Below are 72,089 nucleotides of genomic sequence, written 5' to 3' on the forward strand. Positions count from 1 at the left end.
TGTGTTGATCATACTAGTAACATTGACAGTTGAGCACCGCCATTTTTAACTGATTCATGTGAAGCTATTTACACAGTACAGAGTATTATGTCCCATTTGTTCATTAGCAGTGAAGAGGTCTCTTAAGAAATACAGAGACGGCGATTTCAGGGTGTCTTGACAAACTTTGCATTTCAGTTCGAACTATTGCTGTCCCAACATTCCAATGTATTATTTAACAAAGGCATTACGTTCAAACTTTATGCCAGCTTCACATGCAGGTGGTCCAGCCGCACTCGGGCCACCGCGTCCAGGACCTCCACCTGTTCGTCCGCCGCCTGGAATGGGTGGTCCCGGTATGCAAGATGAGATGCTTCATGGTCACGCAGAACGGATGTGCAATCAGCATAAACTTTCTGTGTTGATCATACTAGTAACATTGACATTTGAGCACCACCATTTTTAACTGATTCATGTGACGCTATTTACACAGTACAGCATATTATGTCGCATTTCTTCATTGGCAGTGAAGACGTCTCCTAAGAAATACAAAGACGGTGCTTTTCAGGATGTCGGGATAATCTTTTCATTTCAGTTCGAACTATCTCTGTCCCAACCTTCCAATATATAATTCAACAAAGGCATTTCCTTCAAACTTTATACGAGCTTCCCATGCAGGTGGTGCAGCCGAAGTCGGGCCACTGCGACCAGGACCTCCACCTGTTCTTCCGCCGCCTGGAATGGTTGGTTCCGGTATGCAAGATGCGACGCTTGATTCTCACGGAGACCAGATGTGCCTTCAACAAAAACTTTCGGTGTTGATCATGCTAGTAACATTGACAGTTGAGCACCGCCATTTTTAACTGATTCATGTGAAGCTATTTACACAGTACAGAGTATTGTTACGCGAACGAAGAATTAAGTACAGGAGACTATTTACAAGTATATTTACAAAAGATAGCTGCAGCGCTGGCCAGATCAGCCGATAGCTCGAGAGCCCAGAGCAGTTCGTCTTCTTCGTCAAGGCGTCCGCGCGCCTCGTTCAAACAATAAATACCACACGCGTGTATCATAATCCCCCGACGGCAGAAGCGACGTCCCGGAGCGTCTAAATGTCATCACTGGGAGGGTGACACTGCTTCAGTCGTGTAACGTGCACGATATCACTGGACTGGGAAGCAGATGGGGCGTCAGGGGCGATCTCGTAGGTGACGGGAGTCACGGCACGAATCACTCGGTAGGGGCCTGTGTAACGAGACAGCAGTTTTTCTGACAGGCCGACCTGACGCGACGGAGACCATAGAAGCACCACAGAACCAGGCTGGAAGTGCACGTCGTGGTGTCGCTGGTCGTACAAACGCTGTTGACTCTCTTGGGAGTGCAGAAGGCGGCCACGGGCAATTTTTCTTGCGTGGGCAGCGCGGGCGAGGGCGTCAAGTGCATATTCACTGGTGGTTGCTGCGTGAACAGGGAGGCTTGTGTCGAGGGGCAGTGCTGGTTCTCGGCCGAACAGAAGGAAAAATGGCGAATAACCGGTTGTGTCGTGGCGCGAGGAATTATACGCAAAGGTGACAAACGGTAGAGCGAGGTCCCAATCAGTGTGGTCGGAAGACACATACTTCGCGAGCATGTCTGTGAGAGTGCGATTAAGACGCTCCGTGAGGCCATTCGTTTGCCGATGGTATGACGTGGATAGCTTGTGCCTCGTGGCACAGGACTGCAGGATGTCCGCGATAACTTTTGACAGGAATGTCCGGCCACGGTCTGTGAGAAGTTGTCGCGGAGCTCCATGTAATAAAATCACGTCGTGTAGAAGAAAATCGGCAACATCTGTGGCGCAGCTTGTAGGGAGAGCTCGGGTGATGGCGTAGCGCGTGGCGTAATCTGTGGTCACAGCGATCCACCTGTTCCCAGAGGTAGAAAGAGGAAAAGGACCAAGTAAATCTAAACCAACCCGAAAGAATGGTTCCGCGGGAATGTCAATTGGTTGAAGGTGCCCAGCAGGGAGCGTCGACGCTGTCTTGCGTCGCTGGCATTTCTCACACGCAGCTACGTATCTTCGAACGGAGCGAGCAAGCCCTGGCCAAAAGAAGCGTCGGCGGATCCGGTCGTAGGTACGTGACACACCGAGGTGACCGGCAGTGGGGAGGTCGTGAAGTTCGTGGAGAACAGCCGAGCGAAGGTGTTTAGGGATCACAAGGAGTAATGCTGGGCCGTCGGGGTGAATGTTGTGGCGGTAGAGTACGCCATCTTGAAGTGTGAATAAGCGAAGGGAGCTGTCGGCAAGTGACGATTCCAGGCGGTCAATGATGACACGCAAGGATGGGTCACGGCGCTGCTCGTCGGCGACATGGACCAGTGGAAAAACAGAGTGAACGCAGGCGTCGGTGCAGTATCAGACATAGAGGTTGGGTCTTGGACTGGGTAGCGAGAGAGGCAATCTGCGTCCTGGTGTTGGCGTCCCGACTTGTACGTCACTGCGTAGGGATATTCTTGTAGTCGGAGAGCCCAACGACCGAGCCTACCAGTAGGATCCTTGAGCGACGAAAGCCAACACAGCGCATGATGGTCTGTGATTACTGAGAAGGGCTTGCCATATAAATATGGGCGGAACTTTGAAACAGCCCAGACGAGAGCAAGACATTCGCGCTCGGTAATCGAATAGTTGCGCTCTGCAGTTGTCAGGAGCCGGCTAGCGTAGGCTATAACGCGGTCGTGTCCGTGTTGTCGTTGCGCTAAGACTGCGCCGATCCCATAACCACTGGCATCGGTTCAGACCTCTGTAGGTGCGGACGGGTCAAACTGGGCCAAGATCGGTGGATTGGTCAGAATCGTGATAAGGCGTGAAAATGCGGCAGCCTGAGGGGAACCCCACGTAAAAGGCACGTCTTTCTTCAGAAGTTCAGTGAGTGGTCGACCGATTGCTGCGAAATCTTTCACAAACCGTCTGAAATGAGAGCAGAGCCCCACAAAACTCCGGACGTCTTTGACAGACTGAGGTACAGGAAAAGCTGTTACTGCTCGAACCTTCTCCGGGTCGGGTTGTACTCCGGAAGCATCGACGAGATGGCCGAGAACTGTACTCTGTCGGCGCCCGAAGTGGCACTTCGATGAGTTTAATTGGAGCCCAGCCTTGCGTAAGACGTCAAGGATAGCTGCGACGCGCTCAAGGTGCGTCTCAAACGTAGGAGAAAACACAAGGACGTCGACGAGGTAACAAAGGCAAGTTGACCATTTGAAACCTTGAAGCAGAGAGTCCATCATCCGTTCGAACGTGGCGGGGGCATTGCATAAACCAAACGGCATAACCTTAAATTGGTAGAGGCCATCTGGAGTGACGAAAGTGGTCTTTTCTTGGTCTTGCTCATCGACGGAAATCTGCCAATAACCAGATCGAAGGTCAATGGACGAAAAGTATTTGGCACCGTGAAGACAATCAAGAGCGTCGTCAATTCGTGGTAACGGGTAAACGTCATTTTTAGTGATTCGGTTTAGGTGGCGGTAATCAACACAGAAACGCCACGTGCCATCTTTCTTTTTGACGAGCACCACCGGCGACGCCCAAGGGCTCGACGAGGGCTCAACAATGCCTTTGGCGAGCATCTTGTTGACTTCCTGCTGAATAACTTGCCGCTCTGCCGTGGACACGCGATACGGTCGGCGATGAATGGGAACAGCATCACCAGTGTTTATCCGATGCTTAACAATGGACGTCTGACCAAGTGGGCGATTGTCAGTGTCAAATATGTCGCGATAGGAAAGCAAAAGGCGATATAGAGCGGCTGCTTGGCCAGAGGCGAGGTCCGGAGCGACCATGGGACGTAATGGGCCGTCGAGGTTCAAGGCATCCTGCGGGTAATCAGGAGGATCTGGAGACGCGTCGGCTGCAAAAGCAGTGACTTGGTCGTCTGTCACTGACCGGAGCGTGGCCATCGCTATGCCTTCAGGTAACACTTGCTTCGTCAAGTCAAAATTGACAACGGGGAGACACATCCGATTAGCGGCAAGGGTAACGACGGAGTGTGGCACAGAGATGTCGCGTGCCAGGAGGACATCACGAATAGGGGCGACGACATAGTCACCATCAGGCACGGTTGCCGTTGAGGCCAATTCGACGAAGGTTAGGGCTTTTGGAGGTAACTGAACAAACGCTGTAAGGCATAGGGTGTGCGGTTGTTGGGGGCGAACATCGGAAACAAGAGGAAGCTCGAGGCACAGCGTACCGGCGGAACAGTCGATGAGGGCAGAATGCGTCGTCAGAAAGTCGAGCCCGAAGATTAGGTCATGAGGGCCACTCGTCAGCACGGAGAACAGGACGGGAACTTGACGGCCAGCAATTCCTACGCGAGCAGTGCACATACCACAGACGGCAACAGTGGCGCCATTGGCGACGCGTACGGCTCGAGTCACGGCAGGCGTAAGAGCTTTTTTGAGGCGACGACATAGGTTAGCGCTCATTATGGACACTTGGGCTCCAGTATCAATCAATGCCGTCAACGGGACACCATCTACATCTACTTCAATTAGGTTCGTGTTCGTGAGGAGCGTCAACGGAGGATTTGGACAGGACGAACGTGATGCAGCACTACCTACAAGAGCTGGATGGCCTAGTTTTCCGTCCGGGAAGGTCCATAACTGGGCGGCGACGAATAGCGGCGGGGCTGGGGCGACGGGGACCGACGGCGCTGAGGTGACGGCGAGCGAGGGGGACGATTGTCATCGACGGATACGTGAGAGCTAGAGGGCATACGGCGAGGCGAGTAGGGGCGAGGGTCGGCATATGAGCGGGGAGACGGGGAAAAGTAGCTCGAATACGGCGATGTCCAGGAGGTGCGGCAGTGGCGAGCGACGTGGCCAATGTGGTGGCAACGAAAGCAAATGGGCTTGTCGTCCGGAGTTCTCCACTCTGTAGGGTTGCGGTATCTGGGACGGGAATACAGATCGCTGCGAGGCGTAGCTGTCGGCACCAGTCGGGCGTCAGCGCGGGAAATGGAGCAGGCAGCAGGAAAACTGAGGTTGGCAAACTCTTGCCGCACAACCTCCTGAATGAGGGAGATCGCTGGGGCTGGTTGGTCAATGGTGGGATCAAGTGGGCGCGGAAGGAACATGGCAGGACTGGCAGCCTCGAGCTCGAAGCGAACAATACGCGTGACGGTCTCATTGGAGGGGGGTGAAGCGGTAAGGGCGACGCAGGACGACGTCGCAGCCGTGTTAGGGAGCCGGGAGAACTGTGGAATGACGCGGCGGCTTTTGGCGAGCTCGAAGAGGCGGCATTCCTTGACAATGACGTCGATGGTAGACACATTGTTGAAGATCAACAAGTTGAACGCGTCGTCCGTGATCCCCTTGAGAACGTGGCCAACCTTGTCAACTTCGAAAATGTTCTCGTCGACTTTCCGCCAAAGAGCTAGCACGTCTTGTATGTACGAGACATACGATTCAGTCGAAAACTGTACTCGTGTAGCAAGCTATTTTCTTGCAGCCTGCTGCCGACCGATCGGATTTCCAAAGAGGTCGCGGAGCTTCTCCTTCAAAGCGTCCCAGCTAGAGATCTCCTCCTCGTGTGTCCAGAACCAGAACGAGGTGTTCCGCCCAAGTAGAAGAGGACATTAGCTAGCATTATGGTAGGCTCTCAGTGGTTGTTGCGGCTAACAAGCTCATACATGCGTAGCCAGTCATCAACGTCAACATTATCTTGGCCGGAGAATATACCAGGATCGCGGGGAGTGGCAACCGTGACGTACGTTGTGGTTGGAGTTGCAGTAATAGCAGCCGACGAGTTGTCGTCACCGGGAGCCATGGCGGAAAGCTGGACCGTGCGGCCGCTGCGGAGCTCCGTGGTGAGGAGGGGGAACGGCACGCTCCACCAAAAATGTTACGCGAACGAAGAAAAAGTACAGGAGACTATTTACAAGTATATTTACAAAAGATAGCTGCAGCGCTGGCCAGATCAGCCGATAGCTCGATAGCCCAGAGCAGTTCGTCTTCTTCGTCTAGGCGCCCGCGCGCCTCGTTCAAACAATAAATACCACACGCGTGTAGCAGTATTATGTCGCATTTGTTCATTAGCAGTGACAAGGTCTCTTAAGAAATACAGAGACGGCGATTTCAGGATGTCGTGATAATCTTTCCATTTCGGTTCGAACTATTGCTGTCCCAACCTTCCAATATATAATTCAAGAAAGGCATTTCCTTCAAACTTTATGCCAGCTTCACATGCAGGTGGTCCAGCCGCAGTCGGGCCACCGCGTCCGCGACCTACACCTGTTTTTCCGCCGCCTGGAATGGGTGGTCCCGGTATGCAAGAAGAGATGCTTCATTGTCACGCAGAGTGGATGAGCAATCAGCATAAACTTTCTGTGTTGATCATACTAGTAACATTGACATTTTAGCACCGCCATTTTTAACTCATTCATGCGACGCTATTTACACAGTACAGAGTCTTATGTCGCATTTGGTCATTAGCAGTGAAGAGGTCTCCTAAGAAATACAGAGACGGCGATTTCAGGGTGTCGTGATAAGTTTTTCATTTCAGTTCGAACTATCGCTGTCCCAACCTTCCAATATATTATTCAACAAAGGCATTAGGTTCAAACTTTATGCCAGCTTCACATGCAGGTGGTCCAGCCGCAGTCGGGCCACCGCGTCCGCGACCTACACCTGTTCTTCTGCCGCCTGGAATGGGTGGTCCCGGTATGCAAGAAGAGATGCTTCATTGTCACGCAGAGTGGATGAGCAATCAGCATAAACTTTCTGTGTTGATCATACTAGTAACATTGACATTTTAGCACCGCCATTTTTAACTCATTCATGCGACGCTATTTACACAGTACAGAGTCTTATGTCGCATTTGGTCATTAGCAGTGAAGAGGTCTCCTAAGAAATACAGAGACGGCGATTTCAGGGTGTCGTGATAAATTTTCCATTTCAGTTCGAACTATCGCTGTCCCAACCTTCCAATATATTATTCAACAAAGGCATTAGTTTCAAACTTTATGCGAGCTTCACATGCAGGTGGTCCAGCCGCAGTCGGTCCACCGCGTCCAGGACCTCCACCTGTTCTTCCGCCGCCTGGAATGAGTGGTTCCGGTATGCAAGATGCGATGCCTCATTCTCACGCAAACCAGATGCGCCTTCAACATAAACTTTCTGTGTTGATCATACTAGTAACATTGACATTTGAGCACCGCCATTTTTAACTGATTCATGTGAAGCTATTTACACAGTACAGAGTATTATGTCGCATTTGTTCATTAGCAGTGAAGAGGTCTCTTAAGAAATACAGAGACGGCGATTTCAGGGTGTCTTGATAAACTGTCCATTTCAGTTCGAACTATCGCTGTCCCAACCTTCCAATATATTATTTAACAAAGACATTAGGTTCAAACTTTATGCCAGCTTCACATGCAGGTGGTCCAGCCGCAGTCGGGCCACCGCGTCCAGGACCTGCACCTGTTCTTCCGCCGCCTGGAATGGGTAGTCCCGGTATGCTAGATGAGATGCTTCATTGTCACGCAGAACGGATGTGCAATCAGCATAAACTTTCTGTGTTGATCATACTAGTAACATTGACATTTGAGCACCACCATTTTTAACGGATTCATGTGACGCTATTTACGCGGTACAGCATATTATGTCACATTTCTTCATTAGCAGTGAAGACGTATCCTAAGGAATACAAAGACGGTGCTTTTCAGGATGTCGTGATAATCTTTCCATTTCAGTTCGAACTATCCCTGTCCTAACCTTCCAATATATAATTCAACAAAGGCATTAGGTTCAAACTTTATGCGAGCTTCACATGCAGGGGGTTCAGCCGCAGTCGGGCCCCCGCGTCCAGGACCTCCACCTGTTCTTCCGCCGCCTGGAATGGGTGGTTCCGGTATGCAAGATGAGATGCTTCATTCTCACGCAAACCAGATGAGTCTTTAACATAAACTTTCTGTGTTGAACATACTAGTAACATTGACATTTGAGCACCGCCATATTTAACTGATTCATGTGAAGCTATTTACACAGTACCGAGTATTATGTCGGATTTGTTCATTAGCAGTGAAGAGGTCTCGTAAGAAATACAGAGACGGCGATTTCAGGGTGTCTTGATAAACTGTCCATTTCAGTTCGAACTATCGATGTCCCAACCTTCCAATATATTATTTAACAAAGCCATTAGGTTCAAACTTTATGCCAGCTTCACATGCAGGTGGTCCAGCAGCAGTCGGGCCACCGCGTCCAGGACCTCCACCTGTTCTTCCGCCGCCTGGAATGGGTGGTCCCGGTATGCAAGATGAGATGCTTCATTGTCACGCAGAACGGATGTGCAATCAGCATAAACTTTCTGTGTTGATCATACTAGTAACATTGACATTTCAGCACCGCCATTTTTAACTGATTCATGTGAAGCTATTTACACAGTACAGAGTATTATGTCGCATTTGTTCATTAGCAGTGAAGAGGTCTCTTAAGAAATACAGACGGCGATTTCAGGGTGTCTTGATAAACTTTCCATTTCCGTTGGAACTATCACTGTCCCAACATTCCAATATAATATTTAACAAAGGCATTAGGTTCAAACTTTATGCCAGCTTCACATGCAGGTGGTCCAGCCGCAGTTGAGCCACCGCGTCCAGGACCTCCACCTGTTCTTCCGCCGCCTGGAATGGGTGGTCCCGGTATGCAAGATGAGATGCTTCATTGTCACGCAGAACGGATGTGCAATCAGCATAAACTTTCTGTGTTGATCATACTAGTAACATTGACATTTGAGCACCACCATTTTTAACTGATTCATGTGACGCTATTTACGTGGTACAGCATATTATGTCACATTTCTTCATCAGCAGTGAAGACGTCTCCTAAGGAATACAAAAACGGTGCTTTTCAGGATGTCGTGATAATCTTTCCATTTCAGTTCGAACTATCCCTGTCCTAACCTTCCAATATATAATTCAACAAAGGCATTAGGTTCAAACTTTATGCGAGCTTCACATGCAGGTGGTCCAGCCGCAGTCGGGCCACCGCGTCCAGGACCTCCACCTGTTCTTCCGCCGCCTGGAATGGGTGGTTCCGGTATGCAAGATGAGATGCTTCATTCTCACGCAAACCAGATGAGCCTTCAACGTAAACTTTCTGTGTTGATCATACTAGTAACATTGACATTTGAGCACCGCCATATTTAACTGATTCATGCGAAGCTATTTACACAGTACCGAGTATTATGTCGGATTTGTTCATTAGCAGTGAAGAGGTCTCTTAAGAAATACAGAGACGGCGATTCCAGGGTGTCTTCATAAACTGTCCATTTCAGTTCGAACTATCGCTGTCTCAACCTTCCAATATATTATTTAACAAAGGCATTAGGTTCAAACTTTATGCCAGCTTCACATGCAGGTGGTCCAGCCGCAGTCGGGCCACCGCGTCCAGGACCTCCACCTGTTCTTCCGCCGTCTGGAATGGGTGGTCCCGGTATGCAAGATGACATGCTTCATTGTCACGCAGAACGGATGTGCAATCAGCATAAACTTTCTGTGTTATCATACTAGTGTAGTGAAGAAGAAGAACAGGGAGCAAGCAGTAGTGGGGCGCTCTCATAGATGTAGGGCGCGAGCGCAGATCACGGGCTCTTGGCGTTGAGACCGTTGCTTTCTGGCGACTGAACTGGTTTTTCGCCTGCCGCTTGCCGTCATTAAATCACCTTATCAAAGTGGTGGAGGCGCTGGGTACCCCCTTCAAACCTGGAATTCCGAAGCCGGGCGTTGCCCACCACTGCTTCGACAATGCCTGATGACGCCACCCAGCAAGACGCGGCCCAAGCTCCATCGGTCATCGTGTCAAGCGCGCTGCGTCAGCGCGATCCCGCTTTCTTTAGCGGCACCGATGACTATGACGTAGAGGATTGGCTAATGTCGTTTGAAAGGGTGAGCGCGCACTGCAAGTGGGACGACGCTACAAAACTACGCAGCGTCCTGTTCTACCTAACACACGTCGCAAACCTCTGGTTTCGTAACCATGAGTCAGACTTCGCCAATTGGACGGCTTTCAAGACGAGCTTCGCGGAAGTGTTCGGTCGCCCCGCAGTGCGCAAGCTTCGCGCTGAACAGCGTCTACGCGGACGTGCGCAGCAGCAGGGCGAGAACTTCACGAGCTATATTGAAGACGTCATTGACTTGTGCAAGCGCATGAATCCTATGATTGAGCAAGACAGGATAAAGCACATCATGAAAGGCATAGACGACGACGCCTTTCAGATGTTGCTGGCCAAGGACCCACGCACCGTGTCTGAACTCGTGACCTTGTGCCAGAACTTCGACGAACTACGTAAGCAGCGCGTCCTAGCTCGGCGGCAGACGTCAACAGACGATTCCCTCGCTGCGTTGACCATCGGCGGCGACCACACGGCGCTCCTGTCACAGATTAAGGAGCTTGTGCGTGAGGAAGTTGCTCGACAGCTTTCATTTTTTCCGACCACGCAAGTGCCTACGCCTAGGCTGACTCCAACCATCCGACAGGTGATACAGGAGCAGGTCACCGAGGCTTTGCCGTCGGCCTTTCAGCCGACTGGTGTCACCGCGCCGCTATCATTTGTGGTGCCGTCTGCTGCTCCTCCGGCTCCTGTTGCTGCGCCTCTGACGTATGCGGATGCCGTCATGAAGCCACGTCCTCAACCAGTACTATCCCCTCAACCACCAATTCGACCACCAGCGACGGTGCTTTTCGGGGCGCAGCCACAGTACGCAAATCCTTGGCGCACTGCAGACAACCGCCCGATCTGCTATGCTTGCGGAATTCCGGGTCATGTTGCGCGATTGTGTCATCGACGCTTCGCGGCGACCACGAGTACGCCGAGATATCCAGACTACTCCTTCCGACCTCCCTATCGCACGCAGCCAGAACGAGAGCCTGAAACAAGCGCCCGTGATCACCAGCCCACTTCCGATGCCCAACCATTTGCTGCTCGTCGGTCCCCCTCACCGCGCCACCGTTCTCTTTCGCCTATGCGTCGTCGGTACAATACTGGTGAGGCGGAAAACTGACTACCGCAGCTTCTGAGGCACGAGCTGCGCCGTCGTCAACCTGTCTGAGTCCTCGATTGTCCCCCGCCAATGTTATTGAAGTGTTTGTTGACGGTGTACGAACTCTTGCGCTTGTGGACACCGGCGCCGCTATTTCTGTATTGAGCCATACGTTTTGCCGTTCTATCCGTAAAGTGACGACGCCACCTTCAGGATTTTCTCTCCGTACTGCGAGCGCACAATATATTCAACCCGTTGCAGCATGTACGGCCAGGGTGCTCATACAAGACGTGATCTACAGCGTTGAGTTCCTTGTGCTGGCCTCGTGTTCCCATGACCTGATCCTCGGGTGGGATTTTTTGTCCCGTAACCACGCTGTTATCGACTGCGCTCGTGCTCAGGTAGAGTTCGCTGTGTTTCCCGAGACGCCTTCCACCCATGTGGCCGGTCCTGGGGATAGAAAGCTTGTCGTCACCGCCGATATTGACCTGCCACCTCAGAGTGCCGTCATTGTTCCCGTTTCCTGTGCCGCCCTTTCTGACGCCACCGTTCTGTTCACGCCATCTGACTTGTTTCGTCGCCGCCACAATACGTCACTACCTTTTGCCATCCTCGCGCTTCATCAGGACAATACCGGACTACTTGTTTGCAACCCCAATTCAGGCCCTCTGACTTTATACCGAAATGAAACGCTTGGCCACGTTCAGCCTGTAGACGCTGCTGTTATCGTACCCCTTGACCCCTCTGTGCCTGAGACTCAGCATCCGCTGAACGCCCTGACCCCTCACCTTGCGTCCGACCCCGTGCTCTCGGAATCTTTTCACCGTTCCATCGACAGCGACCTTGATCCGGCTGCACGGACGCAGCTTCTTGCCCTTCTACTCGAGTTCCGCTCTTCGTTTGACTTACCGCAAGCGTCCCTAGGCCGAACTAATGCGGTTGTTCACACGATTGACACTGGGCCTCACGCTCCTTTGCGACAGCGCCCCTACCGTGTGTCACCTGCAGAACGTCGTGTCATTACGGAGCAGGTTGACGACATGCTTCAGCGCGGAGTCATTACGCCTTCTTGCAGCCCCTGGTCCTCTCCTGTTGTACTGGTCAAAAAGAAAGATGGCTCGATTAGATTCTGTGTGGACTATCGTCGAATCAACAAGATTACTCGCAAAGACGTCTATCCTCTTCCTCGAATAGACGACGCCCTCGATTGCCTTCAAGGTGCCGAATTTTTTTCTTCCCTCGACTTGCGATCGGGATATTGGCAGGTCCCTATGGCGGCGTGTGATCGTCCGAAGACGGCGTTCGTCACACCGGATGGCCTGTATGAATTTACCGTGATGCCTTTCGGACTTTGTAATGCCCCCGCAACATTCGAACGGATGATGGACGGCATTTTACGCGGTCTGAAATGGAAGATATGTCTGTGCTATCTGGATGACGTCGTCGTGTTCTCTCCCGATTTCGCTACACATCTCTCTCGTTTACGCACAATTCTCCGCTGCCTTACAAACGCACGCCTTCAACTCAACCTGAAGAAATGTCACTTTGGTGCTCGCCGGCTAACCATCCTCGGCCACGTCGTCTCCAAAGATGGCATTCTCCCTGACCCGGACAAACTACGTGCTGTTGCCGAGTTTCCCAAGCCTTCTACCCTCAAAGAACTTCGAAGCTTTGTCGGCTTGGCCTCCTATTTTCGTCGCTTCGTCCGAAATTTCGCCTCCATCATCGCACCGCTTACGAAGCTCCTCGCCGGCCCCAGCGACCTTTCCCACTGGACAACGGCCTGCGACGACGCATTTGCGACACTGCGCCGCCTACTTACTTCGCCCCCCGTGCTACGCCATTATGACCCTGCTGCGCCAACCGAAATACATACTGACGCCAGTGGTATCGGTCTTGGTGCAGTTCTCGTGCAACGCAAGCCCGGCTTCCCTGAGTATGTTGTGGCCTATGCAAGCCGCGCCCGCACCAAGGCGGAGGCGAATTATTCGGTCACCGAAGAAGAGTGCCTCGCGATTGTATGGGCGTTAGGAAAATTCCGCCCCTATTTGTACGGCAGGCCTTTCGACGTTGTAACCGACCATCATGCCCTCTGCTGGCTGGCTTCCCTCAAAGATCCCTCTGGTCGTCTTGGTCGATGGGCTCTTCGTATTCAAGAATTCGACATTCGCGTCGTTTACCGATCCGGGCGCAAGCATTCTGACGCGGATGCGCTCTCTCGTTCACCCGTCAAATCCGAAGCAGGACCTCCTTCAGCGGTAGACTTTTCCCTGGACGCTCTGACCATCACCGACATGCCTTCGGAACAGCGCAAGGACCCATGGATCGCGTCCCTCTTGAAATTTCTCTGCGCCTCTTCACCCGCTAGCCAGCCCCGTGCCCTTCGTCGACAAGCCAAGCATTTCGCAATACGCGATTCACTTTTGTACCGCCGCAACTACCTGGAGGACGGACGTAAATGGCTGCTGGTCATACCCAAGCACTTGCGAGCCGATGTGTGTGCATACTTCCATGCTGATCCGCAACATGTCCATGCTGGCGGGCTGAAGACGTATCAACGGCTCCGCCAATGCTACTACTGGCGTGGGATGTACACATTTGTCCGTAAGTATATACGGTCTTGTTCCGCATGTCAACAACGAAAGACGTTTAACCATACACCCGGTCAGCTGCAGCCTTTACCATGTCCTGCCCGCCCTTTTGAATGCATTGGAATCGACCTTTATGGACCACTTCCGTGCTCTGTTGCTGGCAATCGCTGGATAATTGTCGCGGTGGACCATCTGACGCGATACGCAGAAACCGCTCCACTCCCAGCGGCTGGTGCTCGTGACGTCGCTTCCTTCATATTGCGCCATTTCATACTCCGTCATGGAGCCCCACGGGAACTGCTGAGCGACAGAGGCCGTGTGTTTTTGTCCAACGTGATACAAGAGCGGCTCCGCTCTTGTCGTATTCTTCATCGCACATCAACTGCTTACCATCCTCAAACGAATGGGCTCACGGAACGTTTCAACCGCACGCTCGGTGACATGCTGTCGATGTACATTGATTCTGATCATTCCAATTGGGACGTCGTTCTCCCCTTCGTGACTCATGCGTATAACACCGCGACACAGTCTACGACGGGCTTTTCACCATTCTTTCTTTTATATGGCCGTGAACCATCCTCCACGCTTGAGACAATTTTACCGTACCGCCCGGACGCCTCCGAATTCAGTGCAATTTCTGACGTCGCCCAGCATGCCGAGGAGTGTCGTCAGCTGGCCCGCTCGTTCACGTCCGACAGCCAAGCCCTCCAAAAGATCGCCGCGACACCGATGAGCATGTGCTGAGTTTTGCCGTTGGATCCCTCGTCTGGCTCCGCATACCTTTCAACTCTCCTGGCCTCACCCCCAAGTTTGCTGCCAAGTACCACGGGCCATACCGCGTCATCGAGCGCAGGTCTCCCGTCACTTATGTCATTGAGCCGGACAACCCCTCCTCGGACAAGCGCCGTCTCGGTCGCGACACGGTCCACGTCAGCCGCCTCAAGCCGCATCACGACCCTCTCATCCTTGCGTCCCCTTGAGTCGCCAGGATGGCTCCCCTTCGCCGCCGGGGTTATTGTAGTGAAGAAGAAGAACAGGGAGCGGGAGTAGTGGGGCGCTCTCATAGATGTAGGGCGCGAGCGCAGATCACGGGCTCTTGGCGTTGAGACCGTTGCTCTCTGGCGACTGAACTGGTTTTTCGCCTGCCGCTTGCCGTCAGTAAATCTCCTTATCACTAGTAACATTGGCATTTTAGCACCGCCATTTTTAACTGATTCATGTGAAGCTATTTACACAGTACAGAGTATTATGTCGCATTTGTTCATTAGCTGTGAAGAGGTCTCTTAAGAAATACAGAGAAGGCGATTTCAGGGTGTCGTGATTAACTTTCCATTTCAGTTCGAACTATCGCTGTCCCAACGTTCCAATATATTATTCAACAAAGGCATTAGGTTCAAACTTTATGCGAGCTTCACATGCAGGTGGTCCAGCCGCAGTCGGGCGACCGCGTCCAGGACCTCCACCTGTTCTTCCGCCGCCTGGAATGAGTGGTTCCGGTATGCAAGATGCGATGCTTCATTCTCACGCAAACCAGATCCGTCTTCAACATAAACTTTCTGTGTTGATCATACTAGTAACATTGACATTTGAGCACCGCCATTTTTAACTGATTCACTTGAAGCTATTTACACAGTACAGAGTATTATGTCGCATTTGTTCATTAGCTGTGAAGAGGTCTCTTAAGAAATACAGAGACGGCGATTTCAGGGTGTCGTGATTAACTTTCCATTTCAGTTCGAACTATCGCTGTCCCAACCTTCCAATATATTATTCAACAAAGGCATTAGGTTCAAACTTTATGCGAGCTTCACATGCAGGTGGTCCAGCCACAGTCGGGCGACCGCGTCCAGGACCTCCACCTGTTCTTCCGCCGCCTGGAATGAGTGGTTCCGGTATGCAAGATGCGATGCTTCATTCTCACGCAAACCAGATCCGCCTTCAACATAAACTTTCTGTGTTGATCATACTAGTAACATTGACATTAGAGCGCCGCCATTTTTAACTGATTCATGTGAAGCTATTTACACAGTATCGAGTATTATGTCGGATTTGTTCATTAGCATTGAAGAGGTCTCTTAAGAAATGCAGAGACGGCGATTTCAGGGTGTCTTGATAAACGGTCCATTTCAGTTCGAACTATCGCTGTCCCAACCTTCCAATATATTATTTAATAAAGGCATTAGGTTCAAACTTTATGCCAGCTTCACATGCAGGTGGTCCAGCCGCAGTCGGGCGACCGCGTCCAGGACCTCCACCTGTTCTTCCGCCGCCTGGAATGAGTGGTTCCGGTATGCAAGATGCGATGCTTCATTCTCACGCAAACGACATCCGCCTTCAACATAAACTTTCTGTGTTGAACATACTAGTAACATTGACATTTGAGCACCGCATTTTTAACTGATTCATGTGAAGCTATTTACACAGTACCGAGTATTATGTCGGATTTGTTCATTAGCAGTGAAGAGGTCTCGTAAGAAATACAGAGACGGCGATTTCAGGGTGTCTTGATAAACTGTCCATTTCAGTTCGAACTATCGATGTCCCAACCTTCCAATATATTATTTAACAAAGCCATTAGGTTCAAACTTTATGCCAGCTTCACATGCAGGTGGTCCAGCAGCAGTCGGGCCACCGCGTCCAGGACCTCCACCTGTTCTTCCGCCGCCTGGAATGGGTGGTCCCGGTATGCAAGATGAGATGCTTCATTGTCACGCAGAACGGATGTGCAATCAGCATAAACTTTCTGTGTTGATCATACTAGTAACATTGACATTTCAGCACCGCCATTTTTAACTGATTCATGTGAAGCTATTTACACAGTACAGAGTATTATGTCGCATTTGTTCATTAGCAGTGAAGAGGTCTCTTAAGAAATACAGACGGCGATTTCAGGGTGTCTTGATAAACTTTCCATTTCAGTTGGAACTATCGCTGTCCCAACATTCCAATATAATATTTAACAAAGGCATTAGGTTCAAACTTTATGCCAGCTTCACATGCAGGTGGTCCAGCCGCAGTTGAGCCACCGCGTCCAGGACCTCCACCTGTTCTTCCGCCGCCTGGAATGGGTGGTCCCGGTATGCAAGATGAGATGCTTCATTGTCACGCAGAACGGATGTGCAATCAGCATAAACTTTCTCTGTTGATCATACTAGTAACATTGACATTTGAGCACCACCATTTTTAACTGATTCATGTGACGCTATTTACGTGGTACAGCATATTATGTCACATTTCTTCATTAGCAGTGAAGACGTCTCCTAAGGAATACAAAAACGGTGCTTTTCAGGATGTCGTGATAATCTTTCCATTTCAGTTCGAACTATCCCTGTCCTAACCTTCCAATATATAATTCAACAAAGGCATTAGGTTCAAACTTTATGCGAGCTTCACATGCAGGTGGTCCAGCCGCAGTCGGGCCACCGAGTCCAGGACCTCCACCTGTTCTTCCGCCGCCTGGAATGGGTGGTTCCGGTATGCAAGATGAGATGCTTCATTCTCACGCAAACCAGATGAGCCTTCAACGTAAACTTTCTGTGTTGATCATACTAGTAACATTGACATTTGAGCACCGCCATATTTAACTGATTCATGCGAAGCTATTTACACAGTACCGAGTGTTATGTCGGATTTGTTCATTAGCAGTGAAGAGGTCTCTTAAGAAATACAGAGACGGCGATTCCAGGGTGTCTTCATAAACTGTCCATTTCAGTTCGAACTATCGCTGTCCCAACCTTCCCATATATTATTTAACAAAGGCATTAGGTTCAAACTTTATGCCAGCTTCACATGCAGGTGGTCCAGCCGCAGTCGGGCCACCGCGTCCAGGACCTCCACCTGTTCTTTCGCCGTCTGGAATGGGTGGTCCCGGTATGCAAGATGACATGCTTCATTGTCACGCAGAACGGATGTGCAATCAGCATAAACTTTCTGTGTTATCATACTAGTGTAGTGAAGAAGAAGAACAGGGAGCAAGCAGTAGTGGGGCGCTCTCATAGATGTAGGGCGCGAGCGCAGATCACGGGCTCTTGGCGTTGAGACCGTTGCTTTCTGGCGACTGAACTGGTTTTTCGCCTGCCGCTTGCCGTCAGTAAATCTCCTTATCAAAGTGGTGGAGGCGCTGGGTACCCCCTTCAAACCTGGAATTCCGAAGCCGGGCGTTGCCCACCACTGCTTCGACAATGCCTGATGACGCCACCCAGCAAGACGCGGCCCAAGCTCCATCGGTCATCGTGTCAAGCGCGCTGCGTCAGCGCGATCCCGCTTTCTTTAGCGGCACCGATGACTATGACGTAGAGGATTGGCTAACGTCGTTTGAAAGGGTGAACGCGCACTGCAAGTGGGACGACGCTACAAAACTACGCAGCGTCCTGTTCTACCTAACACACGTCGCAAACCTCTGGTTTCGTAACCATGAGTCAGACTTCGCCAATTGGACGGCTTTCAAGACGAGCTTCGCGGAAGTGTTCGGTCGCCCCGCAGTGCGCAAGCTTCGCGCTGAACAGCGTCTACGCGGACGTGCGCAGCAGCAGGGCGAGAACTTCACGAGCTATATTGAAGACGTCATTGACTTGTGCAAGCGCATGAATCCTATGATTGAGCAAGACAGGATAAAGCACATCATGAAAGGCATAGACGACGACGCCTTTCAGATGTTGCTGGCCAAGGACCCACGCACCGTGTCTGAACTCGTGACCTTGTGCCAGAACTTCGACGAACTACGTAAGCAGCGCGTCCTAGCTCGGCGGCAGACGTCAACAGACGATTCCCTCGCTGCGTTGACCATCGGCGGCGACCACACGGCGCTCCTGTCACAGATTAAGGAGCTTGTGCGTGAGGAAGTTGCTCGACAGCTTTCATTTTTTCCGACCACGCAAGTGCCTACGCCTAGGCTGACTCCAACCATCCGACAGGTGATACAGGAGCAGGTCACCGAGGCTTTGCCGTCGGCCTTTCAGCCGACTGGTGTCACCGCGCCGCTATCATTTGTGGTGCCGTCTGCTGCTCCTCCGGCTCCTGTTGCTGCGCCTCTGACGTATGCGGATGCCGTCATGAAGCCACGTCCTCAACCAGTACTATCCCCTCAACCACCAATTCGACCACCAGCGACGGTGCTTTTCGGGGCGCAGCCACAGTACGCAAATCCTTGGCGCACTGCAGACAACCGCCCGATCTGCTATGCTTGCGGAATTCCGGGTCATGTTGCGCGATTGTGTCATCGACGCTTCGCGGCGACCACGAGTACGCCGAGATATCCAGACTACTCCTTCCGACCTCCCTATCGCACGCAGCCAGAACGAGAGCCTGAAACAAGCGCCCGTGATCACCAGCCCACTTCCGATGCCCAACCATTTGCTGCTCGTCGGTCCCCCTCACCGCGCCACCGTTCTCTTTCGCCTATGCGTCGTCGGTACAATACTGGTGAGGCGGAAAACTGACTACCGCAGCTTCTGAGGCACGAGCTGCGCCGTCGTCAACCTGTCTGAGTCCTCGATTGTCCCCCGCCAATGTTATTGAAGTGTTTGTTGACGGTGTACGAACTCTTGCGCTTGTGGACACCGGCGCCGCTATTTCTGTATTGAGCCATACGTTTTGCCGTTCTATCCGTAAAGTGACGACGCCACCTTCAGGATTTTCTCTCCGTACTGCGAGCGCACAATATATTCAACCCGTTGCAGCATGTACGGCCAGGGTGCTCATACAAGACGTGATCTACAGCGTTGAGTTCCTTGTGCTGGCCTCGTGTTCCCATGACCTGATCCTCGGGTGGGATTTTTTGTCCCGTAACCACGCTGTTATCGACTGCGCTCGTGCTCAGGTAGAGTTCGCTGTGTTTCCCGAGACGCCTTCCACCCATGTGGCCGGTCCTGGGGATAGAAAGCTTGTCGTCACCGCCGATATTGACCTGCCACCTCAGAGTGCCGTCATTGTTCCCGTTTCCTGTGCCGCCCTTTCTGACGCCACCGTTCTGTTCACGCCATCTGACTTGTTTCGTCGCCGCCACAATACGTCACTACCTTTTGCCATCCTCGCGCTTCATCAGGACAATACCGGACTACTTGTTTGCAACCCCAATTCAGGCCCTCTGACTTTATACCGAAATGAAACGCTTGGCCACGTTCAGCCTGTAGACGCTGCTGTTATCGTACCCCTTGACCCCTCTGTGCCTGAGACTCAGCATCCGCTGAACGCCCTGACCCCTCACCTTGCGTCCGACGCCGTGCTCTCGGAATCTTTTCACCGTTCCATCGACAGCGACCTCGATCCGGCTGCACGGACGCAGCTTCTTGCCCTTCTACTCGAGTTCCGCTCTTCGTTTGACTTACCGTAAGCGTCCCTAGGCCGAACTAATGCGGTTGTTCACACGATTGACACTGGGCCTCACGCTCCTTTGCGACAGCGCCCCTACCGTGTGTCACCTGCAGAACGTCGTGTCATTACGGAGCAGGTTGACGACATGCTTCAGCGCGGAGTCATTACGCCTTCTTGCAGCCCCTGGTCCTCTCCTGTTGTACTGGTCAAAAAGAAAGATGGCTCGATTAGATTCTGTGTGGACTATCGTCGAATCAACAAGATTACTCGCAAAGACGTCTATCCTCTTCCTCGAATAGACGACGCCCTCGATTGCCTTCAAGGTGCCGAATTTTTTTCTTCCCTCGACTTGCGATCGGGATATTGGCAGGTCCCTATGGCGGTGTGTGATCGTCCGAAGACGGCGTTCGTCACACCGGATGGCCTGTATGAATTTACCGTGATGCCTTTCGGACTTTGTAATGCCCCCGCAACATTCGAACGGATGATGGACGGCATTTTACGCGGTCTGAAATGGAAGATATGTCTGTGCTATCTGGATGACGTCGTCGTGTTCTCTCCCGATTTCGCTACACATCTCTCTCGTTTACGCACAATTCTCCGCTGCCTTACAAACGCACGCCTTCAACTCAACCTGAAGAAATGTCACTTTGGTGCTCGCCGGCTAACCATCCTCGGCCACGTCGTCTCCAAAGATGGCATTCTCCCTGACCCGGACAAACTACGTGCTGTTGCCGAGTTTCCCAAGCCTTCTACCCTCAAAGAACTTCGAAGCTTTGTCGGCTTGGCCTCCTATTTTCGTCGCTTCGTCCGAAATTTCGCCTCCATCATCGCACCGCTTACGAAGCTCCTCGCCGGCCCCAGCGACCTTTCCCACTGGACAACGGCCTGCGACGACGCATTTGCGACACTGCGCCGCCTACTTACTTCGCCCCCCGTGCTACGCCATTATGACCCTGCTGCGCCAACCGAAATACATACTGACGCCAGTGGTATCGGTCTTGGTGCAGTTCTCGTGCAACGCAAGCCCGGCTTCCCTGAGTATGTTGTGGCCTATGCAAGCCGCGCCCGCACCAAGGCGGAGGCGAATTATTCGGTCACCGAAGAAGAGTGCCTCGCGATTGTATGGGCGTTAGGAAAATTCCGCCCCTATTTGTACGGCAGGCCTTTCGACGTTGTAACCGACCATCATGCCCTCTGCTGGCTGGCTTCCCTCAAAGATCCCTCTGGTCGTCTTGGTCGATGGGCTCTTCGTATTCAAGAATTCGACATTCGCGTCGTTTACCGATCCGGGCGCAAGCATTCTGACGCGGATGCGCTCTCTCGTTCACCCGTCAAATCCGAAGCAGGACCTCCTTCAGCGGTAGACTTTTCCCTGGACGCTCTGACCATCACCGACATGCCTTCGGAACAGCGCAAGGACCCATGGATCGCGTCCCTCTTGAAATTTCTCTGCGCCTCTTCACCCGCTAGCCAACCCCGTGCCCTTCGTCGACAAGCCAAGCATTTCGCAATACGCGATTCACTTTTGTACCGCCGCAACTACCTGGAGGACGGACGTAAATGGCTGCTGGTCATACCCAAGCACTTGCGAGCCGATGTGTGTGCATACTTCCATGCTGATCCGCAACATGTCCATGCTGGCGGGCTGAAGACGTATCAACGGCTCCGCCAATGCTACTACTGGCGTGGGATGTACACATTTGTCCGTAAGTATATACGGTCTTGTTCCGCATGTCAACAACGAAAGACGTTTAACCATACACCCGGTCAGCTGCAGCCTTTACCATGTCCTGCCCGCCCTTTTGAATGCATTGGAATCGACCTTTATGGACCACTTCCGTGCTCTGTTGCTGGCAATCGCTGGATAATTGTCGCGGTGGACCATCTGACGCGATACGCAGAAACCGCTCCACTCCCAGCGGCTGGTGCTCGTGACGTCGCTTCCTTCATATTGCGCCATTTCATACTCCGTCATGGAGCCCCACGGGAACTGCTGAGCGACAGAGGCCGTGTGTTTTTGTCCAACGTGATACAAGAGCTGCTCCGCTCTTGTCGTATTCTTCATCGCACATCAACTGCTTACCATCCTCAAACGAATGGGCTCACGGAACGTTTCAACCGCACGCTCGGTGACATGCTGTCGATGTACATTGATTCTGATCATTCCAATTGGGACGTCGTTCTCCCCTTCGTGACTCATGCGTATAACACCGCGACACAGTCTACGACGGGCTTTTCACCATTCTTTCTTTTATATGGCCGTGAACCATCCTCCACGCTTGAGACAATTTTACCGTACCGCCCGGACGCCTCCGAATTCAGTGCAATTTCTGACGTCACCCAGCATGCCGAGGAGTGTCGTCAGCTGGCCCGCTCGTTCACGTCCGACAGCCAAGCCCTCCAAAAGATCGCCGCGACACCGATGAGCATGTGCTGAGTTTTGCCGTTGGATCCCTCGTCTGGCTCCGCATACCTTTCAACTCTCCTGGCCTCACCCCCAAGTTTGCTGCCAAGTACCACGGGCCATACCGCGTCATCGAGCGCAGGTCTCCCGTCACTTATGTCATTGAGCCGGTCAACCCCTCCTCGGACAAGCGCCGTCTCGGTCGCGACACGGTCCACGTCAGCCGCCTCAAGCCGCATCACGACCCTCTCATCCTTGCGTCCCCTTGAGTCGCCAGGATGGCTCCCCTTCGCCGCCGGGGTTATTGTAGTGAAGAAGAAGAACAGGGAGCAAGCAGTAGTGGGGCGCTCTCATAGATGTAGGGCGCGAGCGCAGATCACGGGCTCTTGGCGTTGAGACCGTTGCTCTCTGGCGACTGAACTGGTTTTTCGCCTGCCGCTTGCCGTCAGTAAATCTCCTTATCACTAGTAACATTGGCATTTGAGCACCGCCATTTTTAACTGATTCATGTGAAGCTATTTACACAGTACAGAGTATTATGTCGCATTTGTTCATTAGCTGTGAAGAGGTCTCTTAAGAAATACAGAGACGGCGATTTCAGGGTGTCGTGATTAACTTTCCATTTCAGTTCGAACTATCGCTGTCCCAACCTTCCAATATATTATTCAACAAAGGCATTAGGTTCAAACTTTATGCGAGCTTCACATGCAGGTGGTCCAGCCGCAGTCGGGCGACCGCGTCCAGGACCTCCACCTGTTCTTCCGCCGCCTGGAATGAGTGGTTCCGGTATGCAAGATGCGATGCTTCATTCTCACGCAAACCAGATCCGTCTTCAACATAAACTTTCTGTGTTGATCATACTAGTAACATTGACATTTGAGCACCGCCATTTTTAACTGATTCACTTGAAGCTATTTACACAGTACAGAGTATTATGTCGCATTTGTTCATTAGCTGTGAAGAGGTCTCTTAAGAAATACAGAGACGGCGATTTCAGGGTGTCGTGATTAACTTTCCATTTCAGTTCGAACTATCGCTGTCCCAACCTTCCAATATATTATTCAACAAAGGCATTAGGTTCAAACTTTATGCGAGCTTCACATGCAGGTGGTCCAGCCACAGTCGGGCGACCGCGTCCAGGACCTCCACCTGTTCTTCCGCCGCCTGGAATGAGTGGTTCCGGTATGCAAGATGCGATGCTTCATTCTCACGCAAACCAGATCCGCCTTCAACATAAACTTTCTGTGTTGATCATACTAGTAACATTGACATTTGAGCGCCGCCATTTTTAACTGATTCATGTGAAGCTATTTACACAGTATCGAGTATTATGTCGGATTTGTTCATTAGCAGTGAAGAGGTCTCTTAAGAAATACAGAGACGGCGATTTCAGGGTGTCTTGATAAACTGTCCATTTCAGTTCGAACTATCGCTGTCCCAACCTTCTAATATATTATTTAATAAAGGCATTAGGTTCAAACTTTATGCCAGCTTCACATGCAGGTGGTCCAGCCGCAGTCGGGCGACCGCGTCCAGGACCTCCACCTGTTCTTCCGCCGCATGGAATGAGTGGTTCCGGTATGCAAGATGCGATGCTTCATTCTCACGCAAACCAGATCCGCCTTCAGCATAAACTTTCTGTGTTAATCATACTAGTAACATTGACATTTGAGCACCGCCTTTTTAACTGATTCATTTGAAGCTATTTACACAGTACCGAGTATTGTGTCGGATTTGTTCATTAGCAGTGAAGAGGTCTCTTAAGAAATACGGAGACGGCGATTTCAGGGTGTCTTGATAAACTGTCCATTTCAGTTCGAACTATCGCTGTCCCAACCTTCCAATATATTATTTAACAAAGGCATTAGGTTCAAACTTTAAGCCAGCTTCACATGCAGGTGGTCCAGCCGCAGTCGGGCGACCGCGTCCAGGACCTCCACCTGTTCTTCCGCCGCCTGGAATGAGTGGTTCCGGTATGCAAGATGCGATGCTTCATTCTCACGCAAACCAGATCCGCCTTCAGCATAAACTTTCTGTGTTGATCATACTAGTAACATTGACATTTGAGCACCGCCATTTTTAACTGATTCATTTGAAGCTATTTACACAGTACCGAGTATTATGTCGGATTTGTTCATTAGCAGTGAAGAGGTCTCTTAAGAAATACGGAGACGGCGATTTCAGGGTGTCTTGATAAACTGTCCATTTCAGTTCGAACTATCGCTGTCCCAACCTTCCAATATATTATTTAACAAAGGCATTAGGTTCAAACTTTAAGCCAGCTTCACATGCAGGTGGTCCAGCCGCAGTCGGGCGACCGCGTCCAGGACCTCCACCTGTTCTTCCGCCGCCTGGAATGGGTGGTCCCGGTATGCAAGATGAGATGCTTCATTGTCCCGCAGAACGGATGTGCAATCAGCATAAACTTTCTGTGTTGATCATACTAGTAACATTGACATTTAAACACCGCCATCTTTAACTGATTCATGTGAAGCTATTTACACAGTACCGAGTATTATGTCGGATTTGTTCATTAGCAGTGAAGCGGTCTCTTAAGAAATGCAGAGAAGGCGATTTCAGGGTGTCTTGATAAACTGTCCATTTCAGTTCGAACTATCGCTGTCCCAACCTTCCAATATATTATTTAACAAAGGTATTAGGTTCAAACTTTATGCCAGCTTCACATGCAGGTGTTCCAGCCGCAATCGGGCCACCGCGTCCAGGACCTCCACCTGTTCTTCCGCCGCCTGGAATGGGTGGTCCCGGTATGCAAGATGAGATGCTTCATTGTCACGCAGAACGGATGTGCAATCAGCATAAACTTTCTGTGTTGATCATACTAGTAACATTGACATTTAAACACTGCCATTTTTAACTGATTCATGTGAAGCTATTTACACAGTACCGAGTATTATGTCGGATTTGTTCATTAGCAGTGAAGAGGTCTCTTAAGAAATACAGAGAAGGCGATTTCAGGGTGTCTTGATAAACTGTCCATTTCAGTTCGAACTATCGCTGTCCCAACCTTCCAATATATTATTTAACAAAGGCATTAGGTTCAAACTTTATGCCAGCTTCACATGCAGGTGGTCCAGCCGCAATCGGGCCACAGCGTCCAGGACCTCCACCTGTTCTTCCGCCACCTGGAATGCGTGGTCCCGGTATGCAAGATGAGATGCTTCATTGTCACGCAGAACGGATGTGCAATCAGCATAAACTTTCTGTGTTGATCATGCTAGTAACGTTGACATTTGAGCACCACCATTTTTAACTGATTCATGTGACGCTATTTACACAGTACAGCATTTTATGTCGCATTTCTTCATTAGCAGTGAAGACGTCTCCTAAGAAATATAAAGACGTTGCTTTTCAGGATGTCGTGATAATCTTTCCATTTCAATTGGAACTATGTCTGTCCCAACCTTCCACTATATTGTTACGCCCACGAAAGGCGTTTATTGAACAGCCAGCCAGGCAGGGTTAGTGGCGACGGCCTTGATCAGCTGAGCGCCTGTCAAGATTCAACTAGCCTGCCGCACGTCGTCTTCCTCTTCGCCCGCCTTGGATGCCCTACATTCTTTTGAGGCATAAACCTAGCACACACGTACGAGTGTCACATTTCCCTCCGCGCAGACGAAGCCCACCGGGTAAGTCAAATGGGCTGTCGAGAGACTAAAGGCTTCAAACGGGCGACATGCGTAATTTCAGTCTTTGCTGACCGCCGGCCATTTGATGTGAGGCGTGTTATACGGTAGGTCACTTCGCTTATGCGATCCGTGATAACATAGGGCCCCACATAGTTGGCCAGGAGCTTTTCACATAACCCACGTTTTCTCGTTGGTTTCCACAACCACACCATGTCACCAGGGTCATATATCACGTGTCGGCGTCGGCGGTCGTAGCGTGCCTTCGAGCGGTCTTGTGAAACTAGCGTGCGCAAAGAAGCAAGTCGTCGGGCCTCTTCAGCATGAGAGACAGTCTCGGATATACAAAGATTATCATGGCTTGAAAACGGGAAGATAGTGTCCAATGTATAACGCGGCGGACGAGCATAAAGAAGAAAGAAGGGAGTGTAGCCCGTAGTTTCGTGCTGTAAGGTATTGAATGCGTACGTAATGAAAGGTAGCACGCTCTCCCAGTTCTTATGATCGGACGCGACATACATGGACAGCATGTTAGTGAGGGTTCTGTTGGTGCGTTCCGTAAGGCCATTTGTTTGTGGATGATACGGGGTGGAATGTCGAAAACTCTAAGCACATAGACGGAGCATCTCTTCGACCACGTCTGCAGTGAACTGGCGCCCACGATCGCTGATGATGACTCTGGGAGGTCCATGTCTGAAAATGACGAAACGCAGCAGAAAAATACACACTTCGGTGGCAGTAGCCGATGGTATAGCAGCTGTCTCACAGTAGCGTGTCAAGTGATCGGCACACACGAAAATCCAGCGATTCCCATCAGATGACCGCGGGAATGGACCGAGAAGTTAGATGCCGACTTGCTCAAAAGGAGTGCTTGGGGGTGGCACTGGATGGAGTCGACCAGGCGGAACGCTCGTCAGACGCTTGTGACGTTGGCACTCGTTGCAGCTGGTCACGTACTGGTCGATCGTCTGACGCATTTTAGGCCAGTAGAACCTTTCTTGCGTGCGGTAGAGCGTTCGCGCAGATCCCAAATGACCTGAAGTTGGATCGTCATGCATAGCGCGCAAGATGGAAACACGGAGATTCACCGGGACCACCAGGAGATATCGTGGGCCTGTAGTAGAATAGTTCTTTTTGTATAGTACTCCGTCCCGAACGCAGAAACGAGTGGATGGTGCTGATTTCCTTGCAGCAGTGAGCAGTGGTTCTAAAGTTCTGTCCTTTCGCTGCTCGATCTTGAAGGTATTGATATCAGGAAATCCTGGCTCCAACGATGCGATATAGCGATCGAAGTTGTCCGCGTCGCAGTCCGTTGTCGGAAGCGGCAGACGCGAGAGGCAGTCAGCGTCGGCCTGCCGTCGGCCGCTTTTATAAGAAACAGTCAAATCATGCTCTTGTAAACAAAGTGTCCAACGCGCAAGCCGACCTGACGGATCACGGAGACTAACGAGCCAGCAGAGAGAATGATGGTCTGTCACCACGGTGAAGGGGCATCCGTACAGTTATGACCGGAAGCGCTGTACTGCGAAAATCACTGCGAGACATTCTTGCTGTGTGACTGTGTAGTTGCGCTCGGACTTGCTTAAGGAGCGACTAGCATAGGCAACGACGTGTTCTTTGGTGTCGACGCGTTGAATTAGGACTGCGCCGACTCCAATACCGCTAGCGTCCGTATGAACTTCTGTGGGAGCAGCCGGGTCGAAGTGTCGGAGAATGGGATGGGACGTCAGAAACAACTGGAGCTCACGAAAACTGGCCTCACATTCAGGGGTCCATTCAAAAGGAACGCCCTTCTGAAGGAGGCATGTCAGCGGATACGCGATGTTGGCAAATCCACGAATAAACCGACGGAAGTATGAGCAAAGGCCCAGAAAACTGCCTAGCTCTTTTACTGAGCGAGGTTGTTTGAAGGCTTCGACAGCAGCAGTCTTCGCTGGATTGGGTCGTATGCCGTCCTTGTCCACTAGATTACCCAAAACCAGTGTTTGGCGCTCTACACAATGGCATTTCTTCGAGTTGAGCACCAAACCTGCTTTCCCCAAGCAGTCTAGCACAAGATCAAGACGTGCGTTGTGCTCGCTGAACGTGCGCCCGAAAATCATTACATCGTCTAGGTAGCACATGCACACTTCCCACTTCAAACCACGCAGGATGTTGTCCATGAAGCGCTCGAAAGTTGCAGGCGCATTACACAGGCCGAACGGCATCACGTTAAATTCAAAAAGTCCGTCTGGTGTTACAAATGCCGTTTTCTCCTTGTCTGTCTTGTGCATAGGAATCTGCCAGTACCCCGACCTCAAGTCGACAGACGAAAAGTAAGATGCTGATGAGAGGCAGTCGATAGCATCATCGATACGTGGAAGAGGATACACGTCCTTTTTAGTGATGGTGTTGAGACGCCGGTAGAGTTCACAAAATCGCCATGTCCCATCTTTCTTTTTAACCAGAATCACTGGCGCAGCCCACGGACTGCATGATTCTTGGATTACATTCTTATTTAGCATTTCGCGGACTTGGTCGTTGATCACCTTGCGTTCCGGTGATGAGACTCTGTACGGCTTCTGTCGCAAAGGCTGGGCAGATCCCGTATCTATGCGATGGTGTATACGAGAAGGAGGAAACGATGGTGGCCCCTCTTGCTGCGAAAAGTCGAACAGCCCGAAATGTTTTAGCAGAATATTCGCCACTTCGTGACGCTGTTTTGTGCTGAGCGACTTGTTCACCATAGCTAGAATGGAGGAGTCCACAGCAGGGCATGCATTAACGAAATGGCGTTCATCCGCAGAATCAGGGGCATCTGTAAGAATGGCGAGTGACAGCACTAGATGTTCATGGTAGGCGGGAAGTTTCAGGCCCTTTGGTAGTATTGCAGGTTCACTGGAACAGTTTACAGTCCATAAGCTAGTGCATCCGTGAACAACTGAGAGCGTGCAATAAGGTATCAGCACACTCCTCTTGATGCAGCTCAACCGAACGGGTTCGACGGTAGCGTCAAACGATCTGCCGGTGGTAGGGAAACAAAAGACTGAAACACAAGTTGCAGATAACGGAGTCAGAACTGTATCCCTGGTTACACGAAGCACAGTTTCGTGATACGGCGGGGTCTCCATAAACGCAGCCGAAAAGCTCGTACCTACACTAATTTCTCCCGTTCCGCAATCGACAGTGGCACCACACAGTTTAAAAAAAAAAACACCGCATATCCACGGGGTGAATGATGATGAGTGGGCGAAGCTCCGGAGGGAATCATCGGTAAACCGTGAATCTTCCGTGTAATTCGCCCAGTCTCGCCGCACTAAATCGAACGATTGACTTCCACCAATGACACGCGCCATATGTGACGTCATTCCTATTTTATAACAGCGCCCTTCATTATAATTGCACCATCTCCCGCTTAAGGGGACGCTAGCACAAACGCGTTAGAAACGTGCAGTACTCTCTAGTAAGGGGGAGAGGCCACAGCGTCTTACGCAGCCGTTTACACATGCCGGAACGTGCACCGCGTTTGCCGACGCCATCACATGACTGCTGAGAGAGTATAACCCCCGTATTCATAAACGCTCCTCGACTTGAACTTGACTTGCCACCGCCTTCAACGCGTTTCGAACGCGCTGCCCAAGGCAAGCCAAGTTCAAGTCGAGGAGCGTTTATGAATACGGGGGTAAGGCGGAGAGGCCACAGCGTCTTACACCAGCTTGTTACACGGGCCGTAACGCGCTAGCACAAACGCGTTAGAAACGCGCAGTCTTTCGTTAATGTTGGGTATTTATTGTCATCGTGGTGCGTGTGTCCATGTGCGCTTCGTGGCGTAGTGGCTAGCGCCGCGCGTTCGGAAGCGAGGGGTCCCTGGTTCGATTCCGCGCTACGGACACAACTTTCGGAATTTATTTTTCATAAAAGTAGACGTGGCTACCTACTACTACGGCGACGACGACTACTACTACTACTACGACATACTACAGAGGAGGGACAGACCCACACCCTAAGGAGCTTCGCCCCTAAAAATCAAGGCCCAGGATTGCGTCATGCGTAGCATGAGGCAGAACAGCCAACTCTGCGTTAAATATCTGCCCACCCAAAATAACGTCCACATTGCACACCCCGACAGGGTGCAACAAGTCCCCACTCACTCCGCGAAACGTATCGGCACGGTCCCAGCGAAACATCACTTTTCGTCCTAGGAGGATTTTAAACGCAAGACTCATCACTAAAACGGTTGCTCCCGTGTCCACTAAGGCCATTGTCGAAACTCCGTCAATCAGTACAGACAAAGTTGCCACTGGAGACAAAGGTATCATTGTACAAATCAAATGTCCGATCTGTTCTGAATTATGCGTGTGCTGTGTGGGATCCGTGGTCGGCACGTGACGTAAACAGTTTAGAAAGAATTCAAAGCATAGCCGTTCGTTTTGTTTGTTCAAATTATGCCAGGAATTTCAGTGTTTCAAGAGCAAAAGAAAGCCTCGGTTGGGAATCGCTGCAGCAACGCAGGAAATATCTAAGATTGAAATTTTTTCACAACATATTCCACTCTCGAACAGGTATAGACCCCGGGAAATATTTTTTCAAGCCTGATTATGTTTCTGAACGGCTGGACCATGAAAGTAAGGTTAAAGAAATAGCGTGCAAAACTGAAGCGTTTAAAATGTCATTTTTTCCCAGAACCATAAGCCAATGGAACAAGTTACCATCCGATGTCGCAACGATTTTTTCAAATGATGTATTTTCAAACTGTATACGCCCACTGAAGTAAGATAGTGTTTTTGTGTGTATGTGCGAGTATGCAAGTGTTCCGGGTACATGTTTTGTTTTGCCTGCTTTATTGATTGGCTCTTTGTTTAGATCTCTCCCCCCCCCCCCCCCCCGCTGTAATGCCTGCGGGCGCTGTGGGTATTGTGCTAAATAAAAAAATAAATAAATAGACACCTTATTCTTAAGCATACAAATGGGTGGAGGTATCTCAGGCGACATAGAATATTGTCCAGCGACCTCACCTCCAACGGCCGCGCTGACTAGTTTTCCGGAGGTGGCGACGAGTAGCGACGCCGCGGAGACGGCGACCGGCTTACGCGAGGAGCGGGTGGTGGTGTCAAGCTGCGGTCGGATGCTGGAAAACGGTTCCACAGCACCTCCGGGCGCTGGTTAGGGATGCTTCCTGGATATGTGTGCGATGGCGAGTACGTTTCAAGTGGAGCGCGGTACCGCCTAGACATCGTCGATCGGTCGAACCTCGGTCGTTGGCGGCGATTGCAGTACCTGGCAATGTGACCTAAGTCGCCGCAGCTTTAGCACACAGGTAACCGACGATCGATGAACTGCGCCTCGAAGCGCGCATCTGTGCGTGGTCGTGTAGCAGAGTGAAGTGGCTGAGTCTGCTGCACAGGAGGAACGGCCGGCCTGTGCGCAAACCTGCCGGGGCGAGGGTGTTCTTCATGTCGTTGATCGGGCGTAAATGCGCCCTGACGTGGCCATGGTGCTCCTCTGTGGTGGATGTCCGTGACACATACCGACGGCTGCCACGAAGCGCACTGTGCTGCAGGCGCCATGTGTTGCGGGGAATAGGCAACAGGTTGTTCCATGACGTTGCACGCAAGCACCTCGTGCCGTAGCAGTTCTTCACGCACGATCTGCCGTATAGTAGACGAAAGATCGGCGGACGGGCTCTCATCGACGCTGGCAATGGTTGTCACATTTGCCAATCGGCCAAATTTTGGCGCAATGCGACGTGTCTTCAACATCTCAAATGTACGGCAGTAACGTACGACATCTGAGACGGAATCAACGTGTTCCCTGCCGATAAGAAAATTATAGACATCCTCTGCAATTCCTTTGAGGAGATGTCCGACTCGGTCTTCCTCAGACATCTGGGAGTTGACTATTTTGCACAGCTTGAGGATCTCTTCTATGTAAATAGTCCAAGTTTCTCCGGGAGCTTGAGCTCTTTGAGCTAGTGTTCGCTCCGCGCGCTTCTATTTGGCGTAGGAGTCGCCAAAACACATCTTAATTTCTTCAACGAAGCGCTCCCACGTTGTTAGGGAGTCTTCGTGGTTCTCATCAGCGCTGTCTCACTCAGAAACAGTACGACGTATTCAAGCTTAGTGACAGAATCCCAACGGTTGTATCGGCTCACCCTTGCGTAGTGCGTCAGCCACTCGTCGACATCTTCGCCCGATTTTCCCGCGAACGAGCGCGGTTCCATGTAGTGCTGCAAAGGTCCAACCGGCGTCGACCTTGGAGCAGGGACAACTAGAGCTGGCGTTTGTCCACTTCCGTCCTGAGCCATGGAGACAGTCGCTGGCAAGAGACCGGCAACACGGCGGCTCCGGCGAAGTTCCAGGTGTTGCGACTCCGTGGTACGTTGTGTCGTACCCAGCACCTCCACCACTTTGTTACGCCCAAGAAAGGCGTTTATTGAACAGCCAGCCAGGCAGGTTTAGTCACGTTGGCATTGATCAGCTGAGCGCCTGTCAAGATTCAACTAGCCTGCCGCACATCGTCTTCCTCATCGCCAGCCTTGGATGCCCCACAATCTTTTGAGGCATAAACCTAGCACACACGTACGAGTGTCACAATATAATTCAACAAAGGCATTAGGTTTAAACTTTATGCGAGCTTCACATGCAGGTGGTCCAGCTGCAGTCGGGCCACCGCGTCCAGGACTTCCACCTGTTCTTCCGCCACCTGGAATGAGTGGTTCCGGTATGCAAGATGCGATGCTTCATTCTCACGCAAACCAGATGCGCCTTCAACATAAACTTTCTGTGTTGATCATACTAGTAACATTGACATTTGAGCACCGCCATTTTTAACTGATTCATGTGAAGCTATTTACACAGTACAGAGTATTATGTCGCATTTGTTCATTAGCAGTGAAGAGGTCTCTTAAGAAATACAGAGACGGTGATTTCAGGGTGTCGTGATAAACTTTCCATTTCAGTTCGAACTATCGCTGTCCCAACCTTCCAATATATTATTCAACAAAGACATTAGGTTCAAACTTTATGCGAGCTTCACATGCAGGTGGTCCAGCCGCAGTCGGGCCACCGCGTCCAGGACCTGCACCTGTTCTTCCACCGCCTGGAATGGGTGGTTCCGGTATGCAAGATGCGATGCTTCATTCTCACGCAAACCAGATGCGCCTTCAACATAAACTTTCCTTGATGATCATACTAGTAACATTGACATTTGAGCACCACCATTTTTAACTGATTCATGTGATGCTATTTACACAGTACAGCATTTTATGTCGCATTTCTTCATTAGCAGTGAAGACGTCTCCTAAGAAATACAAAGACGGTGCATTTCTGGATGTCGTGATAATCTTTCCATTTCAATTCGAACTATCTCTGTCCCAACCTTCCAATATACAATTCAACAAAGGCATTAGGTTCAAACTTTATGCGAGCTTCACATGCAGGTGGGCCAGCCGCAGTCGGGCCACCGCGTCCGGGACCTACACCTGTTCTTCCGCCGCCTGGAATGGGTGGTCCCGGTATGCAAGAAGAGATGCTTCATTGTCACGCAGAGCGGATGTGCAATCAGCATAAACTTTCTGTTTTGATCATACTGGTAACATTGACATTTTAGCACCGCCATTTTTAACTCATTCATGCGATGCTATTTACACAGTACAGAGTCTTATGTCGCATTTGTTCATTAGCAGTGAAGAGGTCTCCTAAGAAATACAGAGACGGCAATTTCAGGGTGTCGTGATAAACTTTCCATTTCAGTTCGAACTATCGTTGTCCCAACCTTCCAATATCTAGTTCAAGAAAGGCATTAGCTTCAAACTTTATGCGAGCTTCACATGCAGGTGGTCCAGCTGCAGTCGGGCATCATCGTCCAGGACCTCCGCCTGTTCTTCCACTGCCAGGAATGGGTGGTCCCGGTATGCAAGATGAGATGCTTCATTGTCACGCAGAGCGGATGTGCAATCAGCATAAACTTTCTGTGTTGATCATACTAGTAACATTGACATTTTAGCACCGCCATTCTTAACTGATTCATGCGACGCTATTTACATAGTACACCATATTATGTCACATTTCTTCATTAGCAGTGAAGACGTCTCCTAAGAAATACAAAAACGGTGCTTTTCAGGATGTCGTAATAATCTTGCCATTTCATTTCGAACTATTGCTGTCCCAACCTTCCAATATATAATTCAAGAAAGGCATTAGGTTCAAACTTTATGCGAGCTTCACACGCAGGTGGTCCAGCCGCAGTCGGGCCACCGCGTCCGGGACCTACACCTGTTCTTCCGCCGCCTGGAATGGGTGGTCCCGGTATGCAAGAAGAGATGCTTCATTGTCACGCAGAGCGGATGTGCAATCAGCATAAACTTTCTGTTTTGATCATACTGGTAACATTGACATTTTAGCACCGCCATTTTTAACTCATTCATGCGATGCTATTTACACAGTACAGAGTCTTATGTCGCATTTGTTCATTAGCAGTGAAGAGGTCTCCTAAGAAATACAGAGACGGCAATTTCAGGGTGTCGTGATAAACTTTCCATTTCAGTTCGAACTATCGTTGTCCCAACCTTCCAATATATTATTCAACAAAGGCATTAGGTTCAAACTGTATGCGAGCTTCACATGCAGGTGGTCCAGCCGCAGTCGGGCCACCGCGTCCAGGACCTCCACCTGTTCTTCCGCCGCCTGGAATGGGTGGTCCCGGTATGCAAGATGAGATGCTTCATTGTCACGCAGAGCGGATGTGCAATCAGCATAAACTTTCTGTGTTGATCATACTAGTAACATTGACATTTGAGCACCACCATTTTTAACTGATTCATGTGACGCTATTTACACAGTACACCATATTATGTCACATTTCTTCATTCGCGGTGAAGACGTCTCCTAAGAAATACAAGGACGGTGCTTTTCAGGATGTCGTGATAATCTGTCCATTTCAGTTCGAACTATCGCTGTCCCAACCTTCCGATATCTAGTTCAAGAAAGGCATTAGCTTCAAACTTTATGCGAGCTTCACATGCAGGTGGTCCAGCCGCAGTCGGGCCTCATCGTCCAGGACCTCCGCCTGTTCTTCCACTGCCAGGAATGGGTGGTCCCGGTATGCAAGATGAGATGCTTCATTGTCACGCAGAGCGGATGTGCAATCAGCATAAACTTTCTGTGTTGATCATACTAGTAACATTGACATTTGAGCACCGCCATTCTAACTGATTTTTATGCGAAGCTATTTACACAGTACAGCGTATTTGTCGCATTCGTTCATTAGCAGTGAACACGTCTCCTAAGAAATACAATGACGGTGCTTTTCAGGGTGTCGTGTTAATCTTTCTATTGCAGTTTGAACTATCGTTATCCCAACTTTCCAATATATAATTCAACACAGGCATTTGCTTCAAACTTTATGCGAGCTTCACATGCAGGTGGTCCAGCCGCAGTCGGGCCACAGCGTCCAGGACCTCCACCTGTTCTTCCACCGCCTGGAATGGGTTCGGGTATGCAAGATGAGATGCTTCATTGTCACGCCGAGTGGATGTGCATTCAGCATCAACTTTATGTGTTTATAATTCTAGTAACATTCACATTTGAGCGACGCCATTTTTAACTCATTCATGCGACGCTTTTTACACAGTAGAGCGTATTGACACGTATACATGTTTGTTTCACCGGTGGCCGCTTTCCACCGGCTAACAAATGTTAAACATTATCGCTCGGCGCAGGACGCGCCTGTATCGGAAGTTTCTACAACGTTATCGATGCTTCTTTCCGTTGCCTGTTTTCACCGACGCTTATGTTATCTGATTGTATGACCGACGCGAATTGTCCTTAATTTTCTGGAAGACACGCGGGCATCAGGGATTAATCTAGAACCTTCGATGACTCAGGTATAAAAGCCGACGCGTTTCGCCGCTGATCAGATTTTCGACGATCGCCGACTGTGTTCGCCACTATCGTTGTGCTTTGAGTGTAGCTTGCTTTTGTGGGCACAGGTTCGCCCAATAAACAACCAGTTTCGTCATACACAGTTTTACGACTGTTTTCTTTATCGTCACTAGTTCGTTTATGCACCGAACGCCACCGCAAAGCCGCGACCCAAGCCCAAAACCGGAGGACGAGACCAACGTCGCCAAGGAACAGCGAGCTAGCCGTAGGCAGCAAGGAATTCTGCCGGAGTACGGACTTCTTCCCGAAAAGACCACTGCAATCAAGGCCAAGTCAACAACCAGAATGGCAGCACCAGCGTCCCCCATCCTGCTGCAACAACCTCGGGAGCCACCGACCTTTCGTGGATCATCGGCTGAAGACCCTGAAACCTGGCTGCAGACATATGAGAGGACCGCGACGTTCAACAAATGCAGCGACGACGACAAGCTGCGCCATGTTTACTTCTCGCTTGAAGACAGCGCCAGAACCTGGTTCGAGAATAGGGAGCGTGCACTAACAACCTGGGACCTCTTCCGAGCCGCATTCCTGCACACCTTCACGAGCGTCGTCCGTAAAGAAAGAGCTGCAGCCTTGTTGGAAAACCGTGTACAGCTCCCGAATGAGAGCATCGGTATGTACACTGAAGAAATGACTCGATTATTCCGGCACGCCGACCCCGCTATGCCAGAAGACCGGAAAGTTCGCATGCTCATGTGGGGAGTTAAGCAGGAGCTATTTGCCGGAATGGTGCGGAATCCACCAACGACAGTCCAAGACTTTCTCTCGGAGGCTACGACGATCGAGAAAGCACTGGACATGCGCAACCGGCAATACAATCGCCGTTCGACGCTATATTACGCCGAAGTCCAAGGACTCTCCCACGACCTACGAGACACCATGAGGGCGATAGTACGCTAAGAGCTGCAGAAGTTGCTACCGTCGTCGCAGCCTCAAGTTGCTTCCATCGCCGATATCGTGCGGGAGGAAATCCAGCAATCGCTAGGACTTCCCGAATCGCCCCAACCCGAACCGGAAGCGCTGACCTACGCCGCCGTCGCCCGTCGTCAAGGCCCCCCTCCGCGCTCGCGCCAGGACCCCGTAACGCCGCAGTTCCGACGTCCACCAACGCCTCCGCCAGCACGCCCGTCCGTCGTCCAGCGCAGCTACCCGAGAAAGACGGACATTTGCCGCGCCCCCGACCACCGCCCGCTCTGCTATCACTGCGGGGAAGCTGGTCATATCTACCGCCGATGCCCATACCGCGAGATGGGCCTACGAGGGTTCGCCGTCAACGCGCCGAGTCCAGTGCGGGGTGAACGACCGCGCGACATTGCCGACTACCTTGCCGGAGCCCAGTGGCAACCCCGACGACCCTCACGCTCGCCGTCACCAGGCCGCTACATCTCGCCGCATCGCCGTCAGTACACCGGTCCCACCCGCGGCCGATCTCCCAGCCCTTACCCGGGAAACTAAAGGCAGCAACCGATGGGGGTGCGGTTGCTGTACGACGCAATGCCGAAGATCCTCCGCCGCCGCTGACGACGACGATTCGCGAATCATCATAACGATATATCAGCACGCCGCCTAGCAACAGCCTTGACAGCACTTCGCCGCCGCAAGAAGACCGGCCGACTCGACGTAGCAGCAGCGGAGCAAGCCAGCGCAGCCGTGATCCGACGCCACGACTTAACCGTAATGCTAGACGACGGTCTACCGACTTAGACGTGCTCATCGATGGTCATAACGTCACCGCTCTCGTCGACACTGGCGCCGACTATTCCGTCTTCAGTGGCGCGTTCGCCGCCAAGTTAAAGAAGGTGAAGACGGCCTGGCAAGGATCCGATATCCGGACAGCGGGAGACCACCTAATAACGCCGGCTGGAATCTGCACAGCCCGAGTCACGGTAAACAACCGCAGTTACCCGGCGAGCTTCCTAATCCTGCAGCACTGCTCCAGGGATGTCATCCTAGGCATGGACTTTCTAAACCAATACGGTGCAGTCATCGACTTAAGATCCAAGTCGATAACGTTTTCAACGCACAACGCGATACCACCGGATACAAGCATAAGTTATCATGCCTTGATTGTGCTTGAAGAACAAGTCACCGTTCCGCCTCGCTCCAGCGTAATGATTTCCGTCGGTACCGAAGTGCCTGCAGACATGGAGGGCATCATCGAGGGCGATCATCACCGACTGCTCCACCGTGAAATTTGCGTCGCTATAGGCATAGCTGAGCTACGTGCAGGGAAAGCAAGGGTGATGCTCACGAACTTCAGCCCTGAATACAAGCACATTAACAAAGGCACCACGGTCGCCTTCATCGACGAAATAGTACAAGCCAGCAGTGCTTTCACCTTCACGGATTCCAGTGCACCTGCACTGGAATCCTGAACCAACTTTCGACGTCAATCAGAACCTTCCCAGGCATAAGAAAGAACAACTAAAAGCTCTGTTCCTGCAATACAAGGACTGCCTCTCGTCGTCATCAAAAGTTCGACAAACCCCTGTCGCCAAGCATCGCATCATCACCGACGAAAATGTCCGCCCACTCCGTCAGAGCCCGTACCGAGTTTCGGAGCGCGAACGTGAAGCCATAAGGCAACAAGTCGACGAAATGCTACGCGACGACATCATCCAGCCGTCCAAGAGTCCGTGGGCGTGCCCCGTTGTGTTAGTGAAGAAGAAGGATGGAACCCTACGTTTCTGCGTCGATTATCGTCGCCTCAACAACATCACGAAGAAGGACGTATACCCCCTCCCACGGATTGACGAAGCCTTGGATCGACTCTACAACGCAAAGTTTTTTTCGTCGATGGACCTCAAAACCGGCTACTGGCAAATCGAAGTCGGCGAGAGGGACCGGGAGAAGCCTGCGTTTATAACACCAGACGGACTGTTCGAGTTCAAGGTCATGCCGTTTGGTCTTCGCTCGGCACCTGCGACTTTCCAACGCGTCATGGATACAGTACTGGCAGGCTTGAAGTGGGAGACTTGCCTCGTCTATTTGGACGACGTCGTTGTGTTTGCCTCAAGCTTCGAAGAACACCTGTGGCGCCTTGAAACAGTTCTTCAAGCAATCAAAACCTCCGGACTCACGTTAAAGCCAGAAAAGTGGCGCTTCGCATATGAGGAGCTCTTGTTCTTGGGCCACGTCATCAACAAGTCTGGAGTGCGCCCCGACCCTCAGAAAACTGCTGCCATCTCCAACTTTCCTCCGCCCGCCGACAAGTAGGCAGTGCGTAGATTTCTTGGACTGTGCGCCTATTACAGGCGCTTCGTCAAGGACTTTTCGCGGATCGCTGAGCCACTGACGTACCTCACGAAGGCCGACGTCGAGTTCAAGTGGGAGACGCCGCAAGTCGAAGCATTTGAAGAACTGAAGCGACGCCTGCAATCGCCGCCAATACTTGCGCATTTCGACGAAAACGCCGATACCGAAGTCCACACCGACGCAAGCGGCGTAGGACTCGGCGCCGTTCTTGTGCAGAGGACTGACGGACTAGAAAGGGTTGTAAGTTACGCTAGCCGGTCGCTATCGAAGGCGGAAGCAAATTATTCCACAACAATAAAGTAGTCCCTCGCCATCATCTGGGCTACATCGAAGTTTCGTACCTACCTCTATGGCAGGCCCTTTAAAGTTGTGAGCGACCACCACGCCTTGTGTTGGCTAGCTAACTTGAAGGATCCTTCAGGTCGCCTCGCACGATGGAGTCTAAGACTTCAAGCATTTGACATCACCGTCGTTTACAAGTCCGGGCGAAAGCACTCTGACGCCGACTGCTTGTCTCGCGCACCCGTCGAACCGCCGCCACAGGACGACCAGGATGACGACACTTTCTTGGGACCCATCAGTGCCGACGAATTCGCCCAACAGTGAGCCGACACGGAACTAAGGAGCCTTGTAGACTACCTGGAAGGCAAGACCATCATTGTGCCGAAGGTGTTCAGGCGAGGATTGGCGTCGTTTTTCTTGCAAACCGACATTCTCCTAAAGAAGAACTTCTCGCCTCTCCGAGCCAACTACCTCCTCGTGGTACCCTCAGCATTGCGTCCTGAGGTTCTGCAAGCTCTTCATGACGACCCAACGGCTGGACACCTCGGTTTTTCCCGCACGCTCGCGAGGATACAAGAAAAATATTACTGGCCTCGCCTCTCTGCCGACGTCGCCCATTACGTAAGGGCATGCCGAGACTGTGAGCGACGCAAAACACCGCCGACAAGGCCAGCCGGACTTCTACAGCCCATCGAGCCACCTCGCCGACCGTTCCAGCAGATCGGGATGGACTTACTGGGGCCTTTTCCGACGTCGACGTCCGGGAATAAATGGATCGTCGTAGCTACGGACTACCTCACCCGCTACGCCGAAACAAAATCCTTGCCCAAAGGCAGTGCTGCCGAGGTAGCCCGATTCTTCGTTGAGAACATCCTTCTGCGTCACGGTGCCCCAGAAGTCCTCATTACCGACAGAGGTACGGCCTTCACGGCTGAACTAACTCAAGCCATCCTGCGCTACAGCCAGACAAGCCATCGCCGGACCACCGCCTACCATCCGCAGACGAATGGTCTCACCGAGCGCCTAATTAAGACCATCGCCGACATGCTGGCAATGTACGTCGACATCGAACACAAGACGTGGGATGCCATCTTTCCGTACGTGACCTTCGCATACAACACGGCCATGCAAGAAACGACGCACATGGCGCCGTTCAACCTGGTCTACGGAAGGAAACCGGCAACGACGCTTGACGCGTCGTTGCCGGATGATGTGGATGATGTCTCCGATGAAGAAAATCTCGACATTGCCACCTATTTGCACCGTGCCGAAGAAGGTCGACAGCTCGCCCGCCTGCGCATCAAGAACCAGCAGAGCACCGACAGCCGACACTACAATCTTCGACGACGCTACGTCGAGTACCATCCCGGCGACCGTGTTTGGGTCTGGACTCCGATACGCCGGCGAGGACTTAGCGAGAAACTGCTACGACGCTATTTCGGACCCTACAACATTATCCGACGGATTGGCGCACTGGACTATAAGGTCGTGCCAGACGGCATTTCGCAATCACAGCGGCGCCGCGCACGACCCGAAGTCATCGACGTGGAGCGTGGAAAGCCTTTCTACGCCCGCTGACGACGTTAGGTACTTTGTTACTTTGTTATTGTTTTTTTTTATTACGCGTGGTTTTGTTTTCGCTTTCACATTTGTTTGTAGCATCGGGACGATGCTTTTTAAGGGGAGGGTATTGACACGTATACATGTTTATCTTTCACCGGTGGCCGCTTTCCACCGGTTAACAAATGTTAAACGTTATCGCTCGGCGCAGGACGCGCCTGTATTGGAAGTTTCTAGAACGTTATCGATGCTTCTTTCCGTTGCCTGTTTTCACCGACGCTTATGTTATCTGATTGTATGACCGACGCGAATTGTCTTTAAAAGAGTTGACTGTTGGGCTAGTTGGTGTTTAGACATAGGAACCATTGTTAAAAGCGCAAAACCACACAACACAAGATAAGACCAGACGAGCACAGTGATAGGGCTGCGCTGAACGTCTTTTTTAGCGATAAGACGCATAAACCCTATGCCCCATTTCGTACCATTGTGAACGAACGGGGCACGTGGCAGCATTGCGTCAGTAAGTTTCTGCTTAAAACCCTAAATAAACTGGTGATAACTGATCCGTTTCTCACAAAAAGTTCCGCTGATGTAGTGAACTTTCTTGAAGGCAACAATGATATTGGTTTCGCGTTTTCTGTCGACGTAGAAGATCTCTTTTACGCGGTGCCCCATAGTGAACTGTTTCTCGCAGTTAAAGAATGCATTGATGAAAATGGTGCGGTTGCGTTCCAAAATGGCGCCGGCATGTCTGTAGAAAACCTTCTAGCCCTTTTGGAATTTTACCTCCAGTCCACTTTTATCAAATTTGACGACCAGATTTTTCTTCAAAAGAAAGGCATCTGTATTGGTTCATGTATCGCGCCTGTGTTGTGTCATATCTTTTTATCAACCATCGATCGCTCTTTACACGATCGTTTTAATTCTTCTTACAATGACAAGGTCCTTAAAGTTTTTCGTTATGTGGACGACTTCTTATTTCTGTTTAACAAGTGCTCATCCTCGTATGAGCATGCGATGAAGAGTGTTCTAGAAGATTTTAGAAATCATGGAAAAGGGCTATCTTCACCTTTGAACGTCCAGACGAAAGCAAGCTTCAGTTTTTAGATTTGCAGTTGACGTTCAACGAAACGCATGTTTGCTGGGCGTACTCTCCGCGTGCACAAAAAGAGCTCCTTCCGTACAATTCAGCTCACTCAAAAACGGTAAAGAGAGGCATCGCAAATCTCTGTTTAGATTCAGCACTTCGGAAGTCGTGCATTCACAAGGTGCAGGATAGTTTTAACCTTCAATTGGGAAGGCTGTTTTCAGCCGGCTTCCCTGGTTCGGTCATCTTGTCTGTGGCTGAGACGCTTCTTAAGAAGATAAAGCACCGTTGCAACCCAGATGCCGCGAAGCCCCTGGAGGGCTTCCAGAGGCCAGAAGTGGTGCCGTACATACATAAGGTCACACATAGCCTGAAAAAAGTGGCTAGCCGGTTCAACGTGCCGTTGGCTTTCTCAGTCCCCCAGAAGCTCGCTCAGCTTAGCCGTCGCACCACCTGTGCCGAGGAAAAGGGAGGCTGTAAAAAGAACCATGAACGACGTTTCGTTCAGTGTGCCAACAACGTTGTGTACGAGATTTCCCTGACCTGCGGCAAAGTATACATCGGCCAGACGGGGCGCTGCCTCAATGACCGGCTCAGGGAACACGCAAGAAATCTAATTAACAAGGAGAGAAGTCATCTTGTCGACCACTGCATGAACTGCCCGAATTGTGAACCACGTTTACGATGTGGAAAAATTGTAGCCAGAAGCAGACAAAAAACGGCGCGTGAAACGTTGGAAGCATTTTTAATCAGAAAGGCAGGTGAAGAGTGTGTCAGCGACACTTCTATTGCGCTGTATAAAGCTGAATTTGATTTTCTTTCGCGGTATGTTTGATGTTTCCGGGGGGGGGGTTGTTGTGACGATGCGCCTGCGCAGCCTGTTGGTATATATAGCTGGAGATCGGCCTTCAATAAATCAGTTGTCAGTTTGCGCCTGTGCTCGTCTGGTCTTATCTTGTGTTGTGCGGTTTTGCGCTTTTAACAATGGTTCCTATGAATTGTCTTTAACTTTCTGGAAGATACGCGGGCATCAGGGATTAATCTAGAACCTTCGATGACTCAGGTATAAAAGCCGACGCGTTTCGCCGCTGATCAGATTTACGACGATCGCCGACTCTGTTCGCCACTATCGTTGTGCTTTGAGTGTAGCTTGCTTTTGTGGGCACAGGTTCGCCCAATAAACAACCAGTTTCGTCATACACAGTTTTACGACTGTTTTCTTTACCGTCACTACTACGTGACAGTATTATGTCGCATTTGTTCCTTAGCAGTGAAGACGTCTCCGAATAAATACAAAGGCTGTGCTTTTCAGCATGTCGTGATCATCCTTTCATTTCACTTCGAACTATCGCTGTCCCAACCTTCCAATATATAATTCAACAAAGGCATTTGCTTCAAACTTTATGCGAGCTTCACATGCAGCTGGTCCAGGTTCAGTCGGGCCACTGCGACCAGGACCTCCACCTGTTCTTCCACCGCCTAGAATGGGTGGTCCCGGTATGCAACACGCGATGCTTTTCTCACGCAGACCAGATGTGCCTTCAACATAAACTTTCTGTGTTGATCATACTAGTTACATTGACATTTGAGCACCACCATTTTAGCTGATTCATGCGAAGCTATTCACGCAGTACAGCGTATTATGTCGCATTTTTTCATTAGCAGCGAATGCGTCTCCTAAGAAATACAAAGGCTGTGCTTTTCAGGATGTCGTGATCATCTTTCCATTTCAGTTCGAACTATCGCTGTCTCAACCTTCCAATATATAATTCAAGAAAGGCATTAGCTTCAAACTTTATGCGAGCTTCACATGCAGGTGGTCCAGCTGCTGTCGGGCCACCGCGTCCAGGACCTCCACCTGTTCTTCCGCCGCCTGGAATGCGTGGTCCCGGTATGAAAAAATGCGATGCTTCATTCTCACGCAGACCAGATGTGTCTTCAACATAAACTTTCTGTGTTGATCATTCTATTAACATTGACATTTGAGCACGGCCATATTTAACTGATTCATGCGACGCTATTTACACAGTACAGCATATTGTGTCGCATTACTTCATTAGCAGTGAAGACGTCTCCTAAGAAATAAAAGATGGTGCTTTTCAGGATGTCGTGATAATCTTTCCATTTCAATTCGAACTATCGCTGCCCAACTTTCCAATATAATAGTAACATTAACATTTGGGCACCGCCATATTTAACTGATTCATGCGAAGCTATTTACACAGTAGAGCGTATTATCTCGTATTTCGTCATTAGCAGTGAAGGCGTCTTCTAATAAATGCAAAGGCGGCACTTTTCAGAATGTCGTGATAATCTTTCCATTTCATTTCGAAATATCGCTGTCCCAACCTTCCAATAACTCATTCAAGAAGGACATTAGCTTCAAACTTTATGCGAGCTTCACATGCAGGTGGTCCAGCACTTGTAGTGCCACCGCATCCAGGACCACCACCTGTCCCTCCACCGCTTGGAATGGGTAGTCCCGGTATGCTAGATGAGATGCTTCATTGTCATGCAGACCACATGTTCGTGGCACATCAACGTGCGTTCTTGGTCATAATAATCGCATTGACCACTAGGAAACCGCCATTTTTACCTGATTGATGCGAAATTATTTAAAGAGGGGGCGTATTGTCTTCTATTACGGCATAGCGGTAAAGGCATCTTTTTACAAATGCAAAGGCGGCGCTTTTCAGGATATCGCGATTACCTTTCCATTTCAGTTCTAAGTATCCCAGTCCCAACTTCCCAGTAACTAATTAAAGAAATACATTAGCTTCAAAATTTATACGAGTTTGACATGCAGGAGGTCCAGCAGTTTTTGGGCCACCGCGTCCAGGATCTCCACCTTTCCTTCGACCGCCTGGAATGAGTGGACCTGGTACGCAGAATAAGATGCTTCTTTGTCACGCACACCTCACATGCGCTGAACATCGACTTGCTGGGTTTGTGATAATCCCACTGCTCTTGACAACTCAACGATGGGAAGCTATTTGCACAGAGAACGCATTTTCTCGCATTTTTGCTTCACCTATGGAGGATTCTTTCTTAGAAATACAAAGGCGCTATTATTGCAAATATCGCTGTAGTCGTTTCGTTTCAGTTCCGAAAATCCCTGTTCTAACCTACTACTATCTAAACCAAGAAAGTCTTTAGCTTCAAACTTTATGCGAGCTTCACATGAAGGCGGTCTAGCAGTAGTCGGGCCATCCCGTCTACAACATCCACCTTTCCTGCTACCGTTTGGAATGGGTAAACTCGGCATGCAGGATAAGATGCCTCATTGCCACGCAGACCACTTGTTCTCTGAACATCAACTTGCTTTGCTGGTCATAATAATCACATTGAGCATTAGGAAACCGCTCTTGTAACCTGACCGATGCGAAGCTATTTACGCAGGAGAACATAATGTCTCGTATTTCTGCACGCGCTGTGAAGGCATCATTCTAAGAAATGCAAATGTGCAATTTATGCAAATATCGCGATAATCGTTTCGTTTCCATTCCAGCCATCGCTGTCCTAACCTCCCACTATCTTAATCAAGAAAGTCTTTACCTCCAAACTGCGTAAGAGCTTATCATGCAGGAGATCAAGCAGTAGTAGGGCCACCACGTCCAGCACCTCCATTCATTCATCTGCCTGGTATGGGTAGTCGCGGTAGGCAGGATGATATGCTTCATTTCACGCAGACCATATGTGCGCTGAACATCAACTTCCTGTGTTATTCATTTGAGTCACATTTATCAATAGATCACCACCGTTTTTAACTCAACGATGAGAAGCTGTTTAATCAAGAGAGAGTATTGTCGCGTGTTTCGACATCATCGTTAAAGTAATGTTTTTAAAAAATACAATTTCGCCGCTTTACAAGTTTAGCGATAATCGTTCGTTTCATTTCAAACAAACGGTTTCCTAATCATCCACTATATAAATCAAGGAAAACACTACCTTCAAACTTCATAAGAACTTCAAATGCAGGAGGTCCAACAGCAGCGGGGCCACGGCGCCCAGCACCTCCTCCAGGCTTTCCACCGCCAGCAATAGCTGGTTCCGGTATGCATTATTATATGCTTCATTCAAATCAAATCAAATCAAATTTATTTCACATCCAATACATGATGTAGGCGGCACAGACAAAAAGCCAAAATCAATTCGGCTTGACAGGGGTCTGCGCCCCTTTCAAAATTGCCTAAAAACAATAATTAGCAACAGCAATCAGACATTGTTAGGTAGCATTGTACAGTGGCAGGAGAGAAGTCTAAATATATACAATGAGAAACGTGTGGTTCAAGCAATGTCATGCAGACCACACCTGCACTAAACAGCAACTTGCTTTGTGGATATTAAATGTGACATTGACCAATAGAACACCGTCCTCGTCAACTGAAGAATATGAAGCTAATAACACATGTACTTGTTTATCTTTTTCCAGTGACCTGTTTTCATTACCTAACAAATGTTAACTGGCACTTAACACTCCAGAAGTTAATTTTAATAAAAGTTAAACGTTGTCGCTTGGCACAGAACACGCCTGCATCTATCAAAACGTTCTAAAATCTTTTGCGCGATTCTATATGTAGTCTATGTTTTATATGTGTTGGGTCAGACAAGCAGACCAAATTTCTCCAATGCTACTCACTGCATACTTAGAAGAAGTATTCAAGTTATTAGACTGCGAATGCTTAGGAGTGAGCATCAACGGCGAATATCTCAGCAACCTTCAGTTTGCAGATAACATTATCCTGTTAAGCAACAATGGGGACGAATTACAACAAATAATTAAGGACCTTAACCTAGAAAGTATAAGAGAGGGGTTGAAGATTAATATGCTGAAGACAAACAGTATGTTCAGTAGCTTGGCAAGGGGACAAGAATTCAGAATCGCCCGTCAGCCTCTAGAGTCTGTAAAACAGTACGTTTATCTAGGTGAATTACTCACAGGGGATCCTGTGAATGAGAAGGAAACTTACAGAAGAATAAAATTGTGTTGGATTTCATACGGCCGGCATTGCCAAATCATGACTGCTAGCTTACCACAGTCGAAAAGAAAAGTGTCCAATCATTGCATTTTACCGTTGCTAACATGTGGGACAGCAACTTGGAGATTAACAAAGAAGTTCGAGACCAAGTTAAGGACCGCCCAAAGAGCGATGGAACGAAAAATGTTAGGCGTAACGTTAAGACACAAGAAGAGAGCGGTGAGGATCAGACAGCACACGGGGATAACCAATATTCTAATTGACATTAAGAAAAAAAGGGAGCTGGGCAGGCCATATAATGCCAGAAGTGCGAGATTTCATTGTGAAGGAGCCCGAGCCCGTTCTATTCAACTGGTTACATGCAAAGGGCGACTTTTCGTCGCAAATCAAATAGCCAGCTTCCTTGAACACGTCACTAGAAAAGAGCCGCAATGCATTGTTAATAAACCATTTGTAGTTCTTTGAACTCGTTATCGGCAAAGGGCCACATTTCATATTGAATGAACTGGAACAAGTTGTTGTCAGCTAGTTACTGGCAAAAGAGCGGTACATTTCATCGTGAATGAATCAGTGATGTTCTGTGATCTCGTTTTAGCAAAGAAAGGCCACATTTCATATTTATTGAACTGGAGCCATTTCCATTCAACTGGTTATTGGAAAAGAAGGCCGACATTTCGCCGTGAATAGCCAGTTTTCTTGAACACGTCACTAGAAAGGAAGAGTCACAATTCATCGTGAATAAACAATTTGTAGTTTTGTGAACTCGCTACCGGCAAAGGGCGAAATTTGACATATAATGAACTGGAGCCTGTTCTATTAAACTCTGGCAACTTGTTGCTGGCAAAGAAGTGCGAGATTTCATCGTGAAGGAGCCACAGCCAATTTTGTTCAACTCGTTACTGGTAAAGAAGGGCGACATTTCACCGTGAAAGAAATGGCCAGTTTATTTCAACATGTCGCTAGAAAAGAGCCACAATTCACCGTCAATAAACCACTTGTAGTTCTGTGAAGTCGTTACCGTCAAAGGGCCACATTTAATATTCAGTAAAGCGGAGCCAGTTTCTGTCAACTCGTTCCTGGCAAAAAAGCGCCACATTTCATCATCAAGGAATAAGTGATGTTCTGTGATCTCGTTTCTGCAGAGAAGGCCCACATTTCATATTTTATGAATTGGAGCCAGTTATATTCGACTAGTTAGTGGTAAGTAATTGCGACATTTCGCCGTGAAGGAAATAGCCAGTTTCCTTCTACACATTTATAGAATAAAAGAGCTACAATTCATTGTGAATAAACCATTTGTAGTTCTGTGAACTCGTTACCGGCAAAAGGCCGCATTTCATATTTAATGAACTGGAGCTTGTTCTATTCAACTTGTTAGTGGCAAAGGAGGGCGACATTTTCAGATCGTTGCTCTAATCATTACCATCATCATCATCCTATATTTATGTCCACTGCAGGACGAAGGCGTCTCCCTGCGATTTCCAATTACCCCTTTCTTGAGCTAGCTGATTCCAACATGCGCCTGCAAATTTCCTAACTTCATCGCCCCACTTAGTTTTATGCCGTCCTCGACTGCGCTTCCGTTCTCTTGGTATCCATTCCGTAACTCTAATGGTCCACCGGTTATCCATCCTACGCATTACATTGGTGGAATCAGATCCCGCCAAACTGAACCCGAGGCAGCCTCCTGCGCCACTAATGCTGCGCAGAAGCCTTGGATGATGCAACGGAGAGAATAAAAGCGTGCTTCACATTTCGCCACAGCCATTGCTGTGGACGATCCAGGCATGATCGCATCGGCGGCCTACACACCGCACTTTTGTGCGTTACAGGTGTGTACAACAACTTCATTAACTTATATTCGCTTCGTGCCTGGGTCGTCCTCCAGCTATGGTCTGATGCGGGGAGTAGGAATACGGGGGAAAGGGCTTTCGAAAACGATGGCGGCCAGCAGAGTCGGCGATCATCGAGCATCTGATATCATTCGATCAAGCGTGTCGGCTTTTATATATATGACTCGTCGAAAGTTCCAGCGTAATCGCTGGTGCCCACGTGCCTTCCCGAAAGTACTACAGAATTCGTGTTGCGCAGAAAATCTGGTTACACAAGGTCCGGTGACTCTTAAAAAGGTAGCAGTTTCGCCTGAAAGGCGAAGCATCGATGGTGATAACAAATTAACAGACAGCTATACGAAGTGAGATTATAGTAGTTTGAGCGACCGTGTAAACTTGTAAATATTCGCTTACCAACTAAATTAACAATCATGGTTTCACGCGCGCCTAAGCAAACATGGACACATCGCACTCGATGACTGCGCACACTCGCTGTCAAAATGCGGGAGGGAGAAAACGCGTCAGCAGCATCGAGCGAATTGACCATCGCGCTGGCTGTTGCGTCAACGCGAACTAAGCGGCGAACACACAGCGTACACGAAGCTGCCAGCACTCGGCGCGCTTTTTTGCCTGCGCAGATCGCGTTCAAGATAGGGCCCACGTGGCAGCGCCATGCGCAGCTGTTGCTGGTGTAGAACGCCCCCCCCCCCCCCCCCCCCCACATCCTTCCCGTCCACCCAGTGCCTTGCGCGCGATGGACGATGGCGCGCTACTTCTCCGCTTTCCTCCCGCGTGCGCGCGAGATTGAGCCACCATCGTCGGCTCACCCTTTCACTCGCATGTACAGTATACGGCGCGCGGTGACGGCTGAAATGCAGCGTTCATGTAATCGCTATCGCAGAACAAGCAGCGTCCCGATGCTACGAACATACCACGAGAGCGAAAAAAGAAACCAGACATAACAAAGCAAAAATATGTCGCAGTTTCACCCGAAAGGCTAAGCATCAATTGCGATAGCAAATTAGTAGAGAGCTATACGGAGTAATGATAATGTTTTGGCAGCCGTATCAACTTGGACATGCAGCAGCACCAGCAACGCGCAGAACTCTTGTCGACGCAGTCGGCATTTTGCCCGCGTTCGCACCGAACGCGCACGGCGTTGGTGACTGTTGCTGGTGGATCTGGGGGCGGCTCGGAGGTTTTCGACGAGGTCAGAACGGGACACTCGTCGAGCAGCGTCGGAAGTCTTTACCACCTTCTCGCCTTGCAACGTTTTCATATAAATACGCATTTGGTGCCACAGCTAAACGTCGCCTCCCCTCCCGCCCTTCCGTCCCCCCACGGCCTTTCACACGACTGAAGTCGTGTTTACTCTCTCTCTCTCTATATATATATTATATATATATATATGTATATTGTAAGGAAGATGACGAACGATGACGCAGAGTCAGCAGCATCGGCAGCATCAAGCGCGCAGCAGAAGCTCGAGCGAGAGGACTGTGCTCGGTGCATCCTACGACCCGCTGTCGCTACGAACCCCAATAAATCCCCTTTATAAGTGGTGGAGCCGTGCTGGGTAACGTTCCACTCTACCATCCTGGAACTTCGTTCGCGGACGCTACCCTCTGCCATGCCGGACGCCGACTAGCAGACTCTTCCATCGCCACCCGTCCCTTGCGCTGGCACCGTTCGCCAGCGGGAACCTCCCATCTTCAGCGGAACCGACGACAACGACGTTGAAGAGTGGCTGTCATCTTATGAACGGGTGAGCGTTCACAACAAATGGAATGACTCGGACAAGCTGGCTTACGTATCCTTCTATCTTGCGGGCGTCGCCAGTCTCTGGTTCAGGAATCATGAGAGGGATATCCGAACGTGGTCGGCGTTCAAGACGTCGATTACCGAAGTATTTGACCGACCCGCCGTCAGGATACTCCGAGCCGAGCAGCGTTTGCGTACACGCGCACAGGACACGGGTGAGACGTTCACCAGCTATATAGAAGACGTCCTCGATTTGTGCAGGCGCGTGAACGCTGCCATGACGGAAGCGGAAACGATTAAGCACGTCATGAAGGGAATCGATGATGACGCGTTCCAGATGCTTCTGGCCAAGGACCCGCGCACTGTTGGCGACGTTATCAGCTTGTGCCAGAGCTATGATGAATTGCGAAAGCAGCGAGCTCTGACAAGGCGACATCCCACACCTAATGCGGCGTCACCCTGCAGCCTGACCACCGGCCCTGAACAAGCCTCCCTGATAGCCCAAATCAAAGATTTCGTCCGCGAAGAAGTCGCACGACAGCTGTCTCTGGTGTCCATCACTCCGGAGTCTGCCAGCACTTTGCCGTCTCCTCTCCGTAATGTGATCCATGAAGAGGTCACGAAAGCGCTGCCAGCTGTTCGCCAGCAGGATGCCGTGGCTACACCGTTAACTTATGCTGCGGTTGCTGCAATGGCCCCGCGCAGTGCGCCCGTACCACGTTTCCAGCAGCCTGTGCACCGCCCTCCTCCTCCCGCTCCCTGGGCCAGCACTGCCGTCGCTAACCCGTGGCGTACGCCGGACAATCGCCCTATATGCTTTGCATATAGGTATCCAGGTCACGTCGCAAGATTCTGCCGCCGCCGATCGCAGGCGTTCGATGACGATCGACGAGCGTCCTATGTGACGCCCGATCCAAATGTGCCTTACGGACCCTTCGATCCATCACCACCTCGCTCCCAGACTGATCGCCGTCCTCGCTTCGAACGCTTCCGGTCACCCTCCCCACGTCGCCGATCGCTTTCCCCTATGCGTCAGCGACCCGTCTCTAACGAAGAGGGAAACTAGACGACGCAGTTCCTGAGGCAAGAACTGCGCAAGTGTCGACATGCCGAAGTCCTCTTCCCTTACCTGCCAATGTCATTGATGTGTTTGTCGAAGATGTCGCTACAGTCGCCCTCGTCGATACCGGTGCTGCTATTTCAGTTATGGATGCCAGGTTTTGCCGCTTGCTTGGTAAAGTGACGACGTCTCTGTCTGGATTGTCGCTTCGAACGGCAAGTGCTCAACCCATTCGCCCTACCGCTGCTTGTACAGCCCGTGTAACCATACAGGACGTTTTATACACGATTGAGTTCATAGTTCTTTCATCGTGCTCCCACGCCGTTATTCTAGGATGGGATTTTCTCTCACGCCACAATGCCATCATAAATTGCACTCGGGATGAGATTGAACTTTCTCACCTTGGTGACCTGGCCTCGGTCGATGCTCATCCTGCCGCTAAACTTCTCGTGCAAGAAGACACCTGTATTCCCCCGTGCTCTTCAGTATTCGTACCAGTCTTGTGTAGTGCTATATCCGACGGGACGGTCTTATTCATGCCCTCTCATCACTTTGTTACCCGAAAAGCGCTTCCTTTGCCCTTTGCAGCTCTTGACCTCGCCGCCGGTGTCAGCACGATGCCCATTTACAATCATCTTTCGTCGCCGCTATCACTGCTCCGCCGCGAATGCCTTGGTTACGTCGAGTCGGTTGATTCAACCCGAATTGTCTCCGTCCTCGACGAAATGCCTTCTACTGCCGTTCATGCACTGAGTGCCCTCTCCGTAGCGGACTCAGCATGGACAGATGTGTTCAGCCCATTCATCGCCGACGATCTGACACATTCGCAGCGATCTCAACTTCTCGCACTCCTTCAGCACTTCCACCGTTCTTTCGACGTTGCGCAAACATCTCTTGGCCGTGCATCGACAGTCGAGCATCACATCGACACTGGCTCTCACTCACCGCTGCGACAAAGACCATATCGCGTGTCTGCTACGGAACGTCCCGTCATTGCAGAACAGGTCGATGACATGCTTCGTCGGGGCGTCATTCAACCTTCACAGAGCCCATGGGCCTCTCCAGTGGTACTCGTCACGAAGAAAGACGGTTCCATCCGCTTCTGTGTTGATTTTCGACGGTTGAACAAGATTACACTGAAGGACGTCTACCCATTACCACGCATAGATGATGCTCCTGACTGTTTGCAGGGAGCCGAGTTCTTTTCTTCGCTGGATTTGCGGTCAGGCTACTGGCAGGTTCCGATGGCAGAGGCCGATCGCCCGAAAACTGCCTTTGTTACACCAGACGGCTTGTATGAATTCACCGTCATGCCTTTCGGACTTTGCAACGCACCTGCTACGTTCGAAAGAATGATGGATAATGTTCTGCGTGGCCTCAAATGGAAAATTTGTCTTTGCTATCTTGACGACATTGTGGTGTTCGCCCCTGATTTCGCAACGCACCTGCTCCGCCTCCAGTACGTACTCACTTGCTTGACCAACGCCGGGTTGCAACTTAACCTGAAGAAATGTCGATTTGCTGTTCGTCAGCTCACAATTTTAGGCCATGTCGTGTCAAAGGAGGGCGTTCGCCCGGATCCTGAGAAGCTACGTGCTGTTACTGCGTTCCCAAAACCTACCACTATCAAAGAGCTACGCAGTTTCATCGGCCTCTGCTCTTACTTTCGGAGGTTCGTTCGAAACTTTGCGTCAATTATATCACCTCTCACGCAGCTCCTTGGTGGCTCTAGAGATCTCTCATCATGGTCTCCAGAGTGTGACGACGCCTTCACAACCTTGCGCCGTCTTCTCACGACGCCACCCATTCTTCGCCATTTTGACCCTCAAGCGCCAACCGAACTTCATACTGACGCAAGTGGTGTAGGCCTTGGTGCTGTGTTGGCACAACGTCAACCTGGCCACACAGAATACGTCGTCGCATACGCGAGTCGCACGTTAACCAAGGCGGAGGCCAATTACAGCGTAACAGAAAAGGAGTGTTTGGCCATTGTGTGGGCGCTTGGCAAGTTTCGCCCATATTTATACGGCCGATCTTTTGACGTAGTGACCGACCACCACGCACTATGTTGGCTGTCGACGCTAAAAGACCCATCGGGTCGCCTTGCCCGCTGGGCATTGCGAATTCAAGAATATGACATCCGCGTGGTTTACCGTTCCGGGCGAAAGCACTCCGACGCTGACGCGCTATCCCGATCACCGCTTCCCCCGCAGGCCAGTCACGACTCCTCCTGCGAGTGCACATTGTCATTTCTGGACTTTGACACTATCGCCTCTACACAGCGTGATGATCCCTGGACTGCATCTCTGTTCGACCTTCTCTCGGATACGTCGAAAGTTCCAGCGTCACGAACGCTTCGGCGCCAAGTTCCTCATTTTGCGATTCGAGACCAGCTACTGTATCGCCGCAACTATGCCCCAGAGGGTCGCACATGGTTACTCGTCATTCCGCGAACCTTGCGATCAGAGATTTGCTCCTCGTTCCACGTCGACCCTCAGTGTGGCCACGCGGGAGTCTTCAAGACCTACGAAAGACTTCGACACCGCTATTACTGGCGGGGAATGTACAATTTTGTTCGCAACTTCGTCCGCTCGTGTCATGAGTGCCAACGTCGCAAAGCGCCACCGCACAACTCCGCCGGTGAACTCCAGCCCTTACAATGCCCATCCCGACCCTTTGATCGCGTGGGCATAGATCTCTACGGGACACTTCCGTTCACTCCTACCGGCAACAGGTGGATCATCGTTGCGGTAGACCACTTAACACGTTATGCGGAGACTGCTGCTCTACCAAATGCTACAGCGCAGGAGGTCGCCAATTTCATACTACGTCGTTTTCTCCTTCGTCATGGAGGTCCACGTGAACTTTTGAGCGACAGAGGCCGCACCTTCTTATCTGAAGTCATCGAACAACTGCTTGCTGCATGCGCTATTGTTCATCGTAAATGCACTGCCTATCACCCACAGACTAACGGTACCACGGAACGCTTCAACCGAACTCTTGGTGACATGCTCGCCATGTACGTCTCACCTGATCACTCTAATTGGGACCTAGTTCTTCCGTTTGTCACCTACGCCTACAACACCGCGACTGAGGCCACTACCGGATTCTCACCCTTTTACCTTCTTTACGGCCGTCATCCTTCGCACACAATAGACACCATTCTGCCCTACCGGCCGGACCCATCCGAATGCTTGCCGATCTCGGAAGCAGCCAGACACGCCGAAGAATGTCGCCAGCTGGCCCGCCAATTCACCTCAGACGACCAGAACCGTCAAAAAGCCGTTCACGACGCCCGGAACTCGACTCCCAATTTTCTCCCGGGCGCCCTCGTCTGGTTGTTAGTGCCACACCACACGCCTGGGCTCGCTTCAAAACTCCTTCCGAAGTACGACGGGCCATACCGCGTTCTCGAGAGAACATCACCCGTTAATTACCTGGTTGAGCCGCTCACGCCGCCGTCCGACATGCGACGTCGGAACCGTGAAGTCGTTCACGTTCAGCGCCTCAAGCCGTATCACCTTTCTATCGTCCTTCCGGACAACTAAGTCGCCAGGATGGCTCCTTTATTTCCGCGGGGCCCTTGTAAGGAAGATGACGAACGATGACGCAGAGTCAGCAGCATCGGCAGCATCAAGCGCGCAGCAGAAGCTCGAGCGAGAGGACTGTGCTCGGTGCATCCTACGACCCGCTGTCGCTACGCTATATATATATGGATGGAAAAACTTTATTAAGCGAGCGAGTTTGGACCCTTCAAGGGCCCAGGGCCACCGCACAGCCCTCACTTTACGCGCATGTGTCCAGGCCACGTAGGGCCATAGCACTGGCACCCCGGTTCACGCAGCGAAGTTGGATGTCCAGGTCCTGCGACGCAAGGAGGGCCTCCCATTCCTCCCATGTTCCGATGGCGGGCTGTCCCTGCGGGGGAGGATCGGCAGGGCAGCCAAAGAGGATGTGGTCTAAGGTGGCGTGCGACTCTCCTCAGAGAGTGCACTCTGGCGAAACGGGGCGAAAGTGGGATAGGAGCTGAGGGGTGGGAACAGTTCGGGTCTGGAGTCGCCTCCAGAGGATTTGTTGGGAGTGGGATAGTCGGGGGTGGGGCGGAGGGTAGAGTCGACGGTTAAGGCGTGCTTGTTGGGTAATTTCGGAGAACGTGTGCGCCCGCTCCCTCGAGAAATCCCGGCTGGGGTCGCCATTTGCCCGGCTTACAAGTCCTCGGGCTATGTTATCGGCGGCCTCATTTCCGGGATTGCCAGAGTGAGCCGGCACCCACACGAGCTCAATACGTCTATCAGAATTTTGGACCCACATTCTCAATATTTGCCACGCTGGGGCATGGACGCGTCCGCGGGCAAAGTTAAGAATGGCTGTTTTAGAGTCGCTAACTATGTAAGCCACATTGGTTTGAGCGATTGCTAAGGCAATAGCAGCTTCCTCTGCTTCTTCCGGGGTACAGTGGGAATCTATGAAGTGGGTGAGTGGGGGGGCTGCTGGATGATAAGTCACAGCTACAGAACGGTCTGGACCACAAGCGGCATCCACCCATCGCACATCCTCTAAAGTGCCATATGCGTTATGGAGAGCTTTGGCTCGCGCGACGCGGCGGGATTGATGGTGCTCTGGGTGGACGTTCTTAGGGAGGGGTTTGATGATAAGCGCGGCGCGCATGGCACGAGGGAGAGATACTAAATCTACAACATGTGCGGGTATGCGAATTTCGAGAGAGTCTAGTATATGCCGTCCTGTTTCTGTGCCAGCCAGGCTAAAGTATTGTGCTTGTCGATGTGCCTCAATAAGTTCTTGTATGTGTTGTGCATTCCTAATTTTAAGAGCCTGTCCGTGCTAGTGTTCTTTGGTAGGTTGAGCGCTGCTTTGGTAGCCATGCGGATTAAAGCGTTGATTTTATCTTTGTCCGCAGTGGAGAGGTTCAGGTAAGGAGATGCGTAAACAATGCGACTAAGCACAAAGGCATGCAGCACCTTGAGATTGTCTGCTTCGTCTAAACCGGCTCGCGAGTTTGAAATCCTTCTAAGAAGATGGATGACGGAGTAAGTGGATTGTTTTAGTGATTTCAGGGCAAGATTGTTTCTTCCCGTGTCCTGTAAGTACAGGCCAAGAAGGCGGAGTGTGGGTGTTTGTGGTATGGGAGTGTCATGCAGATAAATCACAATGGGGGCGATGGGGACACGGTGCGGCCGGAGTATGAAGAGTGCTAACTTTGTGGGTGAGCATTCAAGGCCAATGTTGGCCGCGTGGGTAGCTATAGCTGTGGCTGCTTCTTGAAGTGTTGATTCTATGTCGCCATCCGAGCCGTATGTGGTCCAAACCGTGATATCATCCACATAAAGTGTGTGTCCCAAGTGTGGGATGCGGCTGAGAGCCTTTGCCAGGGGAATGAGGGTAATATTGAACAGGAATGGGGATAACACCGCTCCTTGCGGGGTGCCAATGTTTCCAAGGGTGAATGAGGGCGTCTGTATATTATCGATATGCAGGGAGGCGGTGCGCCCGTTTAGGAAGGCCCGAATATAGTTATAGGTCTTAGGTCCTAACTGCAGCTCTTGGATGTTCTGCAGGATGGCACTGTGCTTAACCTTGTCAAATGCTTTAGTGAGATCTACTGCCAGGATTGCTCTGGTGTGGTGTAACATATCATTGAAGATGGCATGTGAAATCTGTAGCAGGGCTTCCTGTGCCGAGAGATGAGGTCGAAATCCTAGCATGCTATGGGGATATAGTCCATTGGATTCCATGTGTTGCGTGAGACGGGTGAGGATGACATGCTCAAAGAGTTTGCCCAGGCACGAAGTCAGGCGCTGAGCCGTGCTCCCTCAAGGGCTGCAGAAGATAGCGCCAACCTTTCCCTTTCCCTCAAGAACCACTTATCATCAAGTCAGAGAGATAGGACGGAGATTTTGGGCATTAATGGGCTTATTGGGTTTGGGAATGAAAATTATTTTTCCATGCTTCCATTCAGCAGGTAGCTCCCCCTTTTCCCAGCATTCATTGAAGTACTCGGTGAGAAGGCAAACAGAACGGTCATCTAGGTTTCTGAGCATGACATTGGTGATTTGGTCATCTCCAGGAGTTGAGTTTCAGAGCTTAATAAGGGCTGTTCTGACTTCAACCTCCATAATAGGGGCGTCGAGGGAGGGTTGATCGGGGCCTATGTAGTCGGGATATGATACAGCTTTGCCCACAGTGGTATAAGTTGATTGAAGTTCGCTTAAGAGTGCTTGCTGATTACAACGATTTTGATGGGTAAGCCTTTTGAGTGTAAGTCGGGTTTGCTTTTTAGTTTGAGTGGGGTCTATCATATGTCGAAGAAAATTCCAGGCCCTGGAGTTGGAAAGATTACTTCGTAGTCCGTCACATATTTGGTGTCAATTGGATTTACTAAGGGCGGCGCTGTGCTCTTCTATTTGTTTTTGAAGCTGTGCTAGTTTGATCTTAAGTTTTCGATTCTGTTTCTGGGTTTTCCAGCGCGTGAGAATACTGTTTTGTGCTTGGAGTAGGTGCGCTAACCTACTATCTGCAATGGGAGTTTCAGGGGCGGCGTCGAACGTTTGCGTAAAAGCTTGCACGTCCTGCTTCAGTTCTGTCATCCATGTGTGAAGGTTAAAGGGGGACTCTGTGCTTATGAAGATTATCCCAGCTAGTCATTCGGACCGGTAATTTTTAGCTTTTTTGGCAAAGTCAAACTCTATAGTTAGGATATAAGGATCACTGCCCAGGGCCTCATTGGAGTTCCGCCATACTGGCGTGGGAATATTGCGGCCAAAGGTGAGATCTGGGCTAGTGTCGGTGGTGACACTGTTACCGATTCTCGTAGGTGTGCTGAAATCGTTATATACAGAAAGGCCCTGCATCTGAAGGGTGTTGTATAAATCCGCTCCTCTCTTGTTGGTACGCATGTACCCCCAGTCTACATGCGCGCAGTTAAAGTCCCCTAAGATAATGAGAGGGTCCTTCTTTGCAATGATGGAGGCGGCTTTGATGAGAGTGATACATTCCGAGGCCGGTTGCCTCGGAAGGAGGTAACAGTTAAGGATGAAGAGGGGATGAGATTTGTGAGTGGACGGGATTAATTCTAGAAATGTGTGAGCCACCGGAGAATTCAGTACATGACAAGTGTATGGTACAAAATTTTGGACATAAGTGGTAACCCTGGGGTTTGGAGTGATGTCAGTGGGTACCAGAGCATATCCTGGCATCGATACGTTTGTGCCAGCATCCTGGAGTGCTACTATATCAGGGGGTGTGGAGGAAGCAGAGAGTAGCTGCTGCAGGGGGTCTCTTTTGCGGCGAAACCCCCTGCAGTTCCATTGTAGAATGCGTAATGGGAGATTATTTCCCGTCAGCAAGGCCATGCTGGAGGTTGGGCGGGCGAAGGATGGGAGGTGCTATGGGGTTACCGGCTGGCGTATGTGAAGACATTCCAGCAATTATGTGGTATTTGTTGAAGAATGGCGGTGGTTACCTGACTAATAATCGTTTCTGTAAGCTTAGTGATGGTGGCTTCAATGTAATTTTGAGTTTTAGCCAGAATATTGGCTTCTAACTGTTGGGCAAAGTCTTTTAATTTGGAATCTATTTCTGGAGTGTCGTCTTGCCGGCGTTTCTTTTGGGGAGGGGGTGTGGAGAGTTGGGGTGTTGGTAACGGAGGGGATGGGAAGGTGGAAGGGATAGAGTTAACGGCTGCCCTGAGGTGCCTTACCTCTTCCCGCAGGTGTGCTATTTCTTCCTCCCGCGGAGAAGTTGGGGGTGTACTGGTGGGTTTAGTCCAGGCTCGCTGACGATATTGATGAGGCGCTAGGAGTGGAAAGTCCTTCGCCGTGGGCACTGCTGTCTTGGGTTTCCTCACTGTCTGTCTTCGAGGCTGGGGGGTCCTAGCCTTGCATGAGCCTGTACCGGTGAGGTGGTCCCCACCACAAAGAATGCATTTTGGCTTGCAAGGGTCCTCTTGCGTTTCGTGCTTCTCGCCACACCGCGGGCAGAGCCCAGTTTTTGGAAGAGGGCATACATCGTACCTGTGACCAGGTTTCCGGCAGTTCGTACAGGCATCAGGGCTGCCCTTGTACTTAGTGCAGCGGTGTACCACACACATATATTTAATGGTGTGGGGTACGAGACCAGATGCAAAGGTTATTAGAATGGATGCAGTTTTCCCCATGCGACGGGCCGCTATGATGTCGGCCTCCGGGTTGCGATGCCGCAAGTCATTTAGGATTTGTTCTGGTGTTTCATTCCAGTATGCTCGGGAAATCACGCCTTTTACTACCGCTGGAGGGGGCGCGATGTAAGCGGCTACCGGGTATTTCTTCCCATCTATAGTGATTTCCTGTATTTTCACTAAAGCGAGAGCTGTTGCCTCCGCTACCGTCGCCACCGTGAACGTATTGTTTGTGGGATGGACTCTGATGTACAGTTCACCCATCACTGAGCAGCTGGGTGAGGTACGCAATGCCTGCAGGAGACTTGGAGCTGGAAGCTTGTCCAGGGAGAGCCCACCTCGCGGGCGAAAAACAACTCGGATCGTTCCCACCGGCAACGCCGCGAGTTGTTTACTTTTTTGTACGACCGCACGCGTCGTGCGTAGCAGCTGTGGCGTCTCCTTGAACGCGGCTGGAATGGTAACAGACGCATCGTCGGTCGGCGCACCGGCGTTGCTGGCATTTGGCTTAGCTTGAACCGAGGCCGTTGAGTTGGGTTTGGTGGACGAATTCGAAGCCGGGGCCCGATTTCGATAAGCGCGGAGCACAGTTTGCCACTCACCAGGGTGATAGTCCTGCGGGGAAATGATCTCTCCTTCCACTAGGTCCTCCATGGTTGTTGGGGAGTGAGGAACGCGGCGCGCTGGCGAGGCTCGCCTCGACGAGGCGAGCCTCGCCAGCGCAGCGCAGTGCGCAGGCTTAGCGCAGTGGCGTGGCTGCCAGAGACGTCTTCACCGGATAGTTCTCGGAGATCACAGGGCACATCCAAAAGATGGTAGCGGTTAGGGTCCGTGTACCTTCCTGGATCCGTTGAGCGCCTTGGTGGGTCCTAAGAAGGACTTAGCTGGGCACAGGAACTAAAAATTGGCGGAGCCGATACGAACCGCTTCCGCACACTCTAGCCCCCTAGCGGCCTCCCTATATATATATATATATATATATATATATATATATATCAGAACTTCATCCAAGCGTTGTAGGTGCTGATTAAATGTGGATGAAAAAATGACAATGTCGTCCAGATAACACAGGCAGGTCTTCCACTTCAGGCCACGCAACACGGTGTCAATCATGCGCTCAAAAGTCGCAGGCGCGTTGCAGAGCCCGAAAGGCATTACGTTGAACTCGTATAGTCCATCGGGGGTTGCGAACGCCGTTTTTTCTTTATCGTCTTCGTGCATGGGGATTTGCCAATAGCCGGAACGCAGATCCAGGCTGGAAAAGTATTCCGCACCTTGGAGGGAATCAAGGGCGTCATCAATGCACGGCATAGGGTAGACGTCTTTTCGAGTTATCTTGTTGAGCGCCCGGTAATCGACGCAAAAGCGCACGGAGCCATCTTTTTTGCGGACCAAGACAACAGGAGACGACCAAGAACTAGCCGAGGGGCGAATTACCTTGCGTTCCAGCATGTCTGCGACGTTGTCTTCGATGATTTTCCGCTCGGCTAGAGACACACGGTATGGGCGGCGCCGTACGATAGATGTTTTGTCTGTCAGAATGCGGTGCTCTGCAACGGTTGTTTGGCCCAACGTTGACGAATACACGTCGAAAGAATTGGCGTGCTTTTTCAACAAAGCCAGCAGCTGTTGCGTCTGCGCGGGTTTCAAGTCAGTGCTGATGACTGCTGTAAGGGCGGCGGCCGAAGAAGAATCACCAGAAGATGGGTCCCCAGAAGAGACTGGTGTAAGTGGCAAGACGCAGACAGGCTCCAGATCGGCGACGGATGCAACGGTTGTGCCTTGCGGAAGGAGGATTTTTTCTGGAGTTGCGTTCGTGGCAGTGACCAGTGCAGATCCATTGTGGAATCGAACAACTCCTGATGTAAATGTTATGCCTTTAGTAAGGCAACGTGAAGAAGGGAACACCAAGACGTCACCATGGTCAATGTCGTCGGATAGGAGAGTAACTAGTTGGATTTGTCCTGGGAGTAGTTCCGTATCTTCCGCAGCGGTCAGGTGAAGTGGCGTATGGGTTTCTTCGCCAAGCAAGTGTTCGGTGTCGGAAAGGTGTATCAGAAGCTGCCCACAACAAATAGCAGCAGAGGCAGAAGATAGAAAATCCCATCCCAAAATCAGCTGGTGAGAGCACGGGTATAGCACAGCAAACTGTATGTGATGGAGAATGTCATCGATAAGTACACGCGCAGTACAGAAGGCAGCAGGTCCAATAGTGTTCCCTTCGGCTGCAACCAGCGTGGGACCATCGTAAGGCGTCATAACTTTCTTCAGACGGGAACACAAATGAACATTCATAACCGACAAAGCCGCACCAGTATCCACTAAAGCATCCACGGGCACCCCTTCAACGTACACACGAATCATGTTGGATGGGCGCGCTGGAGGAATTTCAGTCTTGTGTGTGTATGCAGTTTTTCCTCCGGAAACTGCATCGCTTAGTTTTCCGCGCGAACGGTAGAGGTAAGGGAGGCAGGCCTAAGTGGTGACGATGAGCGGCGGTAGGGTGATGGAGAACGGCGTCTGGCCGAACGGTAAGCGCCTCGTGCATCAGGTGATGCAGGCGGAGATGGAGAGCGTTGCGAAGGGGAAGAGTAACGCCGCCCTTGGTAAGAGGCCCCACTGTAAAAATCGCGCTCACACATATCGTAGCCCCGACGCTCGTCTTGCTGGCGCTTGCGGCAAAAGCGTGATATGTGGACGCGATAGCCACAATAATAGCACGTAGGACGAGACGGACGCCAAGGGGGGTAGTAGGGGGTGTTCGGTGTACCGTGTGATAGGGAGGTCAGATGGGCCGATGAAGGCTCTGGCGGTGATGACGGGAAGTGAACCGTGGGCGCAGTAACAACCGACGGGTAAGTTGGTAGCGGCAACGGAGAAGTGACGTGGCCGACAGGCTTGGCAGCAACTTGTGCGTATGTCGGTCGTGCGGTAGTTGGTAATGCGTGAGGGACAGGAGCTTGTGCTGGCACAGCGTAGGTCAAGGACGACAGTTCTTCCCTGATAACGTCACGCACTGACGCGCCAAAAGGTTGGCTGGGATACGTCGAAGGGGAGGTTAACCCCATCGATTGTAACTCTTCGCGTATGAGCGTGCGTATCAGTGTACGTAGGTCATGGTCCCCCGTAGAATGGGCATCGTCAATGTCGGGCTGTAGGCGGACAGACTCGAGCTCATCGAGGCGCTGACAAGTGATTACGACGTCAGCGACGGTAGCCGGATTCTTAGTGGCGAGTGCATTGAAGGCAAGAGTTCCAATGCCTTTGAGAATGTGGCGTACCCTGTCCGACTCCGACATTGAAGAATTCACACGTCGGCAGAGTGCAAGGACGTCCTCGATGTAGGAGGTGTACGACTCGCCCAGGTGTTGTTTGCGAGCATCGAGGCTTTTCTTGGCGAGAGTGGACCGAACAGCCGGTGTGCCGAACACTTCACGAAGCTGGTGCTTGAAGAGAGTCCAGTCGGTCAATTCGGGCTCGTGATTAAAGAACCACGTCTTCGCCACGCCAGACAGATAGAAGGAGACATGGCGTAGTTTATTAACATCATCCCAGTGATTGGCGGAACTGACTCGCTCATAATCGTCCAGCCAGTCTTCGACATCCTCTCCGCGAAGACCAGCGAAGAGATGGGGGTCACGCTGGGCGCTGTTGATGATAAAGGAAGCAGGCACTTGCGATGTCGGAATGGTGGCAATAGGGGCGCCAGGCGGCACGTCCTGCGGCATGCTAGCTGACGGTGGGCGCAAGCGGCGACCTGAACGAAGCTCCAGGAGGCAGACCGGACGGCCAGAGGACGTAGGACCGAAGAGCACACTCCACCACTTGTGACGTCTCGGTTGGAACGACGTTTATTAGGCCCGGGAGCTCGTCAGCGAACCAGCGCAGCACACAGGCGATGATGATGAACACATATACAGGCGAAGAGGAGGATAGGTAAAAGTGCGAGGATGATGATAACATACAGATGAGGAAGATGTGCGTAATAAACGCCCACAATATATATATATATATATATATATATATATATATATATATATATATATATATATATATATATATATGGTGATTATAAAGGAGGAAAGAGACGCTTAATACTGCAGCCCTTCAGGGAGCACGGCGCAGAACGCGCGTTTGCTCTCCGCCATGCGTTCGCTCCCCGTGAAAGCGCGCTTCCCTCGCGCGCTTTCACTCGCACATACATCATACAGCGCGCGGCGACGATTTCATCGCCGTTTGTCGTCATACGGAACCTCACGGTGATGGCGACGCCGACGGCAGAAATCCGCTTGGAGTACCCATATAATTGCTATCGCAATAAAAAGAATGAACGTCCCAGAGTTCATTAGCTCTGGTAGAAAGGCATAAGGCGCACAACACGGATTACTTCAGGTGCTGAGGGGAGAAGCTGCGATTGCGTAATGCCATCCGGCATCACCTCACAGTAGAGCACTGCACGGGCCAGGCTTGGACCGGGTACGCAATTGTTCACTCGGGCCCAGGCCGGGCTCGGGCCTAGCATCTCAGATCTAGGGCTGAGCGTGGGCCTCTGTCTCAGGCGAGCCCTAGGCCTGGGTGTGCCATTTGCAACTACAAATAACTCAAAACTATAAAAACTGAAGCCCTATGCCAATTTTGCGTCCATACTGTCTGTCGGTTTATGGGAAAGTCGAGGGAGGAGGCAACTACAGAACAGTGAAGCGCCAGTAGGGAGCCTACATGGAACGGCGTTGCATGTAGGCTCCCTAGGTACTAGTGATAACCAGCGCCCACTATACGCCCCACTTGACAGTATCTATCTAGCCCCCTACGTCTTGGTGCTCCCATGATGGTATCGTTAACTTGGTATTTACTAAAATAGCCATAATATGACAAGAGTGTATGACGAACATAAATCATAGGTTCTGCCATGAATATCATGATTTGCGTGTCATGTAGGTCATGAAGCAGCCGCCTGAAATGACAATAACCCAGTGAAAAAAACATTCAAAAAGCACTGAAATGGATTCCGATGTGGGTACTGAGGGAAGGACACACTAAAGGATGATGGCAGAAGTCTAGTCATGAGCATGACTCGGGTCGGGTCGTCTGCGCATGACTCGGCTCGGGTCGTCTGCGCCTGCCTATAGGGCGCGTTTAAAGGGAATACTTCTGCTGCCTGATAGTAAGCGCTTGCGTGGATCAGTGGAAGCGTATCCGACTCCCACGCAGCGGGCCTGGGCTCGATCGCGGCAGAGAGCGGGTACTTTTTTCGTATTGCCGGCGAAAGCTGTTACGGCCCAACACTGGCGGCGGCATCATCGCGAACCGAGACGGCTATTGGAATGAGCCCATAACAGCTTATGCTGTAAAAGCACTGAAAGGAGTTCGGACGTGGGTACTTAGTTAAAGAAACACTAAAGGATGGTGGTAGAAGTCATGACCATGACTCAGCAAAAACGAGAATGATCGACTCATCGAAAAAACATTAAAACTCATAAACCATTGTAATGGGTTCGGATGTGGTACTAAGTGAAGGAAAAGGCTAAAGATTGATGGTCGAAAATCAGTCATGAGCATGACTAAGGCTTTCGCCTTAAGGTCTCTTAGGCCTAGCTAAAGGGACTGCTCGGGACTCATGACATGCATGTCATTTCGTGAAACAGCCGCCTAAGTCTTGGTGCTCTCATGGCCGTTTCGTTAACTTGGTAGGCTCCCCGCATACTGCTTCGCATAACATCGATTCCCAAAGGGCGTGGGATCTGCCGGCTTTTAGGGGCGAAGCTACTTAGGGTCGAGCCTTGTCCATCGTCACGCCGTCGTAGCCATGGTAGTACTCGCCGCTCCCGCTAGAGGCACAGCTGTGCTCTTTCTCTTTCTCTCTCGTTCCCGACGCGCGCTCTCTCTCTCGTCCGTAGCTAGGGCGCTGCGGTGCACAAGGGCTGTACTCAGCCCATTCCGCCTTGATAGACTGTTCTGCTGGTGTTGTGCATCTCGCTCTACCTGTTGCTATTGATCCCCCCGATAGTTCTCCGATCCGGCTATGTTCCACGGAGCATATTCGCCTCCCTCACCTTGCCGTTACCTACATAGGTGTTTCACCCGTTCCGCCCGTTCCAGACGGTGACTACATCGTATCCCCTAATGCGGATGTCCTGCTCACGCATAACGTCGCATTTCCTCACACACCGTCATTACCATTACGAATAACACGTCCTGTCTTCCGCTAGTGAACTTTGGACTTTGTGCAGAACTTCTCCCGCGCGGCATATCAATTGCGCAAATCACGCCGGCCCGAGACTACCAGATTTCAGGTTTATCTGCTGACGACTCCTCGTGTGCAACTCTTGCTGTGCCTCCTGCCCCTTCAGACTTGAATGCCCTAATGAAAATGATCGCGCCCGACCCTTCCCTTCGAATGTTTGAACTCCACGATGGCATATTGTACCGCTGTAACGTGCGCCCTGACGGCCCTGACCCACTCTTAGTTGTCCCTTCGCATCTGCGCCGGACTGTTCTCACCCAGCTTCATGATGTGCCGACTGCCGGTCATCTTGGCATGTCACGGACTTACGACCGCGTTCGTCGGCGCTTTTTTGGCCTGGTCTTTACCATGACGCCTGCCGTTATATCGCTGCGTGTGACCTTTGTCAACGACGAAAAAAGCCGACCGCATTCCCTGTTGACCGCCTTCAACCACTTGACGTACCATCAGAACCATTCTTTCGTGTAGGCGTTGATCTTTTAGGCCCCTTTCCTACGTCTGCTTCGGGAAATAAGTGGATTGCTGTAGCAACAGACTACGCCACTCGATACGCAATGACACGGGCTCTTCCGACAAGCTGTGCAACCGATGTCGCCGATTTCCTACTAGAAAACGTCATCCTTCACCACGGTACCCCTCGACAGCTCCTCACCGACCGAGGCCGCTACTTTCGTTCTAAAGTTGTTAATGATATTCTACACTCGTGCGCGACTAAACACAAACTTGCTACTGCTTACCACCCACAAATGAATGGTCTAGCCGAGCGTCTCAACCGGACCCTCACTGAGATGCTATCCATGTATGTCTCCGCTGACCATCGTGACTGGGACGTTGCATTACCATTCGTTACCTTTGCCTACAATTCTTCTCGCCACGATACCGCAGGCTTCTCTCCATTCTTCCTCTTGTTTGGCCGCGACCCTACGCTACCTTTCGACACCCTTCTGCCGGATAGCCTGCATTTCACATCAGAGTACGCCCGGGACGCCATACTCCAGGCACAAGAGGCATGCCATATTGCCCGACGTTGACTTGTGAACTCGCAGGAAAATCAGCGGCGCTTATATGACACCCGCCATCGTGACGCCCACTACACACCGGGCGCCCTGGTTCTCCTTTGGTCTCCGTCGCGACGCTTTGGCCTCTCGGAGAAGTTGCTTTCACGCTACTCTGGTCCTTACCGCGTCTTGCGTCAAGTAACCGACGTCACCTACGAAATCGCCCCTCTTGACCCCACCGCGGCTCAGCCTCGTTCCGACGTAGTCCACGTCGCGCGTCTTAAGCCGTATCATTTGACCGCCTCCTAACCAGCACCGGGTCGGTGCTTCAGCCGCCGGGGGTCATGTGACAGAGCGATAAAGAAGACGTTTTGAGAGGACTTGAAGAAGACGAAGCTCGGGACTTCGCGTGCTCACTATGGTCTTGTGAGCCACTGTCAGTCTTGTAAATACAGTGTAAATATATTTCTTACTTCTTTTCCCCGTAACAATATATATATATATATATATATATATATATATATATATATATATATATATATATATATATAGTATATGTACGCCACGCTCCGTATTCCTGAAGCCGGAACCGGAAGCCAGCTTCCAGCTTCCGGACAACGCTTCCAGCGTTTTGCCCGAATGATCCCCCGACCGGTGCTTCGCCCACTCACCATCATTCACTTTGTGGATATGCGGTGTTTTTTTATCTATCGATCTATCTATCCTCTTATGCCATGGGACCGGGGTTGGCGCCGCCATCTGGAGCGGTGAAGCGAAGTACTGCATCGTGATACCAGGCCCCAGAAACTCGCGAGTTCACCAAATGGCCACAGAGGGTGAGAAAATCGCTGCTAACAAAACAAGCATAGTACATCCCCTCGAAAATATGCCTAAGTGAGTTCAGTAGCTCCCGCTAGAGGCGCCGTAATAAGCGCAATTTTAATCTACAAACTTTCTCCCGCGCTTATCGAAGCGTTTTTTTTAATTGACAAAGAGTACAAAATTATTATTCTTAGTTAGAGATTGTACTATTGAGCACAAACTCTGTAATTTTTTTGCCATTGTAAACGCAAAGTAACGCTCAGCATCATCGATCTCTTACGTGACCTCTGGCCTAAATTAAAAATTTTACCGGTATTTTCGCGTACACGGCAAGCACGGATTCATTGGTTCGTACACTTATGCTGGTTGCTTATTTTGTGCTAAAACGAGTTTATTGCGCTTCGACACCTCGCGTTATTTAACTTGTGGTGAAGTGACGGGTTTGCGAGCGGAGATGTAAGCCCGAAAGCTATGTTTTGATCGTGAGCCATGCGGAACAAGTATGCATCGAAACGGGAGCCGGATTCTGCTGCGAGTGAGGATGGCAATACCGGTAAGTCGTTTAACATCGCTGCTGCTTGAATCGTTATGTAATATTCGTCTCGTTAACTTACAGGCGGAGACAAGTTGACGAACTAGATCCTGCATTACATATGGGCAGTCAGGACCCTCCGTTGCTGTTTCCGAAATAAATCTTTAGTTGCGAGGCCGTCGTTATGCAAACACAATCACGAAAAAAAGAGAGCGATATCGGAACGCCCGTCGCATTTTTCATCTCGTTGTATCCGTGGCCGTAGGCGACTGAGTAGCCTTATCAATATATATATATATATATATATATATATATATATATTTTTTTTTTTCGCTTCCGCCGGCAACTTCTTTCGTCCACAAAACCGGATAACTCTTTGGTAAATTGAAGTGAAAGTACTGAATTTAATGTATTAAACAGTTGCACGCGCGATCATTTACCCATATTTCGTACTTGTTGGTTTCAAGTGTTCTTGCTGTTCCGTTTGATTTACCTTGGGGCATTTATTTTTGCAGTAATGAAGTGGTGCATCACGTTCGTGCAGAAAAAGAATGGAGCAGTTCTAATAGCTTCGTGTTTGTCTTGCATTTGCTTGTGAAACCAGCAGTGTGATCTCTTCTAGTGTATAAATGGGCGCAAAAATGTTCTCATTTGTGATCCTAATAATACTTAAGGTGTTGACACACATTGTATTTAAGCAGACATAAATTTTATGGACAATACCAATATTTAAATAACATGCTGACGAAGCACCCTAGAACAAACAGTGTACATTTGCATGTGTTCTGCAGTCTAAAACCATTACAATATATATGTCTCACCTTCTTGCATTTCATATTGCAAAATTTCTGTTCCAGACATGCAGTAAAGAGGATGGCACCAGTGTAAAGCAACACACTCCACACACAAGCTACCAACAAGGCCATTGTGTGGACTACAAGGTAAACAACACCATGCTCAGAAATAAATGTGCTTGATATATACTGTATTGGCTCACTGGTCTTGAGATACATGTCATTTGTTTGTAGCAGATGATATGAATGTTTTCCCACATTTACAGTTCAGCATAATTGGTTCAAACATAAAAGGAAATACTGCATGAGTTTGGCTGATCTGTGCTGTATCTCATGTTTTACTGTTCTGCCCCAGCAGAATCTGCACCAAGCACACCATGGTCCCCATCACAGGAGCCCCCATCTATCCTGACAGGAAGGGGCTGGAGCCGAATTTACAAGGATTTTACATCACAAACAAAGAAGCGAACGCAGAAGTATTTGGATGAAATATCAAGTCTACGGAGGACTGTGTCAAGACTGAAAAGAGCCTCAGCCATCATTCCACCAGCACGGATATTGGCCGAGTCATCCAGGCACCTCAACAAAGACTTTCTGGAAATTCTTCATGTTGAGATGCACCTTCGTGTTGAACAAGCACGGACGACGCTGGCCAAAAGAGTTCCATCAATATGCTCTACCTTTATTAGCTTCCTGGTCATGTCAAATTCAATTTGTGCCAAGTATACATTTTTTTTCTATACATGCAAGCTTTTTCATTCCCCACTCTTGTTAGGGATAATTCTTCTTCCTCATCCAAACATAAAGGTCAACCGAGTCTTAGCTCATACTTAATACCATTCACTGTCTAGTAGCATACCATATCTGTAGCGGTATTTCTTAATGTTGCCATGTGCAATTCCTCTCCAGAAATAGCCGATGCAGCATTGGCATGCGTCTTGCATTACCGTTGCACCGTGTGCTATGTAGCATTCGAGTTTTCTTAATGTTTTTGGCCTTCAGTGCTTGCAGAGCCGAGTGGCTTCTTTCATAAACGCAAGCTTTCTGATTTCCATATTTAATTCCTAGTCTCATTCAGCATTGCTCTTCTTGCTCGATAGCCTGGGTGTAGCCTTGCCTTGTTCCATAACCTTCAGTGTACCTTGTGCTACACTGAAGTGATTGATTACAGAGTCTGGTTTCGCTGCTGTCTCACTTTTCGTGGTCGCCGTGTTACGTTTCTCGGATGTGGGGACCTGGTAAGTTGCATTGGGAAGCAGTCTCTCGGGGTAAGCACCAGCTCCTGCCGTTCGCACAGCAACATAGACTCCCAATTTACACGCACCATGATTGGTGCTCCCCGTTCTGTCCTTTCCTGCTGTAGCCATGTGCAAATTTTGCTTGTGGCCTTCGTCAGCTGCAATTTGGCATGAACATAGACCAGCATACGTGCTTACATGATCTGAGGTGTATGAAGTTGATAGCCACCTAGGTGGAATGTCCCGCAAAAGTGGCTGCCGAAGGTGATGCCCACAAAACCGACTTGTCCATACTGAGACAAATTGGGGCACCAAGTGTGAGCCATACATTAGCGGCCCTCCAAAGAAAAGAAACGTGCAGGCTGGAAAGGAGTTAATGCTAAAATGCTGAGTAGTCCATGTTGCTGTGTTGACTGCGGCAGTAGATGCCTGCGTCACCTGATTGCTTCGCAATGCAAGTTGCTAATATTCAACAGTGACTGTCGGTGCAAATAGTTGGGACATGCCGTCCAATCTGTTTGCGCTGCTTGTTGTCGCTCATTACCAGACCACCATGTGTGACGGAGGCAAGCACTATGCCTGTAGTCGGACAGCTGAATGTGCCCTAAGCGACCCATGTACGTGAATGCTCACTGTTGCCATATGGATCTTCACCAATGTATAATGTATTGTGTGGACTTTAAGCGGTCATTGATTACAGAGTCTCACTTCACTGTTATCTGACTTGGTTATGGTTGCCGTGTTACGTTTCTTGGATGTGGCGGCCTGGTCAGCTGCATTGGGAAGCAGTCTCTCATGGTAAGCATTCGCTCCTGCAGTCCGCACAATGACATAGACTCCCAATTTACATGCTCCGTGATTGGTGCTCCCCGTTCTGTCCTTTCCTGCTGCAGCCGTGGGCAAATTGTGCATGTGGCCTTCCTCGGCCGTGATTTGGCGTGAACGTAGACCAGCATTTAGAAGAGTGTGGGTGTAGGCCAGTTGGTGATTCATGATTAGGGAAGTTACCTCAAATAACACACCAGAAAAAGAAAGAGACAACACGAAGCGGTACTGACTGTTTATCTAATGAAATGATTGCCGAGCTCATACAGATCAGACACACGTGCGCACCCGAAAAGCAACGAGAAAACCAATAATAGCTGCTGAGCACGAGGTCGGGGGATCGAATCCCGGCCACGACGGCCACATTTTGATGGGGGTGAAATGCGAAAACACCCGTGTACTTAGATTTAGGTGCACGTTAAAGAAACCCAGGTGGTCCAAATTTCCGGAGTCCCCCACTACGGCGTGCCTCATAATCAGATCGTGGTTTTGGCACGTAAAACCCTATAATTTAATTTTTTATTGCGATAGCAATTATATGGACACTTCAACCGGAGTTCTGCCGTCGGCGTCGCCGTCGCCGTCATCGTCGCCGTCATCGTCGCCGTGAGGTTCCCTATAGATAAAATCTTCGCCGCGCGCCGTATGCCCGAGCGGAAGCGTGCGGGGACGCGCGCTATCACTGAGAGCGAACGCACTCAATCTCCCACGCGCAAGCAAGGTAGCGGGAAGCCAGCGCCGGAGGGAGCGGGGGGGGGGGGGGGGGGCGCACTTCTACTCTG

The 72,089-nt window shown here is 50.6% G+C and overlaps 2 long non-coding RNA genes across 3 annotated transcripts; one reads left to right on the forward strand and one right to left on the reverse strand.

Annotated features, from left to right (window-relative positions):
- Positions 1-6,842: 6,842 nt before the first annotated feature.
- Positions 6,843-35,074, reverse strand: LOC125944946 (uncharacterized). 2 transcript variants are annotated; one of them, XR_007466641.1, is made up of 3 exons: positions 34,985-35,074; positions 9,309-9,405; positions 6,843-6,932 (listed from the first exon to the last, which is right to left on the reverse strand). It is a non-coding gene; the product is annotated as an uncharacterized LOC125944946 (long non-coding RNA). The 2 variants fall into 2 exon arrangements; XR_007466640.1 differs by lacking the exon at positions 34,985-35,074 and adding an exon at positions 33,795-33,884.
- Positions 35,075-43,836: 8,762 nt separating this feature from the next.
- On the forward strand, positions 43,837-46,098 carry LOC125944947 (uncharacterized). The gene is made up of 3 exons (XR_007466642.1): positions 43,837-43,940; positions 44,856-44,930; positions 46,028-46,098. It is a non-coding gene; the product is annotated as an uncharacterized LOC125944947 (long non-coding RNA).
- The last annotated feature ends 25,991 nt before the right edge of the window (positions 46,099-72,089 follow it).

Source organism: Dermacentor silvarum, chromosome 4, assembly GCF_013339745.2.
Source record: "Dermacentor silvarum isolate Dsil-2018 chromosome 4, BIME_Dsil_1.4, whole genome shotgun sequence".
NCBI classification, from domain to species: domain Eukaryota; kingdom Metazoa; phylum Arthropoda; class Arachnida; order Ixodida; family Ixodidae; genus Dermacentor; species Dermacentor silvarum.